The 72,089-nt window shown below is 34.8% G+C and overlaps 2 protein-coding genes, 2 long non-coding RNA genes and 1 pseudogene across 4 annotated transcripts in view; all 5 read right to left on the bottom strand.

Moving 5' to 3' along the window:
* Positions 1-14,887, bottom strand: part of LOC128244710 (uncharacterized) — a 19,558-nt gene extending 4,671 nt beyond the window's left edge. Inside the window, exons 1-2 of the mRNA XM_052962756.1 lie at positions 14,783-14,887; positions 14,405-14,501 (exon numbers count right to left, since the gene is read on the bottom strand). The gene's annotated coding sequence lies outside the window, so the exon portion shown is untranslated. The remainder of the gene's footprint in view (positions 1-14,404; positions 14,502-14,782) is intronic.
* A 10,321-nt stretch (positions 14,888-25,208) lies between these two features.
* Positions 25,209-29,898, bottom strand: LOC128244760 (uncharacterized). Its single transcript, XR_008262984.1, has 4 exons — positions 29,023-29,898; positions 28,183-28,332; positions 27,175-27,305; positions 25,209-26,868 (listed from the first exon to the last, which is right to left on the bottom strand). It is a non-coding gene; the product is annotated as an uncharacterized LOC128244760 (long non-coding RNA).
* A 9,122-nt stretch (positions 29,899-39,020) lies between these two features.
* Positions 39,021-52,327, bottom strand: LOC128245048 (uncharacterized). Its single transcript, XR_008263042.1, has 3 exons — positions 52,152-52,327; positions 39,836-39,887; positions 39,021-39,226 (listed from the first exon to the last, which is right to left on the bottom strand). It is a non-coding gene; the product is annotated as an uncharacterized LOC128245048 (long non-coding RNA).
* Positions 52,328-56,025: 3,698 nt separating this feature from the next.
* On the bottom strand, positions 56,026-57,506 carry LOC128243993 (uncharacterized; annotated as a pseudogene).
* A 2,101-nt stretch (positions 57,507-59,607) lies between these two features.
* On the bottom strand, positions 59,608-63,298 carry LOC128245046 (uncharacterized). Its single transcript, XM_052963256.1, has 2 exons — positions 63,274-63,298; positions 59,608-62,706 (listed from the first exon to the last, which is right to left on the bottom strand). The coding sequence occupies exon 2, from the start codon at positions 62,704-62,706 to the stop codon at positions 60,529-60,531; it is 2,178 nt and encodes a 725-aa protein (XP_052819216.1). The 5' UTR covers positions 63,274-63,298; the 3' UTR covers positions 59,608-60,528.
* Between the last annotated feature and the right edge of the window lie 8,791 nt (positions 63,299-72,089).

The following is a 72,089-nucleotide window of genomic DNA, read 5'->3' as shown; positions in this document are numbered from 1 at the left end:
ATGACATCTGAAGGATAACTGTATGAAAAGCATTTATAATAATATATTAAACTTATAACAATTTGCTCTTGAAAGAATGTTTTTCCTATCATAGTATAAACATATGATATAAAATTGTAATTAATAGTTAAATCAACCACCTAAAATTATATGTTATTTCGCCATTGTTTACTTCATTATTGCATAAGTGAGACGTCACTTCAGCAATGATATACGGCGATACAAAGTTCAGCTTTTCTTTTTAACAAAGGTATGTTGTCAGTTACACTTTCTTAAGAACAAATACTCAATTGCAGAAGATACTGCTAATTTTAAATAGCAAGAACTATTTTTTTGTAACCGTAAATATAAGTTTTGATCGTTTTTTTCTTGTGTTTATGCTGTATGAACGCATTAGTGTAAGCGAGCAAATGACCAAGAAGTGCTAGTGTGCATCGTGCCCTTCTGTGTTCATAAAGTATAAATGCAAGAAAAAATAAAATCAATCCTTAATTTGTAAAAATAGTGAATGCATTTGTTGAAACACATTATACTATGAACTACAACGTCGATAATGCAAGAATTGAAATATATATGAAAAATTTAAACTTAAGTGAAGAGTAAGAAAAATGGTTTTGGGCGGGCGTTTGTATGGGCTGGTGGGTGTTTAAGACTTTTAATATCATTAAGTCAATAATTTGTATCAAATTGTTAGGAACATTTTCAGAAATACCCGTCTACATGTAGTTTTGAGCATTTGTGAATATATGTCAAAGTAAGGTCCCTGGGTCAAATCAATAGTTTTTAGTTAAAGTGTTCTGACACTTTGTCCTAATACTTTTCTGCAAATTGTCTTCAACATGTGTGTATGTGTGTGTGCGTGCGTGCGTGCGTGCGTGCGTGCGTGCGTGCGTGCGTGTGTGTGCATGTATGTGTGTGTGTTTTCAAGAACTAGGTCACAAGGCCAAATCTCAGGAAATATTTTGTCCATCTCAAACATTTATATTTTTTCGTCAAGTCGTAAAATGTAATCCAATTCTTATAAATCGCACTGAATACTCGTCTACATGATGTCTTGAACATTTGTGAATATTGGTTACCTGACCACAAGTCACTAGGTCAAATCATAGAAAGTTTTTACCTCATATTATATTTTTTTCTTGAAACTCTGACATTTTTTCTGCAGGATATCTAAGTCAAATAAAACAGAATTTTATCAAAAATACAGTTTTTTTCTGTAAGATATTTAAAACAAATTCTTTGGTTAATTTATGTTCACGCATACTTACGCACGCATGCTTCTGCGCGCATATGCTATTGTCATGTCAGCACCACAGTCAATAAATGTATTTTCATGATCTTTATATTTTGGCCTTTTTGTGACTTACTTTTTTCTGTTCTAGTTTAAAATTCAAAATTTGATTAACTTTTTAAAACATTTATGTGCATAAAATAAATAAATGATTGAGTGTATAATCTGGGGTCAAAAACTAGGTCCCTGGGACTTATCCTTGAGGAAAAGCTGTGTTTATTTTTCCTCACTGAAATAAAATAGTTTCTGTTGATCTTAATGAAATCTGATCAGGTTGTTTGTATGAACAATATCTACAAATATTTGTTCCCTTGTTAAAAAAACCCAGCTTAAATCTTAGGGTTGCCATATCGCATCTTCATATAAAACATCCAGCTTTAATGCGGGGTTGCTGTATTAGTGTATGGTAAAAATGAGTTCCAGATCTCCAAATCATATTGTCCTACTTGTATTACAGGCTGTAAACTCTTATAGTGGAGGAAAGGGGCGTATATTGAGAGACAGGAGGAAGACGATGTCCTACAGAAACCACAAGTGGAAAAATACTGTCTAGCCCAGTAAGCCTCCTTCGATAGACGGTAAGTCACAATTGTAAAAATGATCGGGTAGGTCTCTATTGTAAGGATGGACAGTGTAGTCACTTATGTATTCATGGAGAGGTATGTCACTATTGTAAACATGGAGAGATAGAGCACTTTTGTAAGCATGGAAAGATGGGTCACTATTGTAAGCATGGAGAGGGAGGTCCCTATTGTAAGCATGGAGAGGTAGGCCAGTATTTCCAGCATGGAGAGGTAGGTCACTGTTGTTAGCATGGAGAGGAAGGTCCCTATAGTAAGCATGGAGAGGTAAGCACTAATGTAAGCACGAATTGGTAGGACACTATTGTAAGCATGGAGAGGTAGATCACTGTTGTAAGCATGGAGACGTTGGTCCTTATTTCAAGCATGGAGAGGTTTGTCACTATTATAAGCATGGCGTGGTAAGTACCTATTGTAACCATGAAGAGGTATGTCCCTATTGAAAGCATGAAGAGGTAGGCCCCTATTGTAAGCAAGGAGAGGTAGGCCACTATTGTAAACATGTAGAGGTAGGTCCCTATTGTACGCATGGAGATGTAGGTCACAATCGTAAGCATGGTGAAGGAAGTCACTTATGTAAGCAAAAAGAGGTAGGTCCCTATTGTAAGCATAGAGTTGATGGCCACTATTGTAAGCATGGAGCTATAGGTCACTAGTGTTAGCATGGAGAGGTAGGTCCCTATTGTAAGCATGGCACGGTAGGTCCCTATTATTGTAAGCATTGAGAGGTAGGTCACTATTGTAAGCATGGAGAGGGAAGCCACTCATGTAAGCATTAAGAGGTAGGTCCCTTTTTGTAACCATGGAGTTGTTAGCGACTATTGTAAGCATGCAGATGAAGGTCATTATTGTAAGCATGGAGACGAAGGTCACTATTGTAAGCATGGAAAGGTAGTTATCAAATGCTAGCGTAGGGAAGCAGGTCACTATTGTAAGCACGGAGAGGTAGTCCACTACTGTAGGCATGGAAAGGTAGCTCCCTATTGTGAGCATTGAGAGTAAGGCATCTATTAAAAGCATGGAGGGGGAATACATTTATGTTATTATAGAGAGGTGAGTCCCTATTGTAAGCATGGCGAGGTAGGTCACTAAAATAAGCGTGGAGAGGTAGGTCCCCATTGTAAGCATGGAGAGGATGGTCACTATTGTAAGCATGGAGAGTTAGGTCATTATTGTAAGCATGGAGAGGTAAGCCACTTTTATTAGCATGGAGAGGTAGGTCCCTATTGTAAGCATTGAGAGGTAGGTCACTATTGTAAGCATGGAGGGGGAAGTCACTAATGTAAGCATGGAGAGGTAGGTCCCTATTGTAAGCATGGAGTTGTAAGCGACTATTGTAAACATGGAGAGGTCGGTCCCTATTGCTAGCGTGGAGAAGCAGGTCGCTATTGTAATTATGGAAAGGGAAGTCACTTATGTAAGCATAGAAAGGTAGGTCTTTATTGTAAACATCGAGTGGTAGGCCACTATTGAAATTATGGAGAGGTATATCACTATTGTAAGATTTTGAGATTGGTATCTATTGCTAGCGTGGAGAAGCAGGGCACTATTGTAAGCATGGAAAAGTAGCCCACTAATGTAAGCATAGCAAGGTAATTCCGTATTGTAAGCAGTGAGAGGTAGGCCACTATTATAAGCATGGATAGGGAAGACACTTATGAAATTATAGAGAAGAAGATCCCTGTTGTCAGCATGGCGAGGAAGGTCACTGCTTTATGCATGGAGATGAAGGACACTATTGTAAGCATGGAGAGGTAGGTCCCCATTGTAAACATAGAGAAGTAGGTCACTATTTTAAGCATGGAGAGGGAAGTCACTTATGTAAGAAGGGAGTTGTAAGCGACTATTGTAAGCATGTAGATGTAGGTCACTAGTGTAAGCATGAAGAGGTAGGTCAATATTGTAAGCATGAAGAGGTAGGTTCGTATTGTTAGCATGGAGAGTTAGGCCACTATTGTAAGCATAGAGACGTAGATCCCAATTGTAAGTATGGAGAGGCAGGCAGCTGGTGTAAGAATGAAGAGGAAGGTCCCTTTTGAAAGCATAGAGGGATAGTCGCTATCGTTAGCAAGATGGAGTATGCCACTATTGTAAGCATGGAGCGGTATGTAGCTTGTGTTAAAATGAAGAGGTAGGTCCCTTTTGTAAGCATGGAGAGGTAGGTCATTTGTGAAAAACTAGAGAGGTAGGTCCCTATTGTAAGCGTGGAGATGTATGTTACATGTGTAAGAATAAAGAGGTAGGTCCCTTTTGTAAGTTTTGATAGGTAGGCAACTTTTGTAAGCAGGGAGAGGTAGTTTACTATTGTAACAAGGGGAAGAAGGTTACTATGTTAGCAGGGAGGGGTAGGTCACTATTGTAAGCAGGGAAAAGTAGGTCACTATTGTAGTCTGGAGCGATATGTTACTAATGTACACATGGAGGGGAAAGCAAATATTGTAAGCATGGAGAGGTTGGTCACGATTGTAAGCATGGAGAGGTAGGTCACTATTTTAAGCATTGGGATATTAGGTCACTTTTGCTATCACGTAGAGGTAGTTCACATTTTTAGGGATATAGAGAAAGGTCATCACTGCAAGCATGGAGAGCAAGGTCATTATTGTTAGCATGAAGAGGTATTTTACTTTTGTAAGTATGTATAGGAAGGTCACTTTGATAAGCTTGGAAAGGTATGTTACTTTAATTAGCATTGAGAAATTTGCCATTTTAGTAATCATGGAGATGTATGTCTCTATTATAAGCATGAAGAGGTAGGTTACTATTGTAAGCATGGAGATGTAGGTCATTATTGTAAGCATGCAGGGATCGGTTACAAGTGTAAGAATGGAGAGCTAGGTCACTATTGTAAGCATGAATTGGTAGGTCACTATTGTAAGCATTGAGACGTAGGTCACTATTGTAATCATGGAAAGCTAGGTCCCTATTTTAAGTGTGGAAAGGTATGTTACTATTGTAAACATGGAGAGGTAAGGCCACTATTGTAAGCATGGAGAGGTAGGTCACTGTTGTCATCATGGAGAGGAAGTTGACTATTCTCAGCATGAATAGGTAGATCATTCTTGTAAGCATTGAGAGGTAGGTCCCTAGTGTACGCATGAAGAGATAGGTCACTATTTAAAGCAGGGAGAGGTAGGTCACTAGTGTATGCATGAATTGGTAGGTCACTATTGTAAGCATGGGAGAGAACGGTAACTTTTTTAAGCAGGAATTGGTAAGTCAAAAGCATGTAGAGGAAAGTCACTATTGTAAAGCCTGAACAGGAAGGTCACTAGTATATGCATGGAAAAATAAGTTACTATTGTAAGCATATAGAGGTATGATTTCTTTAAGCTAGGAAAGGTAAGTTACTTTTGTTATTATGGAGAGGTAATTTACAATTGCAAGCATGTATATGTATGTCACAATTGTAAGCATGTAGATGTATATCACTATTGTATGCATGGTGATGTATGTCACTATTGTATGCATGGAGAGGTAGGTCACTATTATATGCATGGAAAAGTAGAATGCAAGCATCGAGAAGTTGGTCAAGATTGTAAGCATGGAGAGGTAGGTCCTGATGGTATGCATTACGTATTAGGTCACAATTGATAGCATGCGTTGGTAGGATACGACTGTAAACATTTAAGGTTGGTTACCATGTAAAGCATGGAGAAATATGTCACTATTGTAAGCAGTAATAGGTAGATTACCATAGGAAGCATGGAGATGAAGGTCACTTTTGTAAGGAAGGATAAGTAGGGTGCTATAATGTGTTTTGAGAGAAAGGTCACTATTTTTTGCATGTGTATGTATGTCACTAATGTAAGCATGGAGAAGTAGGTTACTTTTTTTAGCATTGAGAGTTAGGTTACTATCGTAGGCATAAAGATTTAGGTCACTGCTGTAACCAAGTAGAGTTAGGCAACTATTGAAAGCATACATTAAAACGTCACTATATAAGTATGAAGAGGAAGGTCACCATTGAATTCATGGAGAGGAAGGTCACTATTATAAGCATGGCGAAGTAGGTTACTATTGCAAGCATGAATTGGTAGGTCACTATTATAAGCATGAAGAGGTGGGTCACTATTGTAAGCATGAAGTGGTAGGTCACTACTATATGCATGAGGAACTTTGTTAAAAAGTGAGAGGTAGGTTTCTATTGTAAGCAATGAGAAGTAGGTTATTATTGTAAGCATGGAGAGGTAGGTCACTATTAAAAGCATGAATAGGTAGGTCACCATTGTAATCATGTAGGTAGTTTATTATACTATGCATGGAGAAGTAGATTACTATTGTAAGCATATAGATGTAGGTTACTTTTTTAAGCTGTGAGAGTTAGGTCATTATTGTAAACATGGAGAGGTTGATCGAGATTGTAGGCATGGAGTAGTAGGTTTCTATTATAAGCATGGAGAGATATGTCAAGATTTTAAGCATGGATATGTATGTCACTATTGTATAAATGGAGATGTAGGTCACAATCGTAAGCATCGAGAATTTGTCAAGATTGTAAGCATGAAGAGGTATGTCCTGATGATATGCATGAAGTGGTAGGGTACAATTGATAGCATGGGTTGTTAGAATACTATTGTTAACATTGAAAGGTAGGTTAACATTAAAAGCATTATGAAGAGGTATATCACTTTAGTAAGCATGGTAGGTTACCATAGGAAATACAGAGAAGTAGGTAACTTATTTAAGCTGGGAGAGGTAGTCACTTTTTTTAAAATTAAGAGGTAGGTTTCTATTGTAAGCATTTAGAAGTAGGTTATTATTGTAAGCATAAAGAGGTAGGTCACTATTGTAAGCACTTAGGGGTAGAGCACTGTTGTAAGCACTGAGAGGTAGGACACTATTGTAAGCACTGAGAGGTAGGGCACTTTTGTAAGCAAGGAGAGGTTGGGCACTTTTGCAAGCACCGAGAGGTAGGGGACTTTTGTAAGCACTGAGAGGTAAGTCACTATTGTAAGCACTTAGAGGTAGGTCACTACTATAAGCACTTAGAGGTAGGTCACTATTTTAAGCGCTTAGAGGTAGCTCACTAGTTTGAGCACTTATATATATGTCACTTTTGTAAGCACTTAGAGGAAGGTCCATATTGTAAGCACTTAGAGGTTGGTCACTATTGTAAGCTCTTAAAGGTAGGTATCTTTTGTAAAGATAAAGGGGTAGGTCTCTAATTTAAGCACTGATATGTAGGTCAGTATTGTAAGCATTAAGAGGTAGGTCACTATTGGAAGCACTGAAAGGTGGGTAACTATTGTAAGCATGGAGAGGAATGGAACTTTTGTAAGGATGGAGAGTTAGGTCGCTATTGTAGAATTGGAGGGGTAGTCAGTATTGTAAGCATATAAGTCATTTGTGAAATTTCATATGTTTTTTTCTTATATCATATTGTAATGAGGCAAGTTTTGTTGAAATATTCTGAAAATTTATAAGAAACTGCATATGCTTATGTCAGACTTCAAAATACACAGTGATAAAGCTTATTTCAGACTGTTAAAATTACACCGAAGAAAGCTTATATCAGACTTACAAAATAAATGATAGGGAAACTTATGTCAGACTGTACAAATACACCTTGAGGAAGCTTTAGGCAATCTACAAAATACACAGTGAGACAGCTTTTGTCAGAATTCTAAATATACATTGAAAACGCTTATGTCAGACAGTACGAAATACACCATAAGAAAGCTTATGTCAGACTTAACAAAATACACTGTGGGACAGCTTTTGTCAGCCTTTAAAATTCACCCTTATAAAGCATATGTAAAAAATAAACTGTGAGATAGCTTATGTCAGACTTTAAAAAAACATAAGAAAGGTTATGTCAGAATACAAAATTCAACATAGGAAATTTTTTACATACTACAAAATACACAGTGAGATGGCTTATGTTAGACTGTACAAAATACACCGTCAAAGAAAACTTTTTGAAGACTAAAGAATATACAGAGAAACAGTTTATGTCAGAATATAAAATATATTTTGAGAAAGTCTTTGTCAGACTATAAAATACACCATGAGAAAGCTAATGTCAGGCGGCACAAAATGTAATGTGAAGAAGTTTATTTAAGGATATAAAAATACAAAGTGAGAAAATGTTTGTCAGAATGTACAAAATACCCCGTGAAAAAGCATATGTGAGGTTGTACAAAAAACACGGTGAGAAAGCTACCGTCAGACGTACAAAAATCACTGGTATAAAGCATATACATACATATATATATATATATATATGCCGGGACCTTGAACAGAATAACACCCCATATCTTCCCTGTTAACAGGTTGTTTAAGTTCCTGATGTACCTAGGTCAGAGCCTTGTACAGAATGTTATCCCAAACCATTCCTGTTTACTGGTTGTAATAGTACCTGATGTACACATGTCGGGGTATAGTAAAGAAAAACATCCTTAAGCTTCCCTGTTAACAGGTTGTTAAAAAAAACATGACGTACCCAGGTCTAAGCCGTGTTCTGAATTTCATACCGAACCTTCCCTTACGCGCGTCGTTTAAGTAACTGATGTACCCAGGTCGGGTCCTTGGTCAGAACAATTTCCAATACCTTCCAAGTATTTTTAGTACCTGATATACCCTGGCCGGTGCCTTGTTCATAATTGCATCCCACTGTGACTTACCCTGTTCACAGGTTGTTTATGTATATGATTTTCACATGTCGTAGCCTTGTAAATAATACCATCCTCTATATTCCCTATCTTTATCGTCCACATGTTTAAGTACCTGATGAATGCAAGCCGGGGCCTTGTACATAATTACATCCTATATTCTCCCTGTTTACTGGTTGTTTAAGTATCTGATGTACGCAGGTCGGGGCTTTGTAGTAAGTAAAGTATGCCAATATTAAAATATTTTCTAAAATATAAAAACACAGAAATTAGACCTGTTAAATCATAGATTTATAGCTTGCTTGCTTTTCAAAGGGAAGGGTCAAGGCAACATATTTTTGAAGTTAGTTGCTTAGATGTGCAAAACATTAACATTGGTCATAATTTCAAACTGTTCCGAGATATTCAAAAGACTCTTTGTATGCATGTTTCAAGAGACAATACACACCTGTAGAGCAAGGCCCCTTTCTTGGGCTCCAATGATTGTCTAGTTATGAACTTGTTCGACTGGCAAGAATTCCATTCGTATGCCATTCAATGTGATATGGAATAAACCGGGTATACCTTTCTAATTGTCAATGACATTTTAGCTTGTTATCGTTAAAGACCGGTTCTAAATGATAGCAACAGCAGTTGATATTTCACTTTACCTATACCTTTCTGAAATTTCACACCCAATGAGAAGAATTGCCAAACTGTTAAAATAAAGGTGTGGAGATGTTCTTAATTAAATGTCTTGATAAACGATCAATTAAATACTACAAGGAAACACGCATTATAAGATGTAAAAGAATATAAATTATCAGAGATGATTTAAGATTTCAGTACTTTATCAACTAACCTTTCCCCTGTAGAACAGCTCTACTTAATTATGGCTACATCCAAATCTATTGAAACTTATAATAAAAGGACGGGTCAACTTTATGACCCTCATAAATTTTGAATTTCTTATCTACCTTAATCCGGGCATGCGTCCAATAGATAAATAAGTGTTAAACTAGCGTATCTTAACGCTACTATTGCACTGGAGTGTGTTAAGGTCATTTCTATAACTTGTAAGCACTTTTTTTCTTGCTTAACGTCCGACTTTATAACTGAGTGTGTTTTACGTCTATTTCACTGACAGAGCCATATCCAGTGGTGTCAACTACGAGTTCACCTACAGGCTCAAAAAGCTCAATTCTCATGACATTTGGTTAATTTATATACTCGCATACTTACGCACACATGCTTCTGCGCACACATGCAATTGTCATTTTGGCGCCACTGTCAACGAGTGTATTTTAAGGATCTTTGTATGTTGGTCCTTTTGTGACTTGCTTTAAGGGTACATGCAATGTTTGTTGCAGAAATGTCAGGCTACACTCAATTCTGGTTTTATATGGATGTTAACATACACAATTATTTACACTTTAAATGTTTGCATTGTATCTTAGACTATTGTTAGTAGGATTCATCTTTGGAAAAGATAAGTCATTAGGTAAAATTAGCCGAAATTTGATTTTCTGTTCTAGTTTTAAATTCAAAATTTAATTAACTTTTAAAAACATTTATGTGCATGAAATTTAAAGATGATTAAGTGTATCATCTTGGGTCAACATCTAGGCCCCTGGAACATATCTTTAAAGAAAAGCTGTAAAGTGTTTATTTTTCCTCACAGAAATGAAATAGTTTCTGCTGATCTTAATGAAATCTAATAAGGTTGTTTGTATGAACATTATCTATAAATATGGGTCATCTTTGTTAAAAAACTAGCTTAAATCTTAGGTTTGCAATATCGCATCTTCGAATAAAAAATCCAGCTTTAATGCGGGGTTGCTGTATTGGTGTATTATATTAAAAATGAGTCCCAGATCTCAAAATCATATTGTCCTGCTTATATTACAGGCCGTAATCTCTAATGGTGGAGGAAAGGAGCGTATATTGAGAGACAGGAGGAATAAGATGTCCTACAGAAACCACAACTGTAACAATACTTCTCCAGTTAGCTTCCTTTTATTGTAGGTAAAAATGATCGGGTAGGTGACTTTTGTTAGGATGTTAAGGGAGGTCACTTATGTAATCATGGAGAGGTATGCCACTTTTGTTAGCATGGAGAGGTAGGCAACTATTGCAAGCATGGAGAGGTAGGCCACTATTGTAAGCATGGAGAGGTAGGTCCCTTTTGTAAGCATAGAGAGGTAGGCCAATATTGTAAGCATGGAGAGGTAGGTCACTCTTGTAAGCATGGAGAGGAAGGTCCCTATTTTAAGCATGGAAAGATAGGTCACTATTGTTAGCATGGAGAGAACGAACACTATTGTAAGCATGGGGAGGTAGGTCACTATTATAAGCATGGAGAGGTAGGTGCCTATTGTAAGCATGGAGAGGAAGGTTCCTATTGTAAGCATGAAGAGGTAGGTAACTATTGTAAGCATGGAAAGGTTGGCCACTATTGTAAGCATGGAGAGGTAGGTCCCTCTTGTAGGCATGAAGAGGTAGGGAACTGTTGTAAGCATGGAGAGGGAAGTCACTTATGTAAGCATGGAGAGGTACGGCCCTATTGTAAGCATGGAGAGGTACTTTCCTATTTTAAGCATGAAGAGGCAGGGCACTATTTTTAAGCAAGGATCGAGAAGTAATTTATATAAGCATGGAGAGGTAGGTCCTTATTATAAGCATATAGAGGTATGTCACTATTGTAAACATGGAGAGGTATGTCCGAATTGTAACCATCAAGAGGTAGGTAACTATTGTAAGCATGGAGAGGTAGGACACTATTATAAACAAGAAAAGGTAGTTCCCTATTGTATGCATGGAGAGAAAGGTCCCCATTGTAAGCATGGAGAGGTAGGTCACTATTGTAAGCATGGAGAGGGAAGTCACTTAGGTAAGCATTGAGAGGAAGGTTCCTATTGTAAGCATGGAGTTGTAGGCCACTATTGTAAGCATGGGAGGTAGGTCACTATTGTAAGCATGGAGAGGTAAGTTCCTATTGTAAGCATGATGAGGTAGGTCACTATTGTAAGCATGGAGAGCGAAGTCACTTATGGTAACCTACCTCATCATGCTTACAATAGTGACATGTCTCTCAAATGATTTTCATGTAAACCTACCTTTAAATGTTAAAAATCGTATCCTACCAAACCATGCTATCAATTGTGACCTATCTCTTCATGCATACCATCAGGACCTACCACCCCAGGCTTACAATCTTGACCAACTTCTCGATGCTTCTCAATAGCGACATACATCTCCATCCTTACAATCGTGACCTACTTTTGCATGCATACACTAGTGACCTACCTCTCCATGCATACAATAGTGACATATATCTACATACTTACAATAGTGACATACATATCGTTGCTTACAAAAGTAACCTACCTCTCGATCCTAACAATAGTAACCTACCTTTTCTAGCTTTCAAAAGTATCCTACATCTATTTGCTAACAATTCTCCATGCATATAATAGTGACCTACCTTTTCATGCTTAAAACAGTGACCTACCTCTTCATGCTTTTAATAGTGACCTACCAATTCATGCTTACAATAGTGGCCGTCCTCTCCCATGTTCACAATAGTGACCTACCAATTCATGCTTACAATAGTGACCTACCTCTCCCTGACTTAAATAGTGACCAATCTCTTCATGCGTACAATAGAGGAAGGTCAGTATTGTAAGCATGTAAGTCATATGTAAAACTTCATATGTATTTTTTTCTTATATCATATGGTAATGAGGCAAGTTATGTTGAAATATTCTAATAGTCATATGAGATACTGCGTATGTTTTGTCATTTGACAAGGAGGCCTGAAGTATTCTGAAAATATATGAGAAATTGCATATGTTTTATCAAATGTCACTGATTCCAGTTTTATGGAAATATTTGAGAAACTCTATGAATGTTTTATCGTTCTGTAAACATGCACCAGACTGTACAAAAATCACTGTAAGAACATTAATGTCAGACTACAAAAATACTCAATGAGAATGTTTATGTCAAACTGTACAAAATACACCGTGAAAAAACTTCTGTCAGACTATAAAATACACAGTGAGAAAGCTTATGTCAGACTGTTTATATTGCACCGAAGAAAGCTTATGCCAGACTTACAAAATACAAGATAAGAACGCTTATGTCAGTCTGTACAAAATACACCGTAAGGAAGCTTTAGGCAGTCTACAAAATACTCAGTGAGACAGCTTTTGTCAGAATACGAAATATAAATTGAAAACGCCTATGTCAGACAGTACGAAATATACTTTAAGAAATCTTATGTCAGACTGTACAAAATACACTGTTAGACAGCTTTTGTCAGACTTTAAAATACACCCAAAGAAAGCTTATGTCAGCCTACAAAACACACCGCAAGAAAGCATTTGGCAAACTACAAGATGAGACAGCTTTGGTCATATTACAAACTACACAGTGAGGAAGACAGACTGTATAAACTACACCGTGAGAAAGCTTGTGTCAGAATGTAAAAAATAAACTGTAGTAAAGCTTTTGTCAGACTTCTAAATACACTGTGAGATAGCTTACGTCAGACTATAAAAACGTAAGAAAGCTTGTGTCAGAATGTAAATAATAAACTGTAGGAAAGTTTTTGTCAGACTACAAAATACACTGTGAGATAGCTTACGTCAGACTATAAAACCCCGTAAAAAAGCTTATGTCAGACTACAAAATTCAACATAGGAAAACTTTTGGCATACTACGAAATACACAGTGAGATAGCTTGTGTTAGACTGTACAAAATACGACGTTAGAAAACTCTTTGAATACTAAAGATTATTCTGAGAGACAGCTTATGTCAGAATATAAAACATACTTTGAGAAGGTATTGATCAGACTGTAAAATACACCATGAGAAAGCTAATGTCAGGCGGTACAAAATGTAATGTGAAGTTTATGTAAGGATATAAAGATACAGTGTGAGAAAATACTTGTCAGGATGTACAAAATACCCCGTGAAAAAGCATATGTGAGGTTGTACAAAAAACACGGTGAGAAAGCTTACGTCAGACGTACAAAAACACCATTAGAAAGCATTTGTCAGGTTGCATAAAATGCACGCTACTTTTTAAATTCATAACTTATTTTTCATGTTCTTAAGGGGACTGTACACCAGATTGGCACCAAAAAAAGTTATTTTCTGTAACGAATCTCAGGACAATTATTTAATAAAATGTTTAACTCTTTGATATCACAATTGTAAAAACAAATGTAAAAACAAATCGAGTCGGAGACCGGGTTCGAACCGGGGTCGCCAAAATTGCATACTAGTGTTGTATTCACAGTGCTATGAAGGCTTACCCCTATCAGTTGTCCTCGAATATTTCAGCTATATACCTAACTTGTTAATATCACGTGATAACATCGACTAGGCAATCATACATAAGGAATGAATTCTACTAGGTATAATACCTAGTATTTTTTTAATTGAAAAATACAAAAAAAAAATGCGAAAAAATAGATTAGTTGTAAACTATGTGGTACTGCAGTTAGTAAGTATCAATGCATTGTACACAACAATTCCAAGTTTATGTCAGTTTTCGACAATTTTCTTTTTTCTCGCTATTTCATCATACGGTGTACAGCTCCTTTAATATCTATATACATATATACTTAGTTTGAACTCATTTGTATTACAACGATGTGAAACAAATTATTCAACATTTTCTCAATCGCTCTTGATGACACAATAACTCGAAAATGTTGTCTTGTGTTGTGAATGGGAAGCGGGGTACCCGAAGAAACCCACTTGTCAAGTTTGTTGCCCAGAAACTAAGCTCAACACATGTACCCAGGCCGGAAATCGAGCCCGGGTCACCCAGGTGAGAAGCGAGTGTGCTAAACACTGCGCTAGCCTTACATTACATTTTCTGCTTTAGAATATATGTTTAATCTGCTTCAGTTTACATGTGTTAACATACCTTTCTCTTCCAACGTATGTATATCTACTTATTCAGACTGCATGAAGCCTACATGCCAGGTCAGGACTCAATTGGAATCCACCACTTCCCAACAGTTCTGAATATAGAAGCATAATCATTAGATGTTTTAACAAGTGACCTCACCAAACATGATTAAAACTCTTATCAAAATTGATAATTATCGGTCAATTAATAGTCTTGTTTGTTATTTGGGCCGTATGTGAAACAGTTCTAGAAACATTTTAACTGCATACTACTTAAAATAAGTAAAATTGGTATTTTACACTAAAAAGCTTGCATCATAATCTTAGATTCTCTTGTAAATTGATGTGTGCATGTATGTCACAAAATGTGGTCGCTGCACAAGAAGTTACTTACTGGTATACATTCCAAGCTTTTCACCAACCAGCACACATCTCACATATAATATCTCATTTCGTTTTCTTCGATTTTTTTTATTGTTTCAAAAATCGCACATTCATAACATTGTATAAAGTCCAAAATGTGACCAGTTAATATCATTAGTATCATATATCTATCATTATCAACGTCGCATTGTTGCACCATATCAGTCGCGTATTTTCATCTCGATATCTTATCACCTTGTACACACCTGAAATATATACGTTTCATGATTACAGATTTATTTGTGTTATCTAATCTATGTATGATGTTTATATTTGCAGGTGCATGAAACCTTGTGTCGGGCGATTGCTTCTCTGCCCTCATGACCAGACGGGTAATGTCCAATGCTTTATATTTAGACATATATGTTCAACGTGTTCATTCTTAAACAACAGTTGTAGGGTTTGTTGTCATGTTTGAGTGTTGTTGTATTGATCAAGCTTAATTAATCAATTTTTATTATTGGTAAGTACATAATTTAAAACATTGTGTAGGATTTGCTTTACACTTTTGTACATGTACCTTCTTGTTTAAGTACCTGTTGTACCCAGGTCAGAACCTTGTACAGAATAACATCCCATATCTTCCATGTTTACATGTTGTTAAAGTTCCCGATGTACTCAGGTCAGAACCTTGAACAGAATAACATCCCATATCTTCCATGTTTACATGTTGTTCAAGTTTCCGATGTACTCAGGTCAGAACCTTGTACAGAATAACATCCCATATCTTCCCTGTTTACAGGTTGTTTAAGTTCCTGGTGTACCCAGGTCAGAACCTTGTACAGAATAACATCCCATATCTTCCCTGTTAACAGGTTGTTCAGGTTCCCGATGTACCCAGGTCAGAACCTTGTACAGAATAACATCCCATATATTCCCTGTTTACATGTTGTTCAAGTTTCCGATGTACCCAGGTCAGAACCTTGTACAGAATAACATCCCATATCTTCCATGTTTACATGTTGTTAAAGTTCCCGATGTACTCAGGTCAGAACCTTGTACAGAATAACATCCCATATCTTCCCTGTTAACAAGTTGTTTAAGTTCCTGGTGTACCCAGGTCAGAACCTTGTACATAATAACATCCCATATCTTCCCTGTTAACAGGTTGTTTAAGTTCCCGGTGTACCCAGGTCAGAACCTTGTACAGAATAACATCCCATATCTTCCCTGCATACATGTTGTTTAAGTTCCCGATGGACCCAGGTCAGAACCGTGTACAGAATAACATCCCATATCTTCCCTGTTTACATGTTGTTTAAGTTCCCGATGTAACCAGGTCAGAACCTTGTACAGAATAACATCCCATATCTTCCCTGTTTACATGTTGTTTAAGTTCCCGTTGTACCCAGGTCAGAACCTTGTACAGAATAACATCCCATATCTTCCCTGTTTACATGTTGTTTAAGTTCCCGTTGTAACCGGGTCTGAACCTTGTACAGAATTGAATCCAATATCTTCCCTGTTTACATGTTGTTTAAGTTCCCGGCATACCGAGGTCAGAACCTTGAACAGAATAACTTCCCATATCTTCCCTGTTAACAGGTTGTTCAGGTTCCCGATGTACCCAGGTCAGAACCTTGTACAGAATAACATCCCATATTTCCTGTTTACATGTTGCTTTAGTTCCCGATATACTCAGGTCAGAACCTTGTTTAGAATAACATCCCATATATTCCCTGTTTACATGTTGTTTAAGTTTCCGATGTACCCAGGTCAGAACCTTGTACATAATAACATCCCATATCTTCCCTGTTATCATGTTGTTTAAGTTCCCGATGTACCCAGGTCAGAACCTTGTACAGAATAACATCCCATATATTCCCTGTTATCATGTTATTTTAGTTTCCGATGTACCCAGGTCAGAACCTTGTACATAATAACATCCCATATCTTCCCTGTTATCATGTTGTTTAAGTTTCCGATGTACCCAGGTCAGAACCTTGTACATAATAACATCCCATATCTTCCCTGTTATCATGTTGTTTAAGTTCCCGATGTACCCAGGTCAGAACCTTGTACAGAATAACATCCCATATCTTCCCTGTTATCATGTTGTTTAAGTTCCCGATGTACCCAGGTCAGAACCTTGTACATAATAACATCCCATATGTTCCCTGTTTACATGTTGTTTAAGTTTCTGATGTACCCAGGTCAGAACCTTGTACAGAATTCAATCCCAAACCTTCCATGATCACTTGTTGAAAAAGTACCTCATGTATCCAGGTCGGGTATTGTAAAGAAAAACACCCTTTTCCTTCCCTGCTCAGAAGTTGTTGAAAAAAACATTATGTACCCAGGTCTATGCCGTTTACAAAATTACATCCCAAACCTTCCTATTCACAGGTTGTTTAAGTACCTCATGTACCAAGGTCGGGTCCTTGATCAAAACAATATCCTATACCTTCCCTATTCACAGGTTGTTTAAGTACCTCATGTACCAAGGTCGGGTCCTTGATCAAAATTACATCCTAAACCTTCCTATTCACAGGTTGTTTAAGTACCTCATGTACCAAGGTCGGGTCCTTGATCAAAACAATATCCTATACCTTCCCTATTCACAGGTGTTTAAGTACCTGATATACCCAGGTCGGGGCCTTGTACAGAATTACATCCCACACTTACCATGTTCACAGGTTATTTATTTACAAGATGTTCCCATGTCGTAGCCTTGTAAATAAAACCATCCTCTATATTCCCTATCTTTACCGTTTACATGTTGTTTAAGTACCTGATGAATGCAGGTCGGGGCCTTTTACATAAGTACATCCTATATCCTCCCTGTTTACTGGTTGTTTAAGTACGTGTTGTACGCAATTCGGGCCTTGTATAAAAGTACATCCTATATTTTCCTTTTTGACAGGTTATTTAAGTATCTGATGTACCAAGGTCGGGGACTTGTACAAAATTGCATACTATACCTTCCCTTTATACAGGTTGTTTATGTAAATGCTCGACCTATGTAGTGTTCTTCTGAAGAGTAGCATCCTTTATCTTTCCTTTACACATGCTGTTTAAGTACCTGATGTACGCAGGTCGGGGCTTTGTAGTAATTAAAGTATGCCAATATTAAAAATATTTACTAAAATATAAAAACACAGAAATTAGACCTGTTAAATCATAGATGTTAAGCTTGTTTGGTTTCAAAGAAAAGGGTCAAGGTAATAGACTTTGTGTAGTGAGTTGCTTAGGTGTGCTAAACATTAATTTTGGTCATAATTTCAAACTGTTCCGAGGTATTCAAAAGACTCTTGGTATGCATGTTTCAAGAGACAATACACACCTGTAGAGCAAGGCCCAGTACTTTGGCTCCAATGATTTTCTAGTTATGAACTTTTTCGACTTGCAAGAATTCCATTCGTATGCCATTCAATGTGATATGGAATAAACCGGGTATACCTGTCTAATTGTCAATACATTATTAATGACATTTAAACTTGTTATCGTTGAAGACCGGTTCTAAATGAAAGCAACAGCAGTTAATATTTCACTTTACCTGACCCTTTCCGACATTTCACAGCCAATTTTGTCTTACGCTGCAAACTGTTATAATGAAAGTGTGGAAATGTTCTCAATTTAATAAACGTTCAATTAAAGATGTCAAAGAAACACGGAATATAAGATGTAAAAGAAGTAAAATTATCAGAGATGATTTGTGATTTCAGTACTTTATCAACTAACCTTTTCCCTGTAGGCTCAAGACCACAGTTATCTGCCCCCCGTTGACCAAGATCCGGATGTGAATACAGAAACAAAGAGTGCTTGTGTTCAAGTATCAATATTTTATTAAAATTGAATGAAAAAGAAGCAAAAAATGTTCTTTTTGCAGAGAACTTGACTGAATTTGACACTCTATTGCAGAAATTGATAGTTTTCAATGTAAATATTGGAAAAATCATACCTTGTGGAAGTCTGAAAATTAGTTGTTTGTAGCCGATTGACTCCCTGGCGGAAGGGTTATGTATTTGAACTCAATTTTGACAGTCGGGTCAATGGTCAACATGGTGTTTTCTTGTGATTATATTTTGTGTCTTGAATTGTTCTAGAGATGCCATGTCCTTGTTTTTCAATTGGGGTGTGTATAAAGTCAAAAGCCAGGTTAGTGTCTATATGAAACATATAGTAAAAATAACTGTGGTCTCACGCCTGTAGAACAGCTTTACTTAATGGCTAAATCTAAAAACGTCCAAAACAGAAATTTTCTATAAAAGGAAGGAAACTTATAATAAAAGGACGGGTCAACTTTATGACCCACATAAATTATGTATTTCTTATCTGCCTTAATCTGACCATACGTCCAATAGATAAATAAGTGCTAAACAAGCGTATCTTAACGCTACTATTGCATTCGGGTGTTTTAATGTCATTTCCTTTACTTGTCAGCACTTTTTTGCTTGTAACTTCCGACTATATAACTGAATGTGTTACACTTCTTTTTCACTGACAGAGCCATATCTTGAAAGAGGTTTTGGTTTTCTTGTAAATACTGAATATGACTTCTTGATGGCACTATGACACTGACGGTCCTTAGCAAACTAGTATAAATCCATGCCCATCTCTTCAAGTTTTTAGGGTTATATATGTATTGACATTTTAGCTTGATTGTTTTTCAAGAATTGTTAAACACAGATGTTTACAGCCTCTTACCAAAACCTTTTAGCCTTAACTGGAAACCACTTAATTTAGCATTAATTTGATTCTCTTGTTCAGAAGGACAATGATGGGGGTTGTGAGTGACATGATCAATAACTCAGGTTGAAATATGGTTGTTCAATTCATTGAAATGAACTGGTTTGATGTTTGTTTTGTTTACATTTTTCAGGAATTGTTTGAAATGTTTCAATATCATCTGCAATTAATTAATATCGATACCATCTGCTCTTGGAGGAAATGATACAGAAACTAGAGCAGTGTGACACAAATGTCATAAAAATCATGTATTTCTATCAAAGTTTATAAACATGTTTGATCTTTCTTTCTTTTTCTTGTGCGTACAACAAACAAATGGTTAGTTTCAGTGAAATGTTAATTAATTTAAACTTGTTAACAAATTACTATTCGATGAAATAAAAATGATACTACACTTATACAAACAATAATCCTCTATGAATTTGTATTCACATCAGATTTGGCTGCGAGTGACATTCTGGACAGCCCCGACTCGAAAGTGAAAAATGATCAGAGAACCTTACTTTTCACAAGTCAAACACAATTGTTCAGCTGCTTAATTTTGCTTTAATTTCTTTATGCCATCTAAACAAATATAACTAAAGCATGTTTCGCTAATGCAAAACAGCTTTGTCCAAGTAGTATGGTAAGAATATATAAACATATCTTGAACCATCATTGAATTTGATTTAAGGATAACTGATTTTCAAAGACAACGTTCGAACAGAGATAAAAGAAAGGACAGTCTTCACTTTAGCCCTTAATATAAATAAAATAATTCGTCAATGTACGTAAAAAAAATCCTTTCTGTCGGATTGAATATTGAAGTGGTTTTTCTCCAGACATTCAGCTAATAAATAAAAAGTCATTGTAATTACACAGGAAAATAAGAAATAAAGGCCATATTCCGAGGGATAAAACAGTCAATAGTTTCGGTCAGAGTACCCGAGGATACGACAACTGACAAAGATGAGAGCCTCGAACACATGGTGGACTTTATAAACCGCACTTTCTTTATCTTTGACAACTTTGCCTACCAAAACCCAATATCGAAAACACGAGTGGCTTTGATAACAACTCTGATTTTACAAACTACATCTAGCTGAGGCTGAGGTTGATCGTGGTAGGAGCTTTCGTGGAAAATAAGCATAGCCATCAAGAACTAGAGGAAAAGTGTTATTTACCGTATTGCTACCGTCATTATAAGAAACGCATATGCGACGATTGCCAGACTGACGTCACCAACATATCTGTGACAGAAAGTGATTGTTAAGTTGGTTTATGTTAAATTACTAAAATGTTCCAACCATAGACGTCTTCAAAAATGGACAGCCAAGAGACTGGACTAATCTCGTCTAGTTTTAGGTTGAAGCAGTGGGTACGAGATTAATTCCGTCAGTTAGATGTTAAAGTAAGTTTAGAACCAAGCTCATAATGGCAATTGCCTTATGCGTGGTGAGTTCCATAATTTTGGTAAAATATAGTTAAATCTAGCTTTTTGATCTACTGCGGAAACGGTTGAAAAAGCATCCCCCACTCTTGCAGTTAGGTACTCATGTTGTATCTCCTTTGGTTAATAAAGCATAAACCGTAGTTAAGACAATAACCTACTGCTTGTACGTTTTGTAAGATTTTAGCTCGTCTATTAAATAGTGTCGTTGCCTTGAATTATTTGGCGTTTGTGTGTTTACAAAATAACCTTGACATTAAATCATTGACCTTTCAAGATAATCAAATGAAACCTGGTACAAGTGTTTCATCTTATAACAACGGATGAACGTGACTCACGTTCGCTTTGTTGCACTCGTGTTAAAGTTTTATATTTCAAATAATTTATGTTTTAAGCCATTGACCATACCTTCGTCCAATGAATCATGATTGCATCATCAGTGTGTACAATGATCTTTTCAGTGGCAAGTGTTGCCAGAATAATATCCTCATGTACAACAAGGCTTCATTCACTCTGGCTTTGACAATTTTATGCTATGCCCCCTTTTCGTCTTAAAACAACGGACGCGCGTGATGTTTGCTCTGTTGCTCTCTGGTTAAAATTTTATTTCATTTCATTTACATTTCAATATTTCTTTTTTAAGACATTGACAACTACTTCGTGCAATAAATCTTAATTTTGTACAATGATCCGTTCAGTCAAAGTATAGCATTGAAATAAGCCATATCGGTGTGTTTTGTGATAACTGACAAAAAATGTTCGTTTTCTGTCAGTTGTTTGTAAACAAGTTTAAGAATATGTATTTTAAAGCGTCTTTTCTTTCTTGATTTATTTTTCTCTCACCATTTTGAGTTTTTCTGTAGTCAATTCAACAGAGATTTGTTTTGATTCTTATGATGTTGTTTTTTCTAAGCTGTAAAAACAGTATTGTTTTGTGGTTAAAATGTTGTCGAAGTTACTGACAAGTTAAAAAATTCCCTTTCATATCAATAGACTTTATTTTCTACATGTTATTCATTAATCCGTGTTGACCTTAGGGCTGGTCAGGAACACTAGTCAACTTCGAGTTTAGTGATCCCTATATGTACAATAACCCAATAGGAATACGTTCGAAAATCTACACCCAAATCAGTGATTTCCAAATATTTTATATAATACAATATAAATCTGATTACAATGCTGATTGGAGGCTGTCGTCACGTACCCCTGCTTATTGATATTCAATTGTTTTTCAAACGGGAACCATTACATAACTGGAATCTTTTGATTTTGGCACACCGTCAACGTTGGTACCAAAGTCTAAATCCTGAAGCGAAATTCCAAGGGGAATTTATATTGGCTATGTTTGTTTATGTTCACTTTAGCTCCTGTGTGTTTCGAAGCCTTTCAAACAAAACCACAAGGTAGTTGAGGAATCATGATGTACATCATGTTTCCAGCAACAACAACTATCTTTGTACATTTAGGAGGGCCAAAGCTCAAAATCAATGATAAAATTTAGAAACAATACCATGCAACATCAGGCCAATCAAAACATTGTGGCAAATTTAAGTTTCGGGTGTCTGCAAATTCAAACGGCGACTTTGACTGTGTTAATCTAAACCAAAATGCAAACCAATGTACACATCTGCATGAACTTGTTATTTAAATATACCATTTTAAGTGGATCACTACGTATCATTCATACATGAAAAATATCAAGCCAATTGTTTTAAACAAATCCCTTGATCTATATCCGAAACTAAATCAGCTAATATTTTTTCACATACCAAGTTTTATTAGTTAATATGAACTAAGGCGCTGTCTCTACGGGCTTGAAGTGTTATTGCCGAAATCGTAGTTCTTTTTATGAAACACGTGTTCTACAATACATCGCGGGCAGCATTTTTGGCCTCTCGGGCCATCAAAAACAACTAGCTGTTTTATACAGACAAGTTACAAACTTTTCAGTACATGTTCTTTAAAGTTAAGCACATAGCCTTTATTTATGTATACTCATATGGCAAGGACGAAGAGGCTTTTTTGAATGGGCTTTTCAGCTGTATAATTACAGCAGTACAGTCCTTACTTTGCATGATCTCTCAGTATTTTGATTAGTAATTAAGACCATAGTGAAAGAAATCGGCTAAGTAGTGTGAAGGAAATCCTTCCTATTACCAGATGTAAATCCTTATAAGTATTGGTCTTTCACACCTTCCATAAAGCAAGCAGTAAGTATTTCACAGTTTATTTATGAGTCCTTAATTTACATACATTGTAGATACACTATCTACATGAACTAACGCTATAAAATATGCGATAAATATGCACATGGCCATTGTAAACGAGTAATGTGAAATTCATACAGTAATGTTGCAGTAGACAAATAAGTAATTATTATAAACAAGAACAAGGTAGCATATAATTATAATGAGGATAAAACATGAGCATTCAGCTGATACTGAAGACATTTTTTAAAAAAGTAAAAGATGAGTATATATTCTTGTAACAATAACATTCAATACTCATATTTGAAGATTTAACTTCAACACTATCCATTTCATAAAATATGTCGATTTAACTGCAACATCAGTAAAACCTTCCTTTGACCAAATGCATGAGTATAATCCCTGGTTAACAGTAAATAAAACAATTCTTTTAAATATCACATGTCAAAAGCATTATCACATTTGAAAAAAAAAACTATATTGTTTACACAGAAAAAAATACAAATAAAATAATAGTTAAGGAAGCTTTTTATAAAAATATGAATGCAATAAATTGCCCATTGAGGTAAGGGTCAAACATAAGAACATTACTCAACTTTTATTAAAACTTCATTTTTCAAACCAAAAGATTAAAGAGGTTTAAAGCACATTTTAATATTTGCAATATATTTCCATCACATAAGTGTTTCGTTTATAGTAAGTATAATTGTAGAATAAGTCTGTAATTAGAAAATAAATATATAAAAAAGTAACAGAAAAAATGCATGGATTTGTTTTAATTGAAAATGAAAACAAAAGTGAGCCTTACAATTTTCAATAAAAATGTTTTATCATTTGAATGTGGAGGGCAACATAAGTGAATGAATAATTTAATGCTAAAATATATTCAAGGCTTATACAAAGAATAACTGATAATCTATTGAAAAAGAATGGATTGAAAGTAACTACATGGTCTTAACTAAGCAGTGTAATGTACATGTTTGTCAAGTTTAGAAGTTGTTAATAACTGTCCTGCGTGTACATGAACTAAAGCAAGTACCTTTTGCTTTTAATTGTTTTCCTTTAAAGCATTGATATAAAATAAAGAAAAATCCACTAATTTGAGGTTGTCATTTCTGCACACATTTGATTATGGAGGAAAATATCAAAATGCCATAAAAGTGTTGCTGTTACTTAAAGCTGCACTCTCACTGATTTACTGTTTTGACAACTTTTTTATATTTTTTTGTCTTGGAATTAGATTTTTTTGTGTATATATCTGCTTACCAGTGATGAAAGACTGCTGAGAAAAGATCAGATCGCAGATTTTCATATTTCCATTCCAAATTTAATGTTTTATGGCTTAAACTGTTACTTACGGTTTAATAAAAATGCTTAAAACATCGTTTTTTGGGACGGAAATATGAAAAACTGCGATCTGATCTTTTGTCAGAAGTCTTTTATCATTGGTTTGCAGATATTTACGCAAAAACTTGTTCGTTCAAAGACAAATAATAAAAAAGTTGTCAAAACGTTCAATCTGTGAGAGTGCAGTTTAAACATCAGATATCACAATAAATGGAAAAAAACAGGTATCACACATGTCAGAAAATAAATTACATAAAAAGCTGTTTAATTTCTGATAAAAATAGGATAGAAACTCTATCCCTAAACTATGACAAAAACAGTGCTATTACTTTGATAAGCACATCTTAAGCATATATGTACAATGTTTTTGTCCTGAGTAATATCCCAAAATATGACATTATATAAATATTGCATGGCTTCCAGTGTGACAGTACATATTGTCAACATAAGGGAAATACTGTTACCCGAGGCGAAACTCTATCCCTAAACTATGACAAAAACAGTGCTATTACTTTGATATAAACTCTTCTTAAGCATATATGTACAATGTTTTTATCCTGAGTAATATCCCAAAATATGACATTATATAAATATTGCATGGCTTCCAGTGTGACAGTACATATTGTCAACATGAGGGAAATACTGTTACCTGAGGCGAAGCCAAGGTAACAGTATTTACCCGAATGTTGACAATATGTTCTGTCACACTGGAAGCCATGCAATATTTATTTTGTTATACCGAACACAGTTACATTTATATACATATATAAGATTTTTACCATAACACAACTTTCAAGTTTAATCAATTTAATATATTCTATAATTATTGTTTGTTTACATTAGCTGTCATTTTGTTGCCAATGTCGTTTAGAAATAAGGCGAACACCGGTTGTAACCAGATTCACAATACATTTTGATAAGCGCTTACCACCTCAGACTTGGGGAAACCAAAAAATGCCTATTTTTAGACGCACGTGCTATGTGGCGTGAGACCACAGATATTTTTACTATATGTTTCATTTAGACACTAACCTGACTTCTCACTTTAAAACAGTCCCAATTGAAAAACAAGTAACTGCATGGCTGTTGTAGAACAATCCAAGACACAAAATTTAATCTCAAGAAAACATAGGGTTGACCATTGCGTTTTCTCACAAAATTGAGTAGTAATACATGACCCTGAGGTCAAGACGGAATAAGGCTACAAACAACCAATTTACATAGTTCCACAGGCAATGAATTTTCCAATTTTTACACTGAAAACTATCAGTTTTTGCAATACAGTGTCAAATTATGTTAAGCTCTATGCAAAAAGGCCACCTGTTTCTTCTCTTTCATTCAACTTAAATAAAATATTGATACTTGAACACAAGCACTCTTTTTCCTGTATTCACATCCGGATCTTGGTCAACGGGGACAGATAACTGTGGTCTTGAGCCTATTTAAACAACATTTTTTTCAGAAACAGACTTCAAAACTATATGCAACAGATACTGAAAGTATGTCAATGATATATTAAACACTGAATGAATGAGACAAGTATTAGCACCTGTGGTATTTTCATAAAGAGCAGAAACAGCAATTTCCCTCAAATGGTAAGCCACAAACCTTTGAAGAGCCATTATTTCCTTATGCATTGGAATAATTTGACCAAGTAAAGTTTTCCTTGTAGCTTTCAATAGTGTCTATAGAACAGACCACAAAAAAATGGCCTGCCTACTCTTTTAAGATTTTTTTTCTAAGCAAAATAAGGTTTTTCCACTTCATCGGCTTTAATAAGTGTTTTATATAAAAAATGACATAGAGCCAAACTGAAATGCTTCAACTTGTCAAAAGATTGCTTTTCTGGTCCACTTATATACAAAGGTAACAGAACTGTTCAGTTTAACACAAGAAATTTAGTGATCATGTGTTTATAGACAGTCTAAACACCACTATATGCCAAATTGTTTGCTTCTGGGACAAATGGCGCAACAAAGGAAATGGCAAAAAAACACCAAAACTGAAAGATTCATGACAACTGCTAGTGTTTTCATGTATGAGGTGGCTACATGATGTAGAACATGCAGAGATAGCATTATTATGCCCATTTTTTTAAAAAAAAATTACTTTAAGTATCTGTTTTGAAGGCTAGATTTGGCATTAAATTCAGAGTACAGCACTTCACCATTGTCTATAAGTTGCTAAATGCTTATTTACACCTGATTTGCTATAAATCTCACTCTTTGGAATCATTTACACACAAACAAGTACTACATAGTTGACTAACATCTTCATTCTTCTGAAATATTGGATTCAGAGCTGCATCTCCTGGATTCCGATTGCAGGACGACCGCCGGGGGGGAAAAAGCCACCGCTAACTGGAGCTTATTGGCACATCATGATCTGCAAGCAAGACACAAAAGCAATGTTTTACACTAATAAAACTATCTGCCACTACTGTTCAAGTTTGAAAAAGGCCTGTAAACACTCATTTGAGGCATACACAACCTTTTATGTAGTCATAAATGTGATAAATATGCAGAAAAGTTCATGAATTCAAGGATTTTCAGGACATATTTTATGAAATATATAGTCTTTTGGACATTTTGCAATCAGTTTTTAACAACTCGAAGGTTAATCTCATCTTATTGAGTACCCAGATGCATTTTGAAAGCATTTAAACCAGACATGCTTAGAATTTCTTCTTACTTGGAGACGGTATTCCTTTCTCGGAAATCCTTGCCGAGAGTCGGTATGGAAAACCACACGAGACCACATTTTGACCAGCACTCGGGTTCTTGTCCTTGAAAATTCCTCTGTGGCTACAGCAACAAGGCTGGCTATTGAAATAAGCAATAAATTAGGGGTTTTAAGACAAGTATAATGTATTAAGGTTGTTTTTTTAATGCATGAAGGGAAAAGGCTCTAATCTTTATGAAAGCGGCTCACTTTTTTATTTCTTTTGCCTTGAGAAATGTCAAGTTTTTCAATGTATAAACTGAATAAATGAATGAATTAATGAATATATATGAAAGATTGATAGAATTAATTAATGAATTAATGAAAGGTGGCATTATTTCTTTAAAATAGGGATCTCATAGTGTTGCTGTGATTGTCGAAGTAGATGTTTTCTTGTCCATAAGCTGAAAATCATATGCACACTAATGCACCAGTCAATTGTAACCACAGCCCCCCCCCCCCCCAGGTCCGGGGGGTATACCGGGGAAAAGGGCCGTGTTTTTACTTTCCAGGTGGCCCGCAGGGCCGGGTGACCGTGGTGGTTTTGTCATAGCGCCAAATTTAGCGGAGGTGCGGGGGCATTTGTCCGGGGTTTAACCATCAGTTCGTCCAGGCAGGGCGGGGATTTTACCCCGGGTTAGCTGGACCGAAAGTCAAAGTCCTGGCTATTCCCCGGACCTGGGGGGCCGTGGTTACAATTGACAGGTGCATAAATAAAACATCATTCTGCATCAAATGTGTAGTAAGTTTTGATTAATTGCTTATAGAATTTGCAATTAATGTAATGTTTGCTTAAAAGAGCAAACAAAATGCGCGAATAGATGCACAATACAGACCAAAGACTAATACAAGTCAGCAGTTTCATTAGAAAATAATTATCAAAGCCACACCAGAAATGATTGACAAACAACATGAAAGAAATTCATCTAGGAATGGAACAAAAAGTATCAATGGGCTTATATGACCAAACTTACTCACTTTATACTTCAGTTTGGATACAATTTTCCATTATATGATCTTGAAGTGCTAACAAATTTTAGCATGTCAGCATGTTGGCATACACCAAGTACAGCTCGGCCGGGTGGCAGGCGGGCTTTCTGGCTGGTTCATCATCATTTCCTCCCGGGTCTGTTTAAAATAATAAGAAAGAAAAATAAATAAATGCACAACGCCTACCCAAAAATGCAATCATTGACACCCTTATAGCCTATACAACAAACTCAATTAACACATCTCTGGCATACCTGTTTAAATTGATGGGATTCAATAATTATTTGAGAGCTGGCTGAAATTTCAAACAGTAAAAAATATATCAATATGTTTGAAACAGTGAAAGATTGTTTTTATTGTTTATAAATGTTTATAAATCACCACAAAGCATATATACTAATGGTGGTTTATGGGCACTAAGTCCTGTTGGTGGTTTATGAGACCCTCCATTTCTAAACATGCCAGCATCACCATATTAATAATCTTTCAATGTTTTTATTTGTATATTATAAATATTAACTTTTATTTGATGATATCACAAATCTGAAAAAAAAACTATATTTGGGATTGTGGGATACTGCACTGTGGGACATTTTATATATTGACCCACATACCAGGTAATTTGTATCGTCAGTATCCCACAATGCTATAGGCATATATACCGGTATATAGATAATTTATGAGGTTAATTTGTAGGATTATTTTATTCAAATGTAATCGTTTCGCTCAGTTGCGCATATGCGTTAATCAATTGTTACCACGCCCCCCCCCTCCCCCCAGGCCAGGGGGTATACCGGGGATAGCGAGGGAAATGGGCCATGTTTTTACCTTCCAGGTAGTTCTGCATTGCCGAGTGAATGTGGTTGTGAATGTGGTGGTTTTGTTTCCGCTGGATAAGAGCTTCCCCTCAAACTAAATGACACTATCACAAGAACTAATATCAGTTCCTAGAAAACAAAAATGTCAAGCACAAACTGATTCCAATCCAGTAATCCATTTACATTCGCATTATCACAAATATTGTCATCACCGTTATCATCATCGCCGCCGTCACCAGCACTATATTCATCAGACAGCCACTTTGAAACACAGATGTTATGCAGTAATGCACATGCGAACATAATGTTAATACCGGTGTATAAATCAAATGTCCACTCGTAGCAAGGCGTTTGTAAACATATTACAATTGGCATCACATAATTATAATCAGGCAAAGCCCTCGGGCAATTATAATTCTTACTGGAGCAATTATCGACCAAAAGTCATGGTCAACCATTTATTATCCTGTATACATGGTATTACATGTTTGTCATTGATGTTATTTGATAGGGTAGAAACTCATATTTTGTTGGTTCTAATTTTCCTTTTGTTTTGTTATTTTTCTAAATGTTTGCATCATTTTCCTTGTCTTTACGGTTTTATCTAATGCACTTTTATTACTCAGTCATAGATAGATAGATTTATTTCAGTAAGGATTGTACATGCATGGACATTTAATTTAAACAACATGAATAGTAAATAACATAATACATGTATGATATCATCAATAGCCATGACAGATACACCAAAACAAGGATGACACAAAAAAAGAAAAAAAAACTCTTATTTCTATTGTTTGTTTTGGCGACATGGCATAGGAAGGCATTGCATATTTAAATAATAATATGCCTGTTAGCGAAATTGCACAAGTATATTAAAAATTAGTCTCTACGAATTAAAGTAAATATTGCCGTAGTTGTATCACAGTCACTTTACATAATAAGTTATAAGTTGAGAAAGTAATACATAATTATCACATTATATATGAATATGACAGTATGTTGTACTTATAAAATGTGAGGTTATGTTAAAATAGTTCCTTTACTGAAAATCTTTGAATAAATAAATGAAAAAAAAACTTAATTAAAACTCAAGCCTTTTAATACCATAAATAATAATTCCAAATTATCTAAAAAAAGATTCTTTTCTAGCAATTTGAAAACAGGTAATTTCTTAGTCTGTGCTATACTAGATGGAAATTTGTTCCATAAGGAAATACCAAAGAAGGACTTTAACCCAAAACCTTTGACCTCTGGAACAGCATAAGCCCCTTTCTGACATAACCTTGTCCTATGTGTGTGTACAGTATCTTGGGAGATTAAATTGTCTCCCATGTAGTCCGGGGCTATGCATGTTTTTAATTCTAAAGACATGACCTAGAATAATCTGGTCTACACGTTTGTTGACAGGTAACCAGTTGAGTAATTTAAAGTGTTCGGGGGCAATGTGAGACCTTGCATCTAGATCCAAAACAAACCTCATAAGTTTATTTTGTGTGGTTTGGAGCTTGGTTTTAAGAAACTTGGTCAGACCATGATACCACATAGAACAGACATAATCAAAATGGCATTGAATTAAGGCCATGACAAGGAGTTTCTTGGTATGTTTTGTAAGGTAACCTTTCTTTCGATATAGATATTTTAACCTTACACTAGCTTTTTTTAATATGGAACGAGCCATAGAATCAAAAGATAGGGTCTGATCAATTGTTGCGCCAAGATATTTAAAAGCAAGAGTTGGTATCATAACATTTAATATCAAGTGTATAGTTTGACCAGTACACGATTACTGTTTCGTCCATCTTAAATAACGTCCGATTGTATTTAATATTCCATAAAAAGTGATATTATTTAAATTCATTCTCACAATTTAAATACCAGTAATAATAAAATCAAATATATTTATCGTATAATATGATATGTGTTAAAATTGTCGCATGACGTATACTGTATATGTTTTTGTATGTATCTGTGTTATTATAACGATAAGCTTGTTATGCTTAAGTGTAATACATATTATGTTCTGTTCTGTCATTTGTCAATGATTTGAACAGGCTTTGACATTAAAATTGAAACTAATTTAATCTGTTATGGAATACAGTAAAAGATTTGATTATCATGAAATATGGAAGTTTAAGAAAGTGAGACATAAAAAATTGGTTTTGAATGGCATTTGCTGTAAAAAAAACTAATGACTTGAAATTAAAATAGCAAACCTTTTCTCACATATTATCGGAATAAGACGGCAATATTTCCATTCTTCAAATATTTTCGTTTTGTATTTAACATCGGCTGATTTTGACGTTTATTTCAATAGTTGAGCACAGTTAGGGTCGATCAACCCTATGAGCAGATTCACGAGAACCTCGGCTTGAATAACCCTAGCCAATTTGCTGAAGCAATATTTTTTTCTAGGCAAATGAAATAAAACAAAACGTTTCAACAAAACATTTCCTTGTCTCACTGATTTTCTACCGTAACCGAATGTAAAGATCCGGTATAATTCAAGGTAGTACTCGTTACTGAAACACGGGAAGTGTCATTAATGGTAAAACTAGTTCCACATTCCTTTTTGATTTAAATTCCTTTAAAGCTTTGCTTGTGTAAATTATTTGCCTACTACATTCATGTTTAGGTATTCGTCGCCCATTTTCATTTTCTTGAAATTGAAATAATGCAATAATCGCCCCGACGTGCCGTGATTAGCTCACTGGTTGTTCAAAGCGATAATCATTATTGCGTAAACGGATTCTGATTAAATTGGGGAAGCTCATAAAAATCGTGTTTTGTGTGTTAATAAGGCACGCTATGTGAGAAAACGTGCTACGGTGATAATGCTCCTGGACACCGAAATTCGTACAATCCAATGACTATCCGCCATCAAAGACTGAAAACTTCCTTCCGCGAAAAGCTTCAAAGCTACGGTTATTTGGAGTGAAACTGGAAAAGCATAAGACTGACCTATTTCTCACTCCAAGACTGCGTATAGTTCATCACAAAATTCAAAAACTTAATTTCGGTCCAGATCAGCAATGCTATCCAGTTGGTTCCAGTAAGTTTGCGGAACCAAGGACAATAAATTTGCTAGTTCTGGTTAGATAAAGACCTTTGGTGCTGATTACCGGCATTTTAGTGACTTTACTGTAGGTCAAATAGTAAGTGATCATTACGTGCCACTATAGTTTCAAGACTTCCGATTAATCAAAAGGCCACTCACATTTGCAATGCAGAGACATTAACAAATGAATGAGTTGTATTTTGTTAAAGCTGATTTGTACGGAAGCGTTTAACGTATATGTAGTCTAGGTGATTTACCCTTGGGGTAACTGTGTACATATAAACGGGGGCAATTTAGTTTGGCAGTATTTAAGTACATGACTGACAAATACTACAAAAAAGCAAATTGCTATAAATACAACTCTATTTCTTTAAGGCTACTAAATGCCAGCTCTACCACTTATTATTAAACGAACCTATTTCAAAAAATCGGAGAATGTGGAATAGTGTAAGTACACTTTTACTGCAGGTTGGCTACAATTTCGTTTCAATTATGTTCAAACTGTTGTCCCATGTGCGTTTCTCACGAATCGGACTTGTGCATATTTTGAGATCTGCTAGCATTTCAAGTACACTTCGTTGCACGCCGTATGAACAATATGGCGCATGCAAATATAATTGTATGTATAATAGTACTTAGGCTGGCACACGACAAAACTAATAAGCACTTCTTAAAAAGGAAATATTCTTAATATATAAAAGTAGGGATGCTTATTCTTATAAATGTTTTCTGATAGACATTTCTTTATTACTTTTCTGATATTACTGCACCATAGTAGTAATCAACTATGGGCCTACAACTCTTTTGAAAAATGACAAAATTTAAATAACCCAAATATGCATTAAAAACTAATAGCTGCTCAAACACTTTGAACAACTCAAAAGTTTGTTAAATTTTAACTAAAGGTTGGTGTTTATTGAAACTATATGCAGGGTATATTGCTAGAGTTTATGGTAATCATTGCAAAATAATTAAGTGTGTGTAATGCACATATAAAAGTCCCCAAACTCACATAGAACCATCGGGCCTACAAGTTTTAAGGCCTAGCTACGCCCCTGGGTCACTTATTGATATCATACGTAGTTATAATATTATAAGCTTCATCATTATGTCTATATGAACTTGCGACAATTATTCACCCGGATGCGTGTTACCAGAGTAGCCTTAACCAATGTTACTTACTGTCATCCTGCACTATGCTCAACAACCTATAAAGACTGATTCTGTGACTGACGTCCACGGATAGTCCAGTGGCCGATGGCGTCGTTATATAAACACACGCGCGCACGCACAGGTTTATCAATAATTTCTCACGCTTTGGGGACTGTGGGTTCCAGTTTAAGTGCCGACTATACAGTTGGCATTATTCTGGACCTAATTTCACTTATACGAACTTTGTTTCTTCGAACAGCCATGATTCCGAATGAAAGCAAATACAAACTTATAGTAAATCTCATTTTAAGAAGAACATGTTTCGGACGGATATAGACTCACAAAAACACCAAAAATCATACAAGTTGCATTAACTGAGTCTTACGCATGGTTGTCGATTTCGAATCATTTTTCTGATGTTGTTGTTTTGTTTAAAGATAAAGGTTATATTTATGTAAGTAAGTTATTAATTTCCCATCACTTCAATTAAGAGTGATATATATACGCCCTAATTATTGCTACAAATTAGCGACGTTGTTCGGTGATGCACTATTTCTTTCGTTTTTAACGACGTGCACGTTCGTAGACATGCAAGGAAACATGTTAAAAGTTTGAAATAAATGTTACAAATCAACCAGAAATCTTAAATTTCCAAAAAAATCGCCTGACCACAAAGAGCGATTAAAGCAAAATGGTTCGTAGATCAACTTAAATTACACCGTGACTAGGTAAATGCACAATGCAGAATTGAAATGTAGACACGCTGCATTAGAGCTATGATTGAATATCTGGTTAACTATATAATCACTCCATCGTATATGCTGCCCACGCTAAGATAACAAATGCTATGATTGTTTTGTTTATGAACCAATCCAGCGAGCAGTTTTAGTAATGCAGCAGTCAATTGTAACCACGACCCCCCCCCCCCCCCCCAGGTCCGGGGATAGCCGGGGAAATTGGCCGTGTTTTTACCTTTCAGGTGGCCCCACAGTGCCGGGTGAATGCGGTGGTTTTGTCTTCGCTCAAAATATAGCGGGATATTTCCCTTACCTAGGCTCCCTGCGGTGCGGGGGCATTTGGCGGGGATTTGACCATCAGTTCGTCCCCGCAGATTATACCCGGGGTTGGCTGGACCGAAAGTCCCCGGTTACAATTGACCGGTGCATAATTGCTTTTCGTGAGATGTCTAAAAATAAATGTTATTTGTTGTCTCGTCCGTACATTAATACAGTGGCACAGGGTCTGAAGACCCTCAAAATATATCCCTGAAGACGATGTTTCTTTACTGTAATTAAACACGAAAAATTAAAACTAAAAGTAAACCAGAAATAAAATTTCTGATCATTGACGCATATACAATGTTGTAATTAGAGCTTACCGGAGCCGCTTTTTTGCAAGATTTTTCTCATCGGACTCACCCCATCCACAGCCCAAATCATTAAATCCTTCATACGCTCCTGTTATATCAAACAATTGTAGCAGTGACTTTAGCACCAACAAACTGCAACGCGGAAACCATCATTTTCTAATTTTAGTAACAGTGACCTTGACCTACACAACCCAAATGCAATCCCAAAGTACGTTTCCACGTAAGCTTGGTTACAAACAACCACTCTATTTATCCTAATTTTAAGTTATTGCGTAGAAACCATTTATATATTTTTAGTATCATTGACCTTGAACTGATAACCCAAAAGCAATTTCAAGGTTCGTCTCAACATAAACTTGCTACATAGAAAGTAATTGAAAGTATCATCACCAAAACCAGTTTGACGCCCGCCAGTCCGACAACATCTTCATTGAAAACCTAGGGCGGTATTCGTAAAACTGGTTAAGTCATTTCCTAACTTATGTCAATTTCTTAAAATCTTGAAAGTCAAATGAAAAGTACAAGTGTTTTTAACTTTAAAGTATGTTTTTTTTCAATAAGGTCAATAGAAATAATGTACAATGTATTTTGGAAATTCTTCATTTTTATTTCATATGACTAAAGAGATACTAAAATTAGGAAAGTGATCAAGTTAACTTAAGAAGTTTATGAATACCACCCATGGTTAACAACCATTGCAGTTACATAAGATATTACTGTTTAACTTTATGAAAACGAGGTAACATTTTACAGTTTATTCCAATTCTAAACTAGAAATGTGTCCATAGGACACGGATGCCCCCACTTCGATTTTTTGTCACAGAAAATAAGCCATAATGATTATTAAGTCTTTTTTTGCAAATAAAGGGCCGTAACTCCTAAATGACAAAAGCGATTTCCATGGCTATCAAACTTGATCAAGATATTATGGTCACAATCATGTATGTAAAGTTTGGTGAGGATTGGACACATACTTTTCAAGAATTAGATTGGAAACATATATTTTTGAAGTATTTTTGGCAAAAAAGGGCCGTAACTCCTAAATGACTAAAGCGATTTCCATGACTATCGAACTTGATCAAGATATTATGGCCACAAACATGTGTTTAAAGTTTGGTGAGGATTGGACAAACGGTTTTCAAGAATTAGATCGGAAACAATCTTCGGGACGTACGTACGTACAGACAGACAGACGTACGTACGGACAAGGGCAACCCTATATGCCGCCACTTTGTGGGGGCATAACAATTACATAGCAACATAACAATGTTGTAATGCATGATGAAAGAACGCTACAGATTAAGTATACATACAAAACTCATTCTTTTTACTTGATTGCATTCTATGACAAAGTTAGCTTTTTTAACACTCATGCAACATGAGAATATTAAGTCCAGACATTAAAATGACAAACACAGCCATTTTGGTAGGAAATTACGACAACAAAGAACTTACTAAAACCTATTTCCAAGGCAACAGTGTTGCCTTTAAGAACAAGGGCTGTGACAGTAAGGAACTATCCCCATACGTCCACTGGATGTAAACTATTTCCATTTGTAAAAAAAATCTTGGGGTGGAGGGTGGATTCAATATTTTAAGGTGAAACCAGTTTACCAAACAGCTTTAAATCTGCTGACATTTTCTTAAGTTACCATCAGAACAACATTTTTTGCAACAGAAGCCAAACTCAACAAAGGTCGCACTCACCCAACAACTAAGCCCAGCATCAAGTTAAGTGCACAGTTTTGGCCAAAAAACTTTATAATCAATGTAATTAATGGCTACCATGACTTGAAACCACCAACGGTCATCGATTGATCAGGACAAATAAACACACAAAAAACTTAGTTTACTGTAGGTCAAACCCATTTCTTAATGTTTGAAAAATGGTATCTAATTGAAGTGTAACCTAAACCTTTGACCAAGAAATCACCTATTGGCCACTCCACATCAGTTTTAATGATCATAAACCCAACCCTTGTTTTGTTATAAATTAGTAAGCATTGCTCAATTTAAGAACACCATTTCCTTTGACCAGCAACCCCAAAACTTATTAGTGTCATATCATAATCATAACCAATACTCATACCAAGTTTGGTGATCACAGACCACGCCTCTGTAGAATCACTTTTATCACTTCACCCAAGACTGTGAGCATTCTTTGAATTATGTTTGGTGACCATGAGTCTAGCCATTCCTCACAGCAGTTCATCGTTGTCATGAGTTACATGTACGACTAACTTCATAATGGATACAAACTTTGTAAAGCAGTTTCTTGTTTTTCTGTCTCAATTTCATAAGGGAAACTTCAATATTAATTAACACGGAATCAGAATTTATATTGGATTTTTCAAAAAGTGTGCATTACAACTCCTAAGAACTAATAGGTAATGCATTCATATGTCATAAATTACTTGAAAATGTTTGATTATCCAGCAGCCGGAGAACAGCTTCTCCATTATATTTGGAAGCAAAATTTTACAGACAGACAGCAAATGAAACCTCTGCACAATACCAGCATTCTTTAAAACAAAAATACCGCTTATTCTTTTTCCTAATTTCTCTTTATCTTAATAAAATGTTGGACTTTGCTTTTTATTTGGAGTATACTTCTTTGCCCAAAACATATGAACTTGTCTATCATATTGTTAGCATCATCGTTTTTCAAAATGGCACCATTTTTAATGTTCCCTTAAAATTCACTATGAATTATAGCTTCTTCTTGATTGGTCTTTTCTTGGCGGTGGGTTGGGTGTGTGGTTTAGGCCAAACAATTTCATCCTGGGAATCCATATCTGACCCTGCTGTGTTATCAGCATCCTTGAAACTGTCACCGTCCTCATCAGGTGCTGTAGAGTTAAATCCATAAATTTTAACACTTATGAAAAAAGCTAATTTTCATGATGAGTACTAAATACTGCATAAATTTAACAAACCTTTAACTTTGGAAATGTCACAATGAATATTGGCATGGTTATAAAAACACTTGCAATCCTGAGCAATTTTGATGTTATCATTTTTATTTGTATTCCTCCAGAAAAAAAGTGGGTTGTTAGTATACACTAAAATATTGGTTCGAGTTATCCAACCCTCAAATAAGTTGGTTCTCTGATTAAGCTCCATGCTGAATCCATTAAAATATGGTATTATTTGAAGCGTTTTTGGATTAAAACTATGCAAATACAATGATCATAAGTCCATCTCAAAAGAAGTTACAATAGTTTGTAAACTTGTCCATTATTTCAACTGAAATAGACCGTTGAATGACATTTTTGCAAATTCAAAAAACAGCAACTTTAAAATACATTTTTCGCTCCAAATAAAACATTTTATTTTTTCAACATAACCCTTTCAATTGATACCAGAAAAATATGATGTCACCAAGCATCAAAAATTAACATATTTGTGGGTCTAAATCCTTTAACCCGGTTTCTTTTATAAAATTTAAGTCTGTATTTATAAAAGGTTTAAACTTGCTACTAAAGCCTGTAATGCTGAAAAGTTTTGAGAAATTTCTGCCTGTGCATTCCTCTGTTTTACTACAAGTGAGAGACAGCTTTCCAATCATAATCATAATTAGGAGGCGTAATTGACAATTTCTTTGATCAAGTCACTTCAGAAACTCTAGCGGGCCAGAACTTTCAGACGGGTAGTCTAGCTCACTACACACTGTGATAACCAGGCCAGTAAAAGTCAATTCAACTTATGAAGTTTTAAGACTTAACTGCACAATTTTCAGATATCATTTAAGAACTCACATTTTTTTAATTAGATTTTTTAAGGCTGATAAGTTTGAAAAATTATGATGTACCCTACCATTAAGATCATCATCATCATCATCATCATCATCATCATCATCATCATCATCATCATCCATTTCGGTGACAAATCGCTCCTGTTTGGTCCTGTTAAATAGGTAAGGATTAAATTAAAATGTAAGAAACAACTATCTACATAACTACCCTTGATTTAAGACTAATTCAGCCTCAACTATCTTTATCTAGATCTTAGGTGAATGATGCAAACTATACTGAATCCATATTATAATTACTTAATAGTTTCATTTAAAAAAAATCTCGTTTTTGATACGACTTCTTGTACAAATGTTGTGTTAATCCAAAAAATAGCATTCTGGCTACTATTCTTTTGTTTTCTTCCCAGGTTATATATATATATATATATATACAGTATTATACTTATGTATTGGGTTTTTAAATGTTGCATTTCAAGAAAAGAGGATAATATCCCCATCTTCTCCTAACCTCAAATTAAGGACTTTAGAAAAAAAACAGTTTGCAGGGTATCAGGTTTGAAGAGTAATTTAAATTCAATTCAGTTTACAAAACAGGGTTGTCTCAGAGTAATTAAAATTCAATTCACAACACAGACTTGTCTTCTACAATAAAAGATATGGTCTAACCTCAGTTGAACTGGTATTTTTTACTCATTGTTTCAAATCTTGCAATACGTAATATACTTAGTGTTTTTATAAGTAACTTTTAAACTCTGTTTAAAGTTGCTAGATTGCCTTTATTGAAATATTTCAATGTATATGATAAGACATTGAAACAAGCCTCAGGGATTGTCCTGCTTTAGCTTTGGATCGTCCTGGTTCTGCTTGATTTTTCTCTTTACCTAATAAAAAAAAAAGATTAAACATGAATGACATAAGATATATATACATAAATACTTCAGAGCTTTGAAACAATAGCCAGTACATTACAATCTATTTGGAAATAAATAATATCAGTTCACTATTAAAAGATTAGAAAACTTGAGTTGGCGCTTAAACTCAAGGCATAATATATATATATTATATAGCCACAAGTTACCTAGTAAAATAATCCAGAAGAATAACATGAATTCTGACCAATTATCATGAAGAATGTGGCCTTCAGCTTTCATTAGGTCTCCAATTATGAGAAGTTATAAAGTCGTATTTACAGTAATAAAGTTATGGTTGTCTGGAAAGCACAGTGGTTAGCTTCTAACCAAGGGGACCTGGGTTTGATTCCCGGCCTGGGAGCATGTGAGTTTGGTTAGTGGTCACCAAGCCGGACAAGTGGGTTTTCTCCAGGTACTCCCCCACAACACAAGACCACACTCTCGCGAAACATTGGCCAATGAGAGTGACTTAGTATAAGCTATTATAGCTTTCTTCACAATCATTGTTAAATATATAACGTTTAAACTAAAGTTATGGCTGACATCTGAATTGACAGCGTGATCTATTTGGCAACTTACTTCTGAACACTCAAGGAAGGCTTCTCTTGTTTGTGTAGCTGCTGACAGCCATCTGAAAATTTAATACAGGAGCAAATTATAACTATGTTGTCTTCGACATAAAGTATTTCTTTTGAGGGTTTATTGTACATACATGCAGATGATAGTTTTCATCTATAACATGCCCTTCGTTGGTTTGCTCATGTGGAGGCATTTTTTTAACGCAAGGGGAACAATGCATTAAAAAATCAATTGAAATGCCCCATAAACCACGATATATCTGTACATAAATCAACAATATATTTGATATGGAATGTCCCATAAACCACCATATATCTGCATATATATCATCAATAAATTTAATATGAAATGTCCCATAAACCACCATATATCTGCACATATATCATCAATATATTTGATATGAAATGTCCCATAAACCACCATATATCTGCATATATATCATCAATAAATTTAATATGAAATGTCCCATAAACCACCATATATCTGCACATATATCATCAATATATTTTATATGGAATGTCCCATAAACCACCATACATCTGCATATATATCATCAATATGTTTTATAAGGAATGTCTCATAAGCCACCATATTTCTGCACATATATCATCAATATGTTTTATATGGTAAGTCCCATAGCATACATATATCTGCACATATATCATCAATATGTTTTATATGGTAAGTCCCATAGCATACATATATCTGCACATATATCATCAATATGTTTTATATGGTAAGTCCAATAGCATACATATATCTGCATAATACATCATCAACATGTTTTATATGGTAAGTCCCATAGCATACATATATCTGCACATATATCATCAATATGTTTTATATGGTAAGTCCAATAGCATACATATATCTGCACATATATCATCAACATGTTTTATATGGTAAGTCCCATAGCATACATATATCTGCACATATATCAGCAATATGTTTTATATGGTAAGTCCCATAGCATACATATATCTGCACATATATCATCAACATGTTTTATATGGTAAGTCCCATAGCATACATATATCTGCACATATATCAGCAATATGTTTTATATGGTAAGTCCCATAGCATACATATATCTGCATAATACATCATCAACATATTTTATATGGTAAGTCCCATAGCATACATATATCTGCACATATATCATCAATATGTTTTATATGGTAAGTCCCATAGCATACATATATCTGCACATATATCATCAATATGTTTTATATGGTAAGTCCCATAGCATACATATATCTGCACATATATCAGCAATATGTTTTATATGGTAAGTCCCATAGCATACATATATCTGCACATATATCATCAATATGTTTTATATGGTAAGTCCAATAGCATACATATATCTGCACATATATCAGCAACATGTTTTATATGGTAAGTCCCATAGCATACATATATCTGCATAATACATCATCAACATGTTTTATATGGTAAGTCCAATAGCATACATATATCTGCACATATATCATCAACATGTTTTATATGGTAAGTCCCATAGCATACATATATCTGCACATATATCATCAACATGTTTTATATGGTAAGTCCCATAGCATACATATATCTGCACATATATCAGCAACATGTTTTATATGGTAAGTCCCATAGCATACATATATCTGCACATATATCAGCAACATGTTTTATATGGTAAGTCCAATAGCATACATATATCTGCACATATATCAGCAACATGCTTTATATGGTAAGTCCCATAGCATACATATATCTGCATAATACATCATCAACATGTTTTATATGGTAAGTCCCATAGCATACATATATCTGCACATATATCATCAATATGTTTTATATGGTAAGTCCCATAGCATACATATATCTGCACATATATCAGCAATATGTTTTATATGGTAAGTCCCATAGCATACATATATCTGCACATATATCAGCAACATGTTTTATATGGTAAGTCCCATAGCATACATATATCTGCATAATACATCATCAACATGTTTTATATGGTAAGTCCAATAGCATACATATATCTGCACATATATCATCAACATGTTTTATATGGTAAGTCCCATAGCATACATATATCTGCACATATATCATCAACATGTTTTATATGGTAAGTCCCATAGCATACATATATCTGCACATACATCATCAACATGTTTTATATGGTAAGTCCCATAGCATACATATATCTGCACATATATCATCAACATGTTTTATATGGTAAGTCCAATAGCATACATATATCTGCATAATACATCATCAACATGTTTTATATGGTAAGTCCAATAGCATACATATATCTGCACATATATCAGCAACATGTTTTATATGGTAAGTCCCATAGCATACATATATCTGCATAATACATCATCAACATGTTTTATATGGTAAGTCCCATAGCATACATATATCTGCACATATATCATCAATATGTTTTATATGGTAAGTCCCATAGCATACATATATCTGCACATATATCAGCAATATGTTTTATATGGTAAGTCCAATAGCATACATATATCTGCACATATATCATCAATATGTTTTATATGGTAAGTCCCATAGCATACATATATCTGCACATATATCAGCAATATGTTTTATATGGTAAGTCCAATAGCATACATATATCTGCACATATATCAGCAACATGTTTTATATGGTAAGTCCCATAGCATACATATATCTGCACATAAGATTTATATGGGACAATATGCTGACATTTAGTCATTCATCATGCCAATTTACCTCAAGTCACTAAATTAAATTAACTATAATGTGAACTACTTAAATGCTGTTATGATATTCCTAGAAATTTTAGAAGTAATTTTCAGTTTTTAGTAGGATAAATCTGATAACAATGTATTTAATTTTAATACTTTTTATCCGAGATTATTACAAAATTATTTAGACAAGCTGTCAAATCTGTGATTTACCCGCAAGTTTAAACTGTAAATTTGGGTTAAGGTTATAAAAGAATAGTAAATAAGGTGTGATAAAACTTGGCAATTGGTGTATATAAAATGGTAAATAAACGCATATGGAGCGAAAGGTAGTGGGTTCGATCCCTGGCTGCGTCAGACCAAATAAAAAGTTTGTACCAATACCTCGCTTGCCTGGCACTAGGCATTTAAGAAAAGTGGTGAAATCAATACTGGTTACACTCAGGAAAGATGTGTCCTGTGAATCAGTTCCTCAATCTGAGCATGTTACAGAACCAAAAAACAGTCTCCTTCAAAAAGAGCCCCCCTACTTCATTTTATCTTACTCTAAATCTTCAGCTTCATCGATAATTGAATATGATGGGCGAATTGCAGTAACATCTTTCTCATGTTGATACAGCATTCTTTAATTGGGAGGTGGAGACTTAAAAATTTGCCAACAATCTAGATAGACGGTCAGCAATAACAAAACATGAGTCTTTGGACATGAAAGAAAAACAATAGACAGATGAAAACCCGATTTCACAGGACTTTGACATATGTGAAAAGCCTAGATACATTTACAGCTTCAGCTTTAATAAGAGCTGTCACAGAGACAGCGCGCTCGAATATTCCGCTGCTTTTCAGTGTAAGGATTGAAAAGTTTTGGTGAAACATGCATGGAATAAAGTAGATCGTGAGATATAAACCTATATGTGCTTACATGCAAAACCTTGACCAGAATTACTAAGTCGAATAATAACGGGGCAAAATTTATATTATATGCAAGATATAGTTTGATTAATTAAGAAGGTTGGGTGGTTGAGTTCCATTGTATAAAGTCTCAATACAGTACATCAAGTAGTTGCTTAGATATTAACCTATATATGTGCTTACATACAAAACCTTTACCAGAATTAAGAAGTCGCATAATAAAGGGGAAAAAAAAATAATAAAAAATTCTCATTTATTTTTCACATAGATACATATATCAGTACAGTTTTAAATTCTCAACATATACAACATATCTATGTATGTTGATAGGAAATACATATATTCAGAAACAATAATGCTCTCACACATGCACACGCACAAACACTCGCTCCCACACGCGCACACACGCACGCACACATACACATTTCATACACACCCGATCGTATGATGTTTATACGATTGGTGTCCCCTGTATTAGATTCCATTAATGTTGTTGTTGTTTTTTTAAGTCTAAGAGTTCTTTGTATGGCTAATTGTGTCTTTTTATTGTTAAATTATATTGTATGTTTAAGTACTTCCCATTTTTTGTTGTGAGTTTCAAGTTTGTCATTGTTCAACGCAATTTGTTCTTCTATTTTAATCCTTAATCTCAAATACGTCAAGTATGCATCAAAGGATAGTGTTCTTTTATTATACTTGGTTGAATGTATATAAAATTTCATAAGAATAATAAGAAAGTTGCATATGTTGTTGTATTTGTTTTTTGTCACTGTTCCCAATAAAGCTTCGCGTTTACCTATAATTATGTTAATTGTTGTTGAAGCTATGAAGTTGTTTAATTTATTCCATAATTGTTGTGTCTTGTAACATTCCCAGTATAAATGTTCAATAGATTCAATACCCGAGTTACAGAATGTACATAAGCTACAATCGACAAGTTTCAATTTAAAAAGCAGTTTGTTGGTTGGTATTGTCCTTAAAAGAAATTTGTAGTAAAAGCTACGTAACGTAGTATCTATTGTAGATATGTATATATTACAGTATATTTTTTTCCACTCAATGTTTTCTTCCAGGGCTTCATTCCATTTTAATTCTGAAGCTGGCGATGAAATTGTTGCTTTGTTCAATATTAAGTACAGGATATTATTTCTTTGCCTAGATTCTACCATTTTTTTCTCGAAGCGACGTGCCGTTTATATGGTTAATTCCATCTTTTATCAGCTGTTGTTTCGTTTCTGCAGAAATAGATTTAATGAGGGTCTGATATCTTATGAAATCGGTGTTTACTATGCCGTATAGATATTCAATTTCATTAAAAACATAAAAATTATTGGTTCTATAATCGAAAATGTGTTCAAAAAGTTTTATACCCTTTTCATACCAATGTTTGTAGAAAAGTGTGTTTCCTAGGTTTTGGACGTTTTTGTTATTCCATATAACTGTTTTGGCTATTTTTATTTTATTTAGATCGTAAACTTGTTTTATTTTGCTCCATGCTTCAAGCACATTGTTCAGAAATGCACATTGTCCTGACACTTTATCAATGAAATATTTATCCATTTCACATTCAAATATTAGTTGGTTGCCATGTGCTTTCAGTTTATTTTTAAAGAAGATTTTCCATTGGCTTTTATTATTATCATCCAAGTATCGTTTAACCCATAACGCTTTTATTGAGTCAAGAAAATGTTCAATGTTTGTTAGTTTTAATCCTCCATATTCGTAATTTTGATACAGTATTTGTCTTTTTATTTTGTCTGGCTTCCCATCCCATATAAAATTGAAGCTAGCCCTTTTAACATTTTCAATAACGGGTTTGCTTGGATTCGCCAGCACGGTAAATGGATATATTATCTTTGGTAGCGCATACGTTTTTACAACTGTTATTTTACCCAACAAAGTTAGTTTTCGATGTTCCCATTGTTTTAATGTCTTATGTAGTTCGTTTAGCTTTTTGTTGATATTTGTGTCGATTGTTTGTTGCTTGTTATTGTAGAATGTGATGCCTAACGCTGTCGCATATTCTGAAGTCCATATAAAGGATTTAGATTGACATAATTTAATTGTAGTATTCTTTAACGTTCCCACTCTTAGGATTATACATTTATTAATGTTGAGGTTTAGGCCAGAGCATTTAGAAAAGGACTCTAATGATTTGATCAAGGATTCGAAAGATTTCTCAGAACCATCAATAAAGTAAGTTGCATCATCAGCAAAAAGCGATTGTTTGATTTCCGTATTAATAACTTTGATTCCCCTAATATTGGTATCTCGTTTTATATTGCTAGACAGTATTTGTAGGCAGATAATAAATAAAATCGATGAGAGTGGACATCCTTGTCTTACCCCTTTTTCAATTGGGAATGTTTCAGACAAATGACCATTGTTCGTTATTATGCTTTGTATATCGTTGTAGAAGAGTTTTGTCCATAATGTATTATATCCGAGCCAAAATTTAAAGTTTTCAAACTGTCTAATATAAAAGAGTGGTCGACGCTGTCAAAGGCTTTTTGAAAGTCGGCGAAAAACAGGAGTCCGGGCATAATATTCTCTTCAAGGTATTGCATGACCTCAACTATTAGACGAACGTTTTCACCAATATATCTGCCTTTGATAAAGCCCGTTTGTTCGTTATCAATAAGTTCAGGTAAAACTTTTTTTATTCTGTTCGAAATTGCCTTCGTTGCTATCTTATAATCAGTGTTTAATAAGCTGATTGGTCTCCAATTTGAAAGGTTTTCTAAGTCTTTATCTCGTTTTGGAATAAGAGAGATTATACCTTGTTTTTGAAGTGGTGTTAAATGACCATTTCTGAAGGAGTAATTTAAAGAGTCTATTAAAACTTTCTGAATATCGTTCCAAAAAATCTTATAGAATTCTACTGTGAGACCATCCGAACCGGGGCTTTTATTATTTTTCATGTCTTTTAGTGCATTTCCACATTCATATATTGTAAGTAAGCCTTCGCAGGAGTTGCTGTTAGTTTCGGAAAGTTTGTTATTATTATCGTTAAGAAATAAGGCTCTGATATTCTCATCTAAGGTTGTGTCTTTTTTATATAGTTGTTTATAAAATTTGACTTCTTCTTTTAGTGTATTTGTTACGCCTGTGACTATTTCATTGTTTATTAATTTATACACTGTTTTTTTCTCTGCATGTTTTTTCTCAAGGTTTGCGAAATATTTTGTGTTTTTCTCATTATTTTCAACGTGTATTGCTTTTGCCCTTAAAATATTTCCTTTTATTTGATTACTGCGAATATAGTCTAGTTCTTTCTTTTTTTGTATCATTTCTTGCGTGATGATGTCGATATTGTCAGATGAACTTTTGTCTAGTTTTGATTCAATATAACTTATATCGCTTATTAGTTTTTTTTCTTTAGATTGTAATATTGATTTCTTATGTGATGCATATTTTATTGTTTCATTTCTGATTGAACCTTTTGTTATTTCCCATAGTGTATTTGGATTTGCTTCATTATTTAAGTTTATTGTTTCACGGATACAATTTCTTATTTTTGTTTGATATTCTATATCTAATAAAAGAGAGCTATTTAATTTAAAGTACCCTGGGCCTTTTTCACTTTTTAAATGATCTATCGTTAAAATAACAACGGAGTGGTCCGTTCTAAAACCTGGTTTTATATAACTATTCTTTATGTAGTTTAACATATTATCTGATATTAAGAAGTAATCAAGTCGACAGTGTATATGAGGTTTACTACTCGAATGCCAGGTATATTGCATTTTTGTGGGATGCGTTAAACGCCATATGTCGGTTAATTCGCAAGAATCTATAATATTTGTTAAAGTATTTCTGCATTTTTTGTGAGTGTCCATCTTACCGGTTTTTTTTGTCTAGTGTACAGTGTAGAACAGTATTGAAATCACCACCAATGATAAAGGTTTTTTCATCATTCTCTAGCAGAATTTTTTGTAAATTTTCAAAAGGGGTCGGGTCGTCGTTATTAGGTCCATATACATTTATTATGGTGTATTCCTTTTCATTTAAAATTATGTCTAAGGCTATGATTCTACCTTCTATAATTTCTGTGTATGTGTGTATGTCTATGTTAGCTTTTGGATTTATAAGAATTGAAACTCCTTTACTGTTTGTACTATTTCCACTGAAAAAACAGGGTCCCTTCCAAGCATGACATGTTTCCATTTTGAATTAGATAATTTGGAACAATGTACTTCTTGCAACAATATGATATCATAGTTATTATTAATAGTCCATTCGAATATTTGTTTTCGTTTCTCTATGTTACCTAAACCTCGAACGTTTAATGATACTATTTGTGTTTCCATTTAACCAATTTATAAAAAAGTCTTAGTCCTACGACACAATCTAGCCATAACAGAGAACAGGTTAATATGTAAAAACAGATACTAATGACATTTGTAAAGAAATATAAATAGAATGGCAAACTCATTAGATCGATAGTTAAGTTGATTGTTAACACGTGCTATACATACATTTTGTTAGTATTGCAGTATGTTCTATGTGTAATGACATTCGTTTATGACATAGTACATTATAATAATGCATAATAGAGGTAATGCAATACAAAGTTACAGACATTATAATTGTTGTGGGTATCAACCCCATAGGGTAGTAGCAATATGTTTAAGAAGCAAACAACTAAAAACATCGTCAACTGTCAAACTAATAATTAAACCATCAACATCTCAAGGTAAAGTTAAATTGTACTGGAAAAGGCATTTTATAAAGTGACAGTGGTAATATTGCCTCTTGGCATTTAAGTATGAGCTTCGGAATCAACAACAAGGTAGTGATATAATATTGACGATGATTCATCAGCACTACATGACATCGTCTTCATTTATAACCACGTATTTAGTGAGTAATATTATATAACTGATGGTTCTGGTATTGTCGATGTCTTTGAAAAAGAAAGACTCTATTTTAGATTGTCAATATATAAAGGTGTAATACTCTGTCTGAGGGCATTTCCGAAAAAGACCAAAACGAAATAAAATGTCCCTCTGAAAGTATACAATTGTTAATTCATAATTTAATTAAGCTATCGAGACCTTGTCAGTACCAATCCCTTCAAGTAATTTCCTTATAAAGGTTTTCAAACCCTTGAATCATGATATGAAGAGACTGTACAAGGCCGTGAGAAAAATAAATACGCTTGTATTATGGTTGTGGTATTGTCGATGTCTTTAAAAGTGAAAGACTCTATTTTAGATTGTCAATATATGAAGATGTAATACTCTGTCTGAGGGCATTTCCGAAAAAACAAAACGAAATAAAATGTCCCTCTGAAAGTATACAATTGTTATTTCATAATTTATTTAAGTTACCGAGGCCTTTGTCAGTACCAATCCCTTCAAGTAATTTCCTTATAAAGGTTTTCAAACCCTTGAATCATAGTATGATGAGACTGTACAAGGCTGTGAGAATATATAAATACGCTTGTATCATTGACCAAGTCGTGAGCTTCTTCGATGACCGACACGGTCATGCAGGCAGTTAACGAATTATTTTGATACAATGTGATGTAATCAAGCTATTACTTACTAATGTGTTGTCGCGTGAAAATATATATTGTAAAGTTTGTTTTTTGTTGTTGTTTTTTTTCTGAAAGTAATGATAATTATCGTTTCGTGAGAAAACAACATGATTATAAGCAATGATCAGTCTTAACGCAGATATTATCCGAAACAATTTGCTGCTTTACTTAAACATGTACTTAAGAAACAATTGCAAAGGGAAGTAATACTGTATACGTTTGTGTTAAATATTTGCTGCTTTAAATGTTTCATGTTTTAACATGTACTTACTACAATAGCGACGTTTTAGCTGTTAAAAACGTTTTCAACAATTTAACGATACACATATAATGTTCCATCTAACAGAATAAATTGACAAACACTTACACATGATGATAGTTCAAAACTGAATAAAATAAACCTTTCCGTAACATGGCAAAGCATATTTTAAAACTTAAAGTTCACAATCATAGCATGTCAAATTAAAGGGTGTTACAGTGTTGAATTTAAGTATTTTTGAAATATCTATAAATTGAATTACAAATCACAAAAATATTATTTTGGACAATATATCATACCAAAAAAAGACATTTACAAAAATCCCAAAGAAAACAAAACATTTTAACAGTATCAAAGGGAGATAATATCAGGCATTTTACAAGCCTAACAACTATTCCAGTCTATATATTTGTACAGTCTTCGATTTAAATATTAGACAGTGTCTTCACGAACAATCGCGGCAGGCTGTAATACATACGAGTGCACAGTTTTAAATAAGCATTACATTTGCTTTGTTTAAGAAGGAATAAATTTGTCTTGTGCAGATTGACAGCTTGTTGCGATATTTCATGAAAACTGTTTTAAAAAAAAAATCAAACATCTTTGTTCAGGTTCAAAAATGATATCATGAATGTTTGCTATTGATAATTAAAGAGCACACATTAACTGGAATACGCATACCAAATGTTATGACACATCACGGTTTTCACGAAGTAGAACTTGCTGTAAGTATACTGCTGTCTAAAGATAGCGTCACACGTTGCTTGCCGATGTGTGCACAAGTCGAGGCCATGGGATTCCAGTCCAGTCTCTATATTCGCGGAAGCGGATGTTGCAAATTTTGCCTGTATTGTTTTTGTAGTAAAGTTTGCCCTCTTTTGCCCACACACTTTCATTTTCGGAGAGTTGCCTTCTCGTGTGACTTAACACCAGTCTGTTCAGCTTTGATAGGTCCTCATTTACATAAATATTTGTTCCTTTAAGCTCTTTCCTTCGTTTTAATAAGGTGTTTCTGTCCATTCTGGAAATATATCTTACGATAATTGGCCTAGCTCTGTCACTAGGGCGCCCGAGTCTGTGGCACATGTCTATATCCTTCAAAGCCATATCTAGGCCCTTGATTTTGTCGTTTTTATGACCGTTTGTGCTGTTTCCTCTGGTGTTTCCGCATTTGATCCTAACCCTTCCTTGATCCCAGATATGATTAAATTGCTTCTTCTCCCATATTGATCTAATTCATTGATATAACCTGCTTGTGTGACAATTGTTCCTTCCAGATCAACAATCACCTGCTTCGTTTGGTCTGCTTCCCTTTCCGTCTTTAATTCTTGATCCTTAATAGTTTTCTTTAGCACATCGTTTGATTTTTCTATCTCAAAGATTCTAGATTGTCGATTTTGACGTCAAACGCTTTTGTCATCTCCTCTTTTACTATTTTGACAATTTCAGGAACAACCGTTTTGAGGTACTCTTCTTTTTTATGTTCTGCTTGATTTAATTTCAGGTTTATTTCTTTAAGTGCTTTTTGGATTTTAATCAGATTGCTGTCCGAAGATTCTAAAAAAGCAATATCGTCTTCTGATTCTGGTTGGAGTGTGGTTTCTTCTTCCACTGTAACGAATTTTTTTTTTATGTCCTGGTTATCTTTTCTCCCCTTTTTTTCTTTTGTTTGCTAGTGCTACACTTTGCCACTTCAACACTCGCATCAAATTCCCCAATGCTACTTACACTGCTTTCACTTTCCCTTTCCCGTTTTCGCGTATCAATATTTTCCATACCTTATTTTTGTTGCGCAGTGTATTTTAAAATTTAGTCAGCGTGGAAATGGGGTATAGCGTTTGAGCCGAAACAGAGTTATCTACATACCGCTTATACACAGTTTACACGGTTTTAGCACTAATGCATACATTTACGACCCAATGGTTTGCCAATAGAAAAAGTTTATAAACTCATTATTTTCTATTTTCACCCGAAGTATAATGATATGTTCTCTTAAACTTACAGTTTATATCCTTATTCCACTTTTTTAATCTACATTTTTATGCATTTAAACACGTTTTATTTCACAAATTCTCGAGTCCAAAAAGTAAACACTACCACACAGGGGACATCACTCTATGTACCACAAATAATACATAGAGTTATCTTACTTGATTAATTTAGAAGGTTGAATGGTTGGGAGCCTGTGTATAAAGTTTCAATGCAATACATGATGTGGTTACATGCAAAACCTACACCAGAACTTCTATGCATGTCAAATAAAAAGGGTCATTATTTGAATTTAATGCAAAATAGAGTTATCTGACTTGGTTATTTAAGTAGAATGGATTGTTGAGCACCATTGTATAAGTCTGAATACAATACATCAAGTAGTCTATGAGATATTAACCTATGTGTGCTAACATGCAAAACCGTAACCAGAATTTCTAAGCCTAATTATAAAGGACAATTATTTGCATTAAATGCAAACTAGAGTTATCTAACTTGGTTAATTAAGTAGGTTGGATGGTTGAGTACCATTGTATAAAGTCTCAATGCACTACATCAAGTAGTTGCTGAGATATTAACTTGTGTGCTTACATGCAAAACAGGCAGAATTTCTAAGTCAAATAATAAAAGCGAATTATTTGCAGTATATTCAAATAAGTGTTATCTAACTTCATTAATTTAGTAGGTAAGATAGTTGGGAATACATATCCAAAGTTTTAATGCAAGATCTATGTATTTACTGAGATAATGGCTTATAGGTGCTTACATGCAAAATCTTATCCAAGGTGTGACACCGACGCCGATGCCACCGCCAACGCCAGGATGAGTAGTATAGCTGTCTTTATTCTTAGAATATTCGAGCTAAAAATGATAATGCAAAAGCACCTTCAAAATCTAAGTCCATGTCCATTTCATCATTTTCTGTGATGGTGTGGGGAACGTCATCTTCAATCCCAGTGTCAGCATCATCAGCATCATAATCAACATCAACTTCCATCTGGTCATGGTCTAATAAATAAGAACAATCCTTAAAGGATGTTTGTACTAATGACCCATAAATGAAGGCTAGAAAAATCTTCATTTCAACTGCTTTAAGTTTGTTTTTAAATAATAAAGATATTATTTCAAACTAGTATTATATTTTACTTCTGAATATTCTGCATAATTATACACATACTTCATTCGAAAGTACTCCAGACTGTCTAGGATATTGGTTAGTTGGTAGATATGGCTTAATGGCCATTTTCCATGCTGTGATATTCATACAACTTTAAAGCTGCACTCTCACAGATTTTGACAACTTTTTATTTTTTGTCTTGGAACGAGAAATTTTTGCGTAAATATCTGCAAACCAGTGATACAAGACTGCTGATAAAATATCAGATCGCAGCTTTTCATACTTCCGTCCCAAAATTGATGTGTTATGCAATTTTCTTAAAGTTTTCTGAGTTTAAGCCATAAAACATTAAATTTGTATTGGAAATATGAAAATCTGCTATCTGATCTTTTGTCTGCAGTCTTTCATCACTGGTAAGCAGGTATTTACGCCAAAAAACTCTTATTCCAAGACAAAAAAGTTGGAAAAACGGTAAATCTGTGAGAGTGCAGCTTGAAGACACAATATATAACAGGTTGACCTTTTTTTTAATTTTAATGCATTCTCAAGTTTAACTCATTTGACTTTAACGATCAAAACAAAAAACACATGTTCTTTGTGTACAGATAAAAAGAGCATTTATTTATGAGGTTTTATTTAAATAATAGCTACGTGGCCACAAATTCACAAGATACATGTAAACAAATGCCAAAATATAGCTAATCTTTAGTCAAAAGAGGACACTGATGGAACAGAAAAATAACTCTTAACATATTGTGGTAAAAATGACAGAGGTACAGTTTCATGTATGTAACTTATGGGTGCTGCTGTTGTGAGCCACATGTCTTGACAGCCACTAAAGCGTATGGCCATCCAAGACCTGACAGACAGTTTGTAGCCAACTGGATGTTATCATATTTGGCTGACTGCATCCTGCTTTAAAGGCACACTTTTTTGTTTACTACAGATCCTGATAGCTTTTACCCCCTGGTTTGTATCAGATTTGCCACATGGTCCTCGGTTGCTCCAAAGACTGTCTAGAGACTGTATCATTTCGGATGTCCAGAGGATTGAAACTCTTTTGTTTTGTTTCCCTATCTTTCTACAAGCTGAAGTCTGAAACGAGCAAATGATTGGTTCATAGTAACTATTTCTTAATCGTTATACATTTTCTTGGCATAAATACCGCTAATGAAGGTAATTTGTGACATTGTAATGCTGGTTATAATGGCTGTGCTTAGCTGTATATATATATATATATATATATATATATATATATATATATATATATATATATATATATATATATATATATATATATATATATATATATATATAGTAGCTGCAATTATAAGAGATCAGGGATACTTTGAAATAATTTAACAATTGTATGTATCTCTGTCCTGAGTCTGCCATATTGGTTGAGAAACAATTTCCGTCATTAATATAATATTAATATAATTAATATCATAACTTAATATAATAATAATTACTTCCATGTCTCAGTATGAACTTCAGCTTTTGATTGCCTATTTTAGATATAATTAAATTGCACAACCTTTTCTAAGAATATCTGAAAACAAAAGCTGTCACAGAGACAGTGCGCTCGACTTTTCCGCCGCTTTGGTGTATGAATTAAAAAGTTTTGGCGAAACATGCATGGATCACTGTTAGATTAGATTTCAATGCAATACATGATGTGCGGAGGTATTTACATTAATTGAATTGATTATTTTTAAACAAAATGTATTCACCACTACTTGTTCTCAAAACCTCATATCTATTGCTTATGACATACCCTCGTTTTATCCATGCAGCCTTTAAAAGATTGTGGCATAGTCTGATAGCAAGAGAGGCACATCAAACACTTGGATTCGTTCCTCACTTCTCTTGAAATGTCATCAACAGCCATTTTGCTTGTGAATGTGTCACGTGACAAGGGAAATCGTAAACGAAAAAAATAAAATTGTAACAAATATTGCTACTTTTTAGACATCCAAACACAAAAAATAAAATATAGAATAAGATTATAAATGATAAATAAACAAATATTAGTTTTAATATTTTCATCGTTTTGTGGGATCATCTATAAAGCGTTATGGGACATTGTATATACAGTACAGAGCGAAAACTGAAATTTTACCGTCCGAAACGAAAATCTATTTTTAGATTTTGGGTTGTGGGACCTTCTACAATGATTGGATTATGGGTCAAAACACTTTTTTTAGTCATTTATGCATTAGATAAGGCAATGAAAAAGGGTGAGGGTAAATTAGGGTAGTTATAAAGAACATGGTTTATGGGTAAAAAAATAAGAGCCCACATACCACCATCATATCCCACAACGTGACTATATATATATATAATAAAAATGATAATGATTTTTGCTATGCCTATGCTTTACTATCTTAGAGCTGGCATTGTAAATGTCTTGTTAATTAATTTTACATGAACAATATATATCCCTTTTTAAGTAATTGATAAAGACTGTGTTTTAAGAACAAATTGAGAAGAGATATTTCTCGACCATATTCTATCTCAAGTCGAAACAGCTGTAGTAGGAAGAGAAATTGCACACCTACAAGCATGTTAAAAACTTCTGAAAAATATTGCAAAAACCGCCACTGTTTTTGTGCTGAACTGATGACCCCGCATTTTCTGATTATATGCAGTCCTGAGAAAAAAAGGTAGTATTAACATTGCTTGTCGGAAGGACCCGAACCCACCCTATTTAAATAATTAATTACTTAAATATCATTTTTTACTTTGTAGGGAAGAGTTTGTCTAAAACTGTCTTGCATGCTTATACATGCCTTCAACTGAATAATTTTGAAAAGAGGTTAACTTAAAGAAATTATGTGCGGAAATATGTGCCAGTTTAAGCGAGACATGTCAATACATTTCATCTCGCCTAAAGGTATCCTTCTGAAAACCTTGGTAAAACAATCACCAGTAAGACACTGTAGGCGTAGCTCTAGTGTTATCATGTAATTCTGCCAAAAAGAAACACTGCCTTTTATAATGCTTGTTGAAACCAGGTCAAACATGCCAAATTTGATGGTTGTCGGGAGGGGAACACCTCCCAAACCCTCCCCTGTAAACCAAATTTTGAATTACTAAACATTTGATTTCATTATTTGTGCTGAAGTGTTTTTTTTTCTGTAATTTCATTCATACATCTTTATCGCTTAAAGTATTCGCGAGTCATCTGCCCCACTCCGCCATGACAAAAATATTAATTCAATGAACATTTTTAATTTTTAAACTGGGTCATTATTCATGTGTCAATATGCTGAAATAGTTGGAGTGTGTTTTGGTTAGGAAAAGCCGCCCAGTTAGCTCTGAGTAGCTATATAGATTTCCGGTTGCGGTGGTGTGTTTAATCACCGCACTGGGCATAATTGCACTCAGGTTACCGACAATCGTGGCAGCAGTAAAAGATCAGGAGTGCCTACATGTCGGCCTAAATGGTTAAAGGGACTGTGTCACAATTTAGCACCAAAAAAAGTTTAACTAATCGTTTAAATCATTTCAGGAATTCGGAACTGCACCATTTTCAGTGGGTACAGAAAAAAATCAAACGGCGTTACATTAACATTTTTTTATTGACAGGCATAATTATACATTTTTCACAATGTCAATGTGTTTAACAATGTAACAAGATTACTGACGGAGAGATAGAATAATAATAGTGATGTAGATGTGGCAGCAAATTAAATCTGCAGACGATACACATCTCCAATCCTTCCTAGGTACTCGATCAGAAGTCCTAATGTCTCCATTCAAGTACTCGTCTGCAAGCGTACTTACGGCGTTGTCTTGACGTAGACAACTGACGTTGCCTCCTCTCTCCAAGTCCTCCGACTCTACACCCACCTGCACAAGCTCGGCCTCCCGGCAAAGTACTGACACGATCCTGTAGAACCCCAGTCCACTCCCTTCGGCTTTCTGGTTGATACGGCTGTGCCACCCTGGAAATAAAGAAAATATATTTTGATTAAAATCAATATTAACTGAAATTTTGCTTTTGATTTAATACAATGTATTATTTAAATATTTTATTTTGTTTTTGTATTACAAACCTTCGACATCGTTGTTGGTGCTAATGTCTGAATACGGACCGATCCTCCACCGCAAAGATGGGATTCGTCATCCACTGTCTCTCAATGTATGCGGTGAGCGAACGGGTGGCTTCGGTCGTCGCCGTCTCTGTCAGCTTATCAAAGGCAAGGCGGATGTGACTGGCAGGCAGGAACTGTAGAGCCAGCAGCATCCTAACGTAGTTGAAAACGCCGACTCTACGGCGTTAGTCTCGGCCAGTCCCACGCTCTGCACGTGCCGCCAAACCGCCTGCGACCAATGAAAAGCGCACCCTTTCATCTCCTTTCCGGGAAATACCTCCCTGACGGCCAGTCAGACAGCTGAACATATTTGTATAATTGTTATATGTATTTAACACACAAAGCGTAAATGTATACAGAACAGAACATACATTTTTTCAGACTTGTTCAATGTACAGCGTTTCAAATTCATATGGAAGTGTTCACAAACTTATTTTTAGACAACAAACCTTTCTCGAAGTCACAAACGATTCCCTCGGCGCAGTGCTGGCCCAACTTGCTAAGGAGGGCGTTGAAAACTTCCACGTAGTCTGCCTTTGTTCGCCTGCTCATGAGGGCGAACACCAGTGGCATCTGCTTTGTCTTCCCGTGCCTCTTATCTTACCTCATCTCTGGTGGTGTGCATGTCAGCTACACTCAATGCTGTGGTGTCATCGTCGAGCAATGTGTCGTACGTGTACGCCGAGTCGTCTGGTAAAACGCTGGGGTGAAGAGAAGGCATCGAGGAATCGTCGTCGGCGTTCTCTTTCACTGGCATCTGCATTTTTTTTTATTTCTTCAGAGATTGCTAAATTATTCACCATATATCCCTACATATAAATATATATCTATCTTATTTCAGTTCTTTCCCAACAGTCATACGGTAAATATTTAACTCACCGTCCGTTCTAGCGTGGGCATGTCGGCATCTTCATCTTCATCCGTAGTGGATGGCTGCAGAGACGGACGGCACACAAACGTCAACCCCGCCTCATTCTTTGTCGCCTCCCGATACGCAGCAAGGGAAATTCCTGAATAAAACATTTTCGTGAATTGAAAACACGAGATTAAAATACATTATCAAAATTGCTTTTTTCTTAAACATGTTGTTTTGTGTATTAATTACCACATATCTCCAATGTGACATGCCAAATACCAGTCAAATATTAACACCTTTACTGAAATGTGTGAAATGCGTGTCAATGGACCCTATGGCATACATGTCATAGAGACTTAAAATAAACACCTAATAAACAATATCAAATACAGGACTTTGTAATATATATTCTCTACATTACATACGTCTTTTTCATGAAATATCTACATTGAAGTGAATAGTGATTTTTTTACATGGTTCATAAATACATCAGATAACGCAATATACTTGTTCAGCTATACATATATGGGCAATTTATAAACGTCGCTTTTTGGTGTATTAATAAATTTGTTTTTTTATTACAAGACTAAAGACTAAACACTACAACGACTAAAAAAGACCGTTGGTGCCATGGTTGTATACCGTTAAAGCCTGTTCATTCAGCTTTTTACTGCAATATTCTTACTTCACACATACATAGTATAAATATATCTTTATCACACTTCTTCTGCCTAACATTACTAACCGTGAAATATCAGAGACACAAACGCAACTGATAATGTGAAACGATAATGATCACCTCATTAAAGACAAACACAGTTAATCCTATCAAAGTACAACACCCTAAAACACAATACAAGTGTTTCCTTTGATTTAAAAGTAGGCCTTTCTGGACCGGGCCTTTCTGGTACTGGGCCTTTTTGACCCGACTGTGGGTCAAAAAGGCCCACTTCCACGGCCCAGGCCTTTCTGGACCGGGCCTTTCTGGTACTGGGCCTTTTTGACCCTACTCCTCCGTAAAAACCAACGTTATGTCATTATGGTGTCCAAACAGCAACATATGAACGATTGAATTTACAATAACAAGTATAATTCTTAGTACAACTCACCGTAAAAGCAACGTTAAATCCGTGTTATTGCATTATGATGAAAGTTTCAATATAATAGACAGTATAGGAAGACGTCACGCGCACCTGCAATGTGCCTATATGCAAATCATTGTTTACAACAGCTGTCGTAAAATGCGCATAAATACATTTAACTTAATTATTTAGATATCCAGTTTAAACGGTATTTTTTAAGATGTGGGTTAAAAAAAAACAATTGTTATGACAAACCCTGTTATTTTTGTATTATTATTTCAGAGTTATGAACTATAGTATCCGGTCAAAAGAAGTACTCTTTAGACGTGTATTCATAATATCTGTTCTCCACTCCTTTTATTGAAGTGCCGAAGGTGGATTGTGCATGTACCTCGGGTATTTCCGTATTGATTTTCATTGGTTAACGGAGCTCAAACCCCGCCCTAAACATGTGCAATTTGCTTGCCGGCATGCACGCGCTTTATATGAACAATGTATGACGAGCTTTTCTGGTTCTCATTTTCATGGTTCAGTGGTGCCCAAAATTTTTAATGCCTATCACTCCGGCAAAAAGAAGTAGTCCCTTGCATACACGTACCGCTTCGCGTTTGTCTTCAAGCCCGTATTAACCATGTCAAGTAATAGATCTAAAAATATTTTCATGTTTTATGTAATGGTGACCCCACCAACACAATGTTTTCTGGTGGTACAGCTCCATGTGATGTTGGCTACTAGAATTTCTACCAATACACATCACTTCTTTCTTAAGATATTGAGCGGAAACAGCTTTCATAATATATATATATAAGCAACAATCTCTTGCCCGAACACCAAATACAATCCAAATGTATATCTCCATAAGATACCAAATGTATCTATAATCATCACTTCTGGATGAAGATATTGAGCAGCAACTGCTTTGGTATTTTTGTGGCATTGACCACACACGGGAAACCCAACGTTAATCTTCGCAAAGTTTATATACAAAAAAAATGCATTTCTATATATCAAAAGTAATCTTTATTTTTATTTTTTTGTCTCTATTGTGCCCTTCTCACTTGAGGGACTCGCACAGGGTTTGGTTTGTAAAATACACTTTTTACGAAAGAATATTACGAATTAAAGAATGGCAAATCAATAAAAGTGTTGAAACTGAGATACTGAAATATTGTTTTAACCCTAATACTAGAAATCAACATGATTTACCTCAGGTTGTAGATAGGTGTCTGTACAATGTACAGTAATCAACGTACATTTTTAACGAACACGCCCAATATGTATTTGGAAAACTACAGAAACAAGCTCAGTAGCCAAAAGAATTTGAATACTCGTTGTGATGAAAGTAGTACAGTGAAAAACCATTGAATTTTTTTCTCCTTCTTGTTAACAAATTAATAAAGTAATACATGTTTTGTTGTTAAATAAAAACAACATAAACACTATTAATGACAGTTTTTATCTACTCTTTTGAAAACAGATTCAAGGAAGTGTTTTCTCTTTGTGACTTTAGATCAGACTGTTGTGTATGTCTTATGTCTCAGCACTTGGGCAGACTGATCAAGATTTTCCAAGGGAATGTCAACATTCCCAACCACTTTTGATCAAAACAAAAGCTAGTGTCGTTATTTTTTCCCTATGAACCGTTTGTGGGGTTTATCAATCATCGTCAACTTCTTATGCCATTGTCCCTTTCATTTCAACTGTCAAGGCAAAGTATTTTTATTTAGTCAGGGAAACTTTGGCAATGGGTAAAATCCAGGGGAAATTGGGAATTGATATCAAGGGCAGTGGAAACAGAAAAAAGGAAATAAGGCTAGAGCAGTATTCATGTTGGTTAATCAAAATACTTCAACGAATATTTTATTGGGACTTAAAATAATCAGTTGGTATTTCACATTCTTAAAATTATATCTATTGGTCAATACTTTTGCTTCTCAAATAAAAGCATTGAATTAAGACTTTTAAAAGAAAAAATGGGGATTTGGTTAGGGAAAGGTCAGGAAATGTTATTTTCTATAAAAAAAATGACGTTCATTGTGTAATAACCGCTTAGTCCTCGTTCATTTCAGTGCTGCCTTATGTTTGGACAGCAGCAGAAGGATATTGTTTAGCTGTTTAAGAACTTGTGAAATAGTCTAGCCACATGCCAATTGGCCGCATTGTTTCTGGGGTAGATTGTAAGAGATTCGGCGTACTTTGTCCAGGCAACATCGAGTATGTTTTCAAGCTCATAGCAGTTGCCCAGCATGTTGAGGGCTGTGTCTATGTGACCATTACATTCACTGTCCACATATATATAATTTTCAAGCTTTTCCAGAGCTGCATGTTTCCTATTATGCATGTCCAGTTGCCTGTACGTGAGGTACTGCAAGTAATGGAGAAAAGGAACACAGTCAATGACTGCCGAGTCCATCCACGAATACTCCAATTCTGGCTGTCTCCTTTCTCTGTCTTCATCTGTAACAGTTCTGAACATTTCATACACCAAAAACTTTGGTACACAGCACTGTTCTTGAGGTATAAAATGTAAACATACTGAAGTATAATTTCGTAACATGTTATTGTTGGTTGAATTTTCATATAAGTCCATGAACTCACTGCTATGTTCGGTAAGACTCCTTCCACTACATGTACAACAATGCCATACTTCAGGCCCCAGAGAGCTCTCACAGGAGGTCAGGCAGATCATTGCTGCATCATACTGTTTAATGCAGTACGAAAAGGAGGCAAACTTTAGTCTACTGGACAGGAGGTCAGAGTCAAAAGACATACGATATAGGAGGAGAATTTCTCGTGTAATTGATTGTCCAAAGTGAATACACCTTGAGGCCAGGATGGAGGCTAATGAACTATACAAAAGAGGAATGATCACTAAAACTGATTCTCGTTCCAAGTCAGTCCCATGGTGGTTTATTTGTTGTAACGTGCGGTGTAGCTGCTTTGTGAATAGTGGATTGAGGTCCTCCCAAGTGTTCAAAAATAATCCAAGTATGTAAGAATGAGCCATAATTACTATCGGAATAGTGTAATGTTTATTCAGATGTTTTAGTATCAGTTGATTGTTTTGCTTTATTTCGTTACTTTCAGAAAGAATGCCACTGCTGTTACGCAGCATCCTGACTCCCAGTAAATCCATGTCTATCTGTGAAATATAGGACATGTTGGATTCCATTAACGATGAAATAATTGCAGACAGAATGCGAAGTTCATGTTTAAATAGTTTTCCGGTAAACAGATTCACTCTATCTATAGTGTAGTGTGGGCAGTATTTCAACCTGAGCCACCTGCGAAGTGTAGTTAGGCAGTAGATCACACACTTTACAAGGTTGTCGTCGCGCCATATTTCGGATGGATAGGTCTCTATTGTGAACAGCATTGCGGTCTTTATGTGAAATGTACTGAGACGGTCTCCAACTATTGGACATAAGAAGGTTTTTCTTAGTATTTTAATGAATACATATGCCTTGCACTGTTCAGTGTTCATATCAAACATCAGTAATCTTTCCATCATTGATGTAGAAAACCTCCATTCCCATTTCGACTGTGGATAGTATGGTTCATATGGAGTGATATGAAGTGCAGAAGAGCGACACCTGGATGTTCTCGAAGGTAACTCCGAATATCCCTGTGGCACAAGGAACACCCCAGTGTATTTAGCCTTGGTCAGTGTATCAAGTCTAGGCCAGTGACCTGGCCGGGGTCTTCGGAACAGGTTCTGACACGTTTGTGGTAGAGTGCAACAATAATAGGCAAATACAAAATCATTTTCATTCCAGCTTCTTGATGGGCCATTCTGCACAATTTCACCTGACTGGTTTAATTGACTAATAAATTTACAGTTTTCTGCCTGAATGTGTGTATGCAAAACTCTACCCTCATTGTCTATGACATCAGTTGGTAGTCCCATATGTGTCTGAGGTAATAAAATGTCAGGTCTAAGCCGTTGCAGCAAACAGTGCTGGGGTGGTAACTGTTCTGTCTTTACAGCCAGGAGATAATCTTTTCCCTGCTGCCAGTCATCATAGTTCAATATGACATGTGGAATATTAAGACACACCAATGTATCTATGTCTGACTTCATGCCAGGTGTTGTAGTTCCCTCACTCTGGCTGCCAAAATGAAAAAAAAATGAATTTGTACCCTTAAATCTTTCTGCAGTTGTCATCGCTGTTTCCCTCATCAGCCATGTCCTCCTCCTCCTGACGATCATAGGCCTGTTCACCCCGATGTCCTCCAACACCCGGGACAATCGAAGCGATATCACTTGTTCCTCTTGTTGCTCCATCTGAAACCCAAATTGATAATAATATTCTTTTTATTATAGAATGGAAAGGTGCTAATTAAAAAACAACATATTTCAGTATGTGTTTTACCATCAAGACAAATGGCAACTGTCCAACGTATATTGTTAAAGATCCCCTTGTTGCTCCATCTGAAACCCAAATTGATAATAATATTCTTTTTATAATAGAATGGAAAGGCGCTTATTAAGAAACAGCATATTTCAGTATGTGTTTTACCATCAAGACAATTGGCAACTGTCCAAAGTATATTGTTAAAGTTTATATACTATGAAATATATCTTCTTTTTCATGAATCTTTCCTTTTGTACTATGATTATAATTATTATCATTAGTAATTTGTATTTCAAATTTTGTATGCAATGATTACCATATTGCTGTTAAGTTCGGTAAAAAGTATTACATTGTGACATGAAAAATGAATGTTAATGTTCAAAATAGATTCAAAAATGCTTAACAGTTAATTAACTTTCACATATATAAATCATAAGCCTGTTTATTTAAACTTAATAACATTTACTTGAAATAAATTAAACAAAATATTTTGGTACCTGTGTTAGCAAATGAAATTCCTTGAATCGGCCATTTTGAGGTAAACACTGACTTCCTGTACATGAAATCATTGAATTCTTAAAATAGGTCTAGGATTTGTTTCATGTATTCATGGTGTTGATGATGATTATGATGATGATGATGATGATGATGATGATGATGATGATGACGACGACGACGATGATGATTATGATGATGATGATGAAGTTTGATGATGATGATGATGATGATGATGATGATGATGATGATGATGATGATGATGATGATTGTATTAACTTAAAAAAATTCATAAGCTTTACACATTTATTCTCGACAAGCATCAAAGTACGACTGAATATATAATATATTTAGACAATGCAAACCATAAGTAAAATCAACTTATAGTCTATCCACATTATTACATCCTTTCCGTCTAATTGAGGAGTTCATTTGTGAGTTCATTTTTTTACATTACACTAAACTTCCATGAAATAAAATTTGTTGTGATAACGTATGATAACATTTTGAATCCTGGGGTTGGCAAGTATACTCCAATAACAGAACATTATTAAGTTAATGTGGTTGTTAACAACAATAACCCACTTTCGTAGATAAGCTTTTTTGTGAAAAATAGTGTTTCAACATTCCAAAGTTAAATTAAGTAGATATACAAAGAAATGTTGATTCTTTTAAACAATCATTCACATAACATAATAAACATATGCCTATGAATGCATGGTTATGTTTTATAATAGCATATGCTTATTTTCTATCAATTTTTGAAATAAATATCAGTTATGTCACTTGACGCTTATATGGATGGTTAGGGATTATTTTGCGGTTTTCGCTCGCGTTATGGTCGTTAATACTGTTGGTGTTGTAGCTGTTAATTTCGGTGTTTATGTGGTTGCGCCGCTGCTATTGAATTATCGGTGATAGTTGAAGGATCCTGTACTTCTGGCAAGCTCTCGGATGTATCCTGCTGTTGCATGAGTGTAGCTGCATTTGGAATTTTGGGGTATAACATCCTCCAATTCAGGCTCGTATGTGTAAACAACACAGTGTCGGTCAAGCAAATGATCTTGTTTTTCAATAAACGACCATCGTTTACTTCCATTCTATACGAAACCTTGCCTTTTTGATTATTGACTGCTCCCTGTGTCCTTGAGTTTTCACACTTTCCGACACGAAAACCTTTTCTCCAGTTTGAAATGGTTTGTCTTTTGCATGTGCATCGTAATAGGTTTTCATTTGCTTGTTATTTTTGAACCTTTTCAGTGAAATTTGGCATCACTTAATCTTGACGCCAAGTATGGTTTGCGATGTGAGTCGGTATGTGAGTAATACCTTTACAAGCTTTTGTCGAATAGTCCCATGGCTTTGCTTCTTTAAACGTTGCTTATCCCTACAGACCGCTCTTCCAGACCATTTGCGTGTACGTCTTGTGACTAAAATGTCGTCAACTATCACAATAACATGTGGCAGTCCCTGTAGAAAATTTTCCATGGCACTTTAAAAAACATACCTGGACAAGCCTTGACAACATAAGGCATTCGGTTGTACACAAATTAACCTTTGCGTGTATCAATTGTGATATATTTCTTTGAATCTTCTTCAAGTATGAATTGCTAGTACGCTTGTGACATGTCCAATTTCGAAAAATGTTTCCCGCCATTTAGCGTAGCATACAAATCCGTAATTTTGGGAATCGGATAATTGTCCAACTTCGAACACTGATTTATTGTTACTTTAAAATCACCACATATCCTGATTGATTTAACCTTTGACAATGGGTACAATCGGCGCTGCCCATTCCGAAAAAAACTCTAGAGGAGTTATTGTCCCTTCGTATTATAGACGTTCAAGCTTTTTCTCTTTCATAGCATACGGTACTTGTCGTACTTTAAAGTACTTTGGTTTGGCATCTTTGCCACTGTAGATTTTTGCGTCCACGCCAGTTATTTTTCCTAATCCTTCATTACTACGCTACCGTATTTGTTCAAAATCGCATTCAAATCATAATCATCAGTTGCCCCACTGACTTTCACAGAAAATATTTCTACCGAGCAAAGCGTTATTTTTTCAAGCCAGCTTCTTCCAAGGAGATTTGGCCCATCATTATTCACCACAATGATCGGCAATACGACGTTCTTGTCTTCGAATTCCACGTTCACGTTGCATTTATTAGGGATTTTTCTATACTCTCCAGAGTATTTCTTCAACACTGCCTTAGTTATCTCAAGAGATGAAGATTTTTTAACATTCCCCCAGGTCTCCCTATTAACTATCGTCGCTAAAGCTCCAGTGTCCAGCTCAAATGACACAGCTGTGGAGTTTATGGCTCAAGAAAAGTACAATAAAAATATGCTCATGGGTGCATTTAATATTCTGAAAAAGTATTCTCGATGTTAAAAAGAAGACACAAAATGACTCCATGTACGGGGATTTAGGGCGTCTTAGTTTTAAGACAATTAGATACATGAGTATTATTAAATAATGGGTGAAACTATTGCATACTTATGAAAGTAAGAATTATAAAAAAAACAGGTTGACAACATGCTGTAAACAGTTTTGGAATATCATCCTAACAAACCAAATTAATGTTCACTCACAAAAGACCTGCTCTGAAGTCTGGTCTATATGCTGCCTCAAAAAATTGGAAATGTTAATGCAATTTTATGTTTAGTGAAACAAAGGTTAAAAGACAATTTTATTCAAAATTGACAAAGTAGATAAGACATGTGCAAAAGGAATATATTTTACCAAAAAAAAAATGTGTTAGAATTTAGATTTTAACCATATCTCAACAAATTTAATGTTAATAAATTTAGAATGTCGGTGTCGAAAACCTTCCGCAATCGACGCCCCTAAATGATTGTATATGCACTGTTTGTGTTCTTTATTGGAAGATGAATACCAGTTTCTTCTAGAATGCACATTGTATAATGAACTAAGAGTAAGATATATACCTAAGACAACTTGACGTGTGTAAATATACAAACCTTTCGAACTTAGAAATATTACATGATATACAACATAAGTATATATATATATATATATATATATATATATATATATATATATATATGTGTGTGTGTGTGTGTGTGTGTGTGTGCGTGTGCGTGTGTGTTTGTTTGTTTATGTATAAGTATATGCATATACGATATATAATCTCTTACAATGGCATTCATATGTTATTGTTATAATGTTGATTATTGTTATTATTGGTATGCTACATGTTGTCTGTATTGTATGAAATCGCATAAATATGTACACATATTTTGTACTTGTCGCCATTTTGCATGATATTCGACCACATGGGTCTATGATATTTTGGTAAATAAATGTTCTGTATCTTTATAGTGTAGACATGAACAACTTTCTATTGTGTTGGTACTTTACCGGAGCGAAGAGAATAATAAAAGAAGTCATAAAGAGCCTGCGATATTTCCGATGGCTTTCGGGATGTCACACAGCTAATTGCACTCTCCTTGAGAACATTTCAATGCTTTGCGTTTATATGTAGATCCGACAATATAGTTGAATCGTAGTATGCAATACTAATATATAGGACTGATGTATCGTGTCGTAAATGAAAGTATTACCATTTTAATAGATATTCCATCAAGATATAAATCCAAACCAGAATTTGAAACTCACATGTATAGACACTAAAAAGTTTCATTCTGTTAGACTAACACAGTGGGCGATTTGTAAAACACGAAATCCTCGTGCACGTTCTTATCAATGCGATATTTATTTGTCCAGTGCGCCTCGCGTGTATGTAACTGTTACACTTGTTAAATCTGTTCTTATATATAGCAATGTTCAAACCATATATTTTCAACGTGCATGTTATTTACAAACTAACATTATTATTGTACATGGATAACTTAAATTGATCTAGTTCATTTTGTATACATGTAACAACATACTTTTCTCGTTAGTTATAATTACATTTGTGTGTGTGTGTATAAATGACTCGGTCACCGTCATTTTTATTAGACGCGTCTATAGGGATACATGTTTGCAATTGTCAATGGGAAAGTGTATACGGATAAATTAGGTTTAGAAATGATTTATTTTGTCCGCAATATATGCTTGATGTTTACTATGGTAACGTAAACGGTGATAATGACGTCCATTTTAGTCAATTCCCATTCAGCCGCGTCTTTGATGCCTAACATCAACATTCGTCTTGTTGTATTCTCTATAAATATTGTATTATGTATGATAGCAATGACATTTTTAGCTCGACTATTCGATTAATAAGGAGAGCTATACTACTCACCCTGGCGTCGGCGTCGGCGTTACACCTTGGTTAAGGTTTTGAATGTAAGCATCTTTAAGTAATTATCTCAGTAAATACATCATGTATTGCATTGAAACTTTGGATATGTATTCCCAACTATCTAACGTACTAAATTAATGAAGTTAGATGACACTTATTTGAATATAATGCGAATAATGTGCCTTTATTATTTGATTTAGAAATTATGGTTAAAGTTTTGCATGTAAGCACACATAGGTTAATATCTCAGCAACTACTTGATGTATTGCATTGAGACTTTATACACTGGTACTTAACCATCCAACCTACTTATTTAATCAAGTAAGATAACTCTTATTTGCATTTAATGCAAATAATTTCCCGTTATTATTCGACTTAGAAATTCTGGTAAAGGTTGTGCATGTAAGCACACATAGGTTAGCAACTACATGATGTATTGCATTGAGACTTTATACAATGGTACTCAACCATCCAACCAACCTACTTAATTAACCAAGTTATATAACTCTAGTTTGCATTTAATTCAAATTAATTTCCCTTTATTATTCGAATTAGAAATTCTGCTAAAGGTTTTGCATGTAACCACATTTAAGTCAATATCTCAGCAAATACATCATGTATTGCATTGAAACGTTAGATATGTATTTCCAACTATCTAATCTACTAAATTAATGAAGTTTGATAACACTTTTTGGAATATAATGCAAATTAAGGGCCTTTATTAGTTGACTTAGAAATTCTGGTTAAGGTTCTGCATGTGAGCACAAATAGGATAATATCTCAGCAATTACTTGATGTATTGCATTGAAACTTTATACAATGGTACTCAACCACCCAATCTACTTAAATTACCAAGAAAGATATCTCTAATTTGCATTACATTCAAATAATGGCATCCTTCTAATATAATTTTACAGTGATCCATGCAGGTTTCCAAAACTTTTCAATTCTTACACTGAAAAGCGGCGGAATAGTCGAGCGCGCTGTCTCTGTGGCAGCTCTTGTTATGTTAATGCTAATAAAACTTTGACTTGACTTGATTTGATGTACCAATAAATAATTATTTTATTTGTAATATTTTGGTACGTAGGCCCCCATATCGCGTGACACGGCTAATTTAAAGTGATACTCTTATTTAAAATCAATACATAAAAATTAAAAATGTATAACAAACATAAATTTTGAGTGATGAACCTTTAACTTCTTACAAAATTAAATTATGTATTTATGGAAAATATTAATTACTGATAACAATGTTGTAACCGTTTATTTAATAGCTGGAAACGCATGAATATGAAATGAATGGTGGGTTCTAAAAGATTTTCTGTGATCAACTGTCGTCTCATAAGTTAGAAATACCGTTTTGTCTGCACCTTTCTTTCAAATTTAACATGGTATCCTTTATGAGAACCATTCGATAGTTATTCATCCCTTTCGGTTAGTTAAAACAATTGTGTCAATTGTGGTACATCTTATTTGAGAGTAAGAGTGCATCATTAATAAGAACATGTTTGTCAATAAAATCTCGGCCAAGTTCGATTGTGAACCTATTTTAAGCATTCAACTAAAGTTATTGCCCTTTATACCTTAAGCTTTGTTTACACCCTAGCACCTTCATTTCTTCACAAATCGTAACAATATTTTCAGATGAATATGTATCACCAAAAAAAACAGAAAGTTAAAAGCCAATAAGATCACAGGAAAGTGTGATTATTGGCCAATTCAGACAATTGTAACTTGTTATATGTAGTATACCGACCACTAAAACATCCTCCTCTATTTCATTAGAAAAACATTAAGAAAATAAACAAAAACTCCCATTTTTAGATCTTCAACACCCCCTACACAATATATAGTTAGAAAGCTTGAAACAAGAACTTAATTTAAAACGTGTTAGAAAAAAAATGATGTTTCATATAAGAAAGTAAATTTCAGGCAGATAAACTCATTGTTTATATCCATGTAGGATGCCATATTTTGGCGCAATATTTGGTGATTCGGGTTTTGGGTGATAACTTAAAAGTAGTTCCGTGAAATTGCAGGTCGTTTTGAGCATCAGCTCAATATAGAGCTAAAATGGAATGCAACAATATGTCTGTATACATCTTTATCATCTAACATCATTTCAAAGATCATAGTCTATTTTTGTTTCAGTTATATACACGGAATTGAGAACGCTTCATTTAAAGGTAGGAAGGCTGACAAAGCAAATGCTTGTTATTGTAAATATTATTTCCCAACAATAAGTAGTATGCATAAACAACAAATAAAGAAAGTCACAAATTACAGGAACTAAACATTGTAAACATACATGAAAATAGCAGGCAATAGTAGAAGACAATGTTAAAATAGGCCATTAGAGTCCAAGAAGGTGATTGAAGAAGGTGATTCGTGTTACAATAACCCGATATTCATTTCCGACGTGACACCATTTTACGTGACACCGGCACGATTGAAACAACCACATTTTGTGAGAACAGTACCAAGGGGTAAAAACAGATAGTGTGCACATTAACAGTAAACTCTGTGATATTGGCTCAAGGTGCCTAAACAAAAAACTGTTTGAAAGTTGAATGTCCAAACCAAAAAGGACACTGTTTCGCGAAAATACCCGAAAGGATTGTACAGGTAAGGAGGGTCAGTGGTCTGAAAATGTAGCCCGATATAACTCTAAAGACATGAAAATACATTTCTACAGAGGTGGTGGTGACTCCAAGAGCCATGCTGACGTAAAGCAAGCTCAAACAACTAACATTAACCGCCCAAAAGACATTCGGAACCTTGCAAATTTGGTAAAATGACACGTGAAAAACAAATTTTAAATCAGGCATGTTCAAAGGTACTACAAAGTCAAATTTAAAGAAAAAAATAATTTATATTTCATTGAATTAAAAGCTTTGTTGCTGATTTGACAATGGCTAATAAAGTATTCAACGGCAACTTGAATAAAAAGCTGAAATGCCAGCGAGCGCAATTGTTATATATTTGCGCATTCTAGCCTCTGAAGTTTCATTTACCACTAGTATGTTACAATTAAAGATTAAAACGATCTGGCCCCAATATCACGAAAATACTCGAGTAAAATCTTAATCTCAGTCTCAACTCTTTTTATCAAATTAGAGCATGAGGCGTTTTGCAGAGTAGTCAAACGTAAAGGCGATATCCTGCACTGCAGACATCATAGTCCTGACGCATGGAAGTTTGGAGCTGTGGACCAATGACAGGTTTAGGCAATGCGACTTACAATGGGTGTAGTTAGCGAATAGTAATCCGGATGAGAGCTTGAACACCATAGCACTTGCCCGCCATGTTTCTGCGCTATCATAACACTGGCCCCGAATGTTCAAAATATCTAAGCCAGTGCCTTGCAGATATTCGAGTATGCATTGTGCCAAATATACTTCCTTTATTGACAAGTGCAAGTGACAAACCCTAAAAACTGTTCATGAACGACATGCTTCTCTTCTACCTTTGAAACAAAACGAACTCAAACAGAAAGTTGTTCCTTTGTTTAACAGTCAGTTGCCTCATCAGTCATTATAGAGAAGAAACCGGACAGTTTACAGTCAGATATGATTGTACTGACAACTTGATCGGCGCGGATACCCAACAGTTCGTTTTGAATAACCGGTGAAGTGTACTTTGCGTTTGATTGAGCATTTGCAAGATGATTTGCCAGAATTTCGTCATTCCTTTCAAGCTCTATCTTACCAAAAGAGTATTGCGAATATTAACTAGAACAAGATAGCTAGATAATTAACGTAAAAATTAAATGGTTAACACGAAACAATTCGCAAACACTATCGGGTTATCTTACGGCAGTAATATGCCACCAAAGAATATGGACAAAATAACTGTAAATCTTTAAATATTGTATTGACGGGAATGTATGGATGGACGGATCAATGGACAGAGTAAAGACGGACTGTTGGGTAGATTGGTTGGCGTACGGGTGGATGGAAGAGGGGATGGAGAGAGAAATGAAATCACGACAGGAACGGAGAAATGGGCGGAATGATAATTGGATGGATAAACTGATGGGTCAATGGAAGGATGAACGGACGGATTGTGTTAGTATGGACGTTATTACAAGACGAGACATATATTCTGGGTTCTTGTATTTTTATCTTTTTAATCCCACAATATTTTTTAACCCCACTATCCAGTTTTATGGTTTTATCCCTCAATGACAGACTAAACAATTAAATGAAACCCTAAAAACCTATCCCTGACTATAGCCCAAACCACAAAATATAGCTTTTGTATATACGGATGCATAGATGGGTAAACGAACGGACGATCTGACGGACGAACGGAAGGGCAGAGTAAGTAAAACATTGTACTGAGCAGAATATATCTATACATTTCTCTTGACGGATGAAAAGGTGAATAGGCCGTTGTGATAAAAGGAAAGGAAGGATTGATTATTAATGAACTGTAGAATAGTGTACCGTTATTGTTTACATAAATGGGTGTAAGTTTATTGAACTAAAAAGTAACTACGAACATAATATATCCATACAGCAGGCAAATGCAAAATATAAA

The sequence above is a fragment of the Mya arenaria genome, chromosome 8, assembly GCF_026914265.1.
Source record: "Mya arenaria isolate MELC-2E11 chromosome 8, ASM2691426v1".
Lineage (NCBI taxonomy): Eukaryota > Metazoa > Mollusca > Bivalvia > Myida > Myidae > Mya > Mya arenaria.
This window is presented reverse-complemented; position numbering and strand designations above follow the sequence as displayed.

What these genes read in the sequence shown, in the direction of transcription:
- LOC128245046 (XM_052963256.1), bottom strand. Translation starts at nt 62,706, where the DNA reads ATGGAGCAACAAGAGGAACAAGTGATATCGCTTCGATTGTCCCGGGTG.